The 60,948-nt window shown below is 38.6% G+C and overlaps 1 long non-coding RNA gene and 1 pseudogene across 1 annotated transcript; one reads left to right on the forward strand and one right to left on the reverse strand.

Moving 5' to 3' along the window:
- Positions 1-742: 742 nt before the first annotated feature.
- On the reverse strand, positions 743-58,275 carry LOC128520470 (Fc receptor-like protein 5; annotated as a pseudogene).
- Positions 14,383-15,870, forward strand: LOC128518906 (uncharacterized). The gene is made up of 3 exons (XR_008357788.1): positions 14,383-14,477; positions 15,221-15,293; positions 15,695-15,870. It is a non-coding gene; the product is annotated as an uncharacterized LOC128518906 (long non-coding RNA).
- Positions 58,276-60,948: the final 2,673 nt, after the last annotated feature.

Consider the following 60,948-nt stretch of genomic DNA (forward strand, 5'->3'; position numbering starts at 1 on the left):
TTAGTGCCTAACATTTTTCAGCAGATCCTGTTTTACTAAGTCCTTGACTTCATGAGTATAAGACCTCTTGTTTTTAGAGTGATTAAAAACAATGCAATTTATTTTCTCCCTCTCTCACACACACAGCAAACCAAATCATCATTAGTGTCAAGGCAGATGTTGATCGCCGTGGGCAGTGATAGCAGGCACAGAGGCAGAGGGGTTGTGTAATCAAAAAATAAATAAATAAATAAAAAAGTCTTTAATGAACAATAAACAAGTATAAATAAAACTCAAACAAAAGAAACAAACTCAATAACATTGTGCTAACAGGGGCTCTCTGGCAAGACAGACTGGAGGACGAACACACGCCCTGTGGCGAGACGCAGGCAAAAGGAAGACAAACATAACAGGACACACAACCTATGCGTGGAGCTGAAACTAAACACTAGAGAGAGACACGCGTAGAGACTAGGGCTAAAGACATGACAGTCAGCTAGGCATGGCTTTTAACTAAACATGGTGAGGATTGCTCTTAACCATGGCAGTCAGCTACACATACACCTAGCTAAACATGTCTTCAGCCCCAACATGCACTAAGCTACACATACCTAATAGCTCAACACACACTAGGGAATGGGGGCACAGAAACACAGACAGAGGATACCCAGTGGCTATAGGCGAGGCGGCCCTCTAAGACTAAGTGAGGCGGCACTCACAAGCTAGTCGGTACTCCAAAGCTAGGAGGGGCGGCACTTTAAAACTAGGCACACTGGGACACTAGGGGGATTGGAAACACAGAACAGCTAGAGACACAAAGGGGCTATGGCTAGAAGCATGCTAGTTAGCTCAGCATAGATTTTAGCTAAACGCACTCCTAGCCAAACACACACCTAACTACTTACCTGGCTCTAGCTAAACACACAAGAACACAGGAAGGACAAAAACCACGGTACTTACATACATTTAGGACAGGACTAAATCAGCTCCACTAACACAGACTCACAAAACATACACAGAAACATTGCCAATAAGAGAGCCCAAGTCAACACAACTAAAATCAAAATACAAACTAAACAAAGAATAAAACAGAACAAAATGCCCACACACATGACAGTAGTAAAACCAAAAATGCTCGACCCAGTTTCCCAGTCTAAACAGCTATTCATAGATTGATTGATGGCTACCTCGGTTCAGGTGTGCACTCACATCACCTGACCGAGGTGCCTGCTGGGAAACTGAGTCAGCCAACAAAAACTACAAATAAAAAACAGTGACCTCTGGTGGTGGACCCTTACAATTAGCACCTCCCTCTCCCAAACAGCGCAGCCATTTACTTTCTTTCCTTTTACTTAAATCTGAACTGAGTCGTTTACATAAGTCACTGATCAATAGCTCATTATATCAATTTATTCATACAGATGTACCTGTTTTACATGGAAATTTACAGGTTTGTTACAGAATGATTGACTCTGACAGAGCCACCAGAACAGTGGCAGCTGGAACACCTAAAACACATGCAGGATTATGTTTTATAATCTAAATAGAAATGCTTTTCTAAACATGGGCTATTGTTATTTACTTACAATATTTGTTAATTTAATTTAAATGGGGTTTGGGCTCCAGGATGTTGAGCATCGTGATCCTAAACTTTACTTTCTGTGACGGCGTGCGCCTGTGATGGGTGTGCGCCCGTATCTACTATCGCTACATAAATATCCACAAATACTTTTTATACATTATATATTTGTTCATTCATGTCTTCTGATGATGGCAACACATCTTTACGTTTTAAATAAGATATGTTGGCATATTCACGAATCCGGACATTTGCATAGTTAACACTATCAGATAGCGTACTATCAGGAAATTAAATTGATTTCAATATCATTTAAACCAAGGCATTGCTATGTCTTTCATTGTTTTGTCCCTTTTAAGACATTACAAAAACTACATAAGAAACTTACTATAAATTTCAAAGCACAAATTTGGGCATCTCATAATTTGCCCAAATTTACAATAATATGAAGCACATATACACACATTCATCATGAAAGATCTACTGTTAAACAAAAAAAATCATGTTTGCTCCAGCATTGGAAACATTATTGTTTTAGGCTAACTAATTACAGTATACACAGATTATCGTTAAACTTGGTCCGGCTTTTAGATAAAGTCCTTCCATGCGCCATCTGGTGGATATTCACTGAAGCACAAAACATTTATTTAAATTCCCGAATGTTGCTCGCAGGAAGTCGCGGAACGCCGCGTGCTAAATTGCAGCATCTCGAGGAAAACTCGCGCAGTCTTAATGGCGACATCTGTAGGGGTATTACACATTACAATCACTCAGAAAAATAAATGGATGCGAGGTTTGAAACTCCCAAATTTATTTTCTCATTTAACTTTTTTATTATCAAATTTCATCATAAAATAAAACGTGTCAAAAAAAAAGTCCATCCAGTCTTGGATGATGGTTAATAATCAATGAAAGCAAGCAGCTGGACATCGGGACGTAGAGCGCAGGTCAGAGCAGGTCAAAAAGATTCATAATCTGTTGCCTTGGAAGGCGAAAACTTTTTTTTTTTTTTAAATAGCCACCTTAGGCATAATATGAAAAGGGCTGAAGTTTTGCCTAAATGAAAAATTTACATGAACCACGTGGCTCCGCGGACGGCGCCGTCTTCAGTTTAACACAACAACACGCTGTATCGCTGCCAAATTGTCTTCCACCAGTTTAATATTAAAAGTGATTGCCAATTTTAATGCATTAGTCACATTATGAAATAGGCTAATTAAGTCACTGTATTAGTTCTGATATAAAATAAAGTAAAATTTTTAAACAGGCCTACAGTATATTCCATCATTAATACTTTGACTTTGATAACGTGCCATAATGTGCTTTGATACACCGCTGATTTATAAAGACTGCTGCTCAGTGGCGGCGACTAGCGTCTTGAGCTGAAACTACGCTATGAATTGGTCTGGACCAACCTTACGAACGTGTGACTTAACTAAGAGATATTTAGCGGAAGAATGTTTCGGGGAAATGCGCCATAACGTTAAGAGAGAGGTTAAGGTACAACTTAAGAACTACTTAGCGATAAGAAGCTTTCGAGAAACCGGGCCCAGATGTGAAAGTGTTCTGGCTCTGCTAATTGTAGTTAAAGTTGTTTTAGTGACCCCTGCTGGTTATTTTTTCTTAAGTGACATGTGACAGGAAGTGAGTGTGTGTTTCAGGAAGAAATGTTGCATGTTGTAACTTAGGAAAATCTTTTGCCATACTCAATGTTATCCCTTGAGAAGACATTGCCTGTACTGTAAGTGAATCTGTTTGTTATATTGACTATGTTCAGTTGAGTATATATCTTAATAGTAAGATGTTTGTTGTGTCATCATATTTGTATATCTGTATACTCACCATTGTAAATATCTTCACTATAACATTGCTGTCTTGACCTATAAGATAGTTATAGTATTGCATTTATATATAAGTTTATACATAAATGCAATTATTTTAATGTCTTTACTAGATGATGCCCACAAAGCAGTTTTTCATTGATTTGAATGCCAGTTCCCTTAGTCCTACTCCTAAAAGTAGGACTAAAATTGCATTACTAGCCATGTAGGAGTGATTTCCTACTCTGAGATGTTTAGTTATTATGGGCCCTGAGCTGCTATCACAAGGGTAAAACCTTAACAAAAGAAAAGATGGCTTTTTGTCTTCAGGAAAACAGTTATTTAGGTTATTTAGGAAAAAAAATTAACTTTTTGGAGACTTTTTCATATTTTATTTATTAAAATGTGGTACAACCAAAGTAACTTCAGGCTCATTAAATTTTTTAAACAACAAAATGCATCTACCTAGATATTTACTTTTATAAAACCTTACAAAATAAGCCTTACTCTATCAAAGACATAACTCTGCATCAAACCATCCTTTATATGTATCCCTGAGCAAATTATATGATTAAATAAATAATAATAATAATAATAATATATATATATATATATATATATATATATATATATATATATATATATATATTAATCAAACAAAGTAAATGACAACACTAGCTAAAGCTATGACACAAAGTAAATCTAACAGAATAAATGCATACAAGTAATACAATACAAAAATATCAGGAATGAAAAATAACAGAAACCATCTTACAGGCCCCTCAGGACTAAAACTGCACTTACTGACTGAACACATGCACAAATGTCTTGTATGTTACACTTGGGACTGTTGTTTTTAAAAAGATAGTTTATTAAAAAAAAAAAAAAAAAAAAAGAAGACTCTGAAAGACTCAGGAAGATGCTTCGGCCTCTATCACTGATTCTGGTCTTTTGTTCTCAGTAGGTTCAGCTGTGAAATAATACACTTTAGATCAACCTCTTATTAAACGTTAGGGTTTAATTTTATGGTTAATAAAAAACACTGAGTTCTTACTTCGAGCTCTGTAACATTTCACTGCCAGAATGATGGTCACCAGCACATACGGAGAGGCCGCTACCACACTGCTGAGGAGCTTCAGTACCGACTGTGGAGCTTTTTCATGTGAGAGAACTGGAAAAAAGGGGGAATAAAAGTATCTATTACACACACACACACACACACACACATAAACAGTGTGTGTGTGTGTGTGTATATATATATATATATATATATATATAAACACTACATTGCCAAATTTACATGCATGTGAACTTGAGTAACATACAGTTCTTAATCCATAGGGTTTAATACGATGCTGGCCCACCCTTTGCAGCTAAAACAACTTCAACTCAAACTATTCCCACAAAGTTTGCAGAATGAAATTGTCCAAAATGTCTTGCTAAAGCATTAAAACTTCCTTTCACTGGAAATAAGGGGCCGAGTCTAACTCCTAAAGAACAACCCCACACCAGTTCCAACATGACTGTGCACCAGTGCACAAAGCAAGGTCCATAAAGACATGGATAAGCGAGTTTGGTGTGGAAGAACTTGACTGGCCTGCACAGAGTCCTGACCTCCACCCGATAGAACATCTTTGGGATGAATTAGAGCTGAGACCGTGAGCCAGACCTTCTCGTCTAACATCAGTGTCTGACCTTACAAATGTGCTCCTGGAAGAATGATCAAAGATTCCCATAAACACACTCCTAAACCTTGTGAAAAGCCTTCTCAGAAGAGTAGAAGCATTGTAGTGGTACAGTACAGTGGAAAATGGGATGGGAGGACTATCTGAGAAATGAAAATGATTCTCAAGGCTCACAAGTCAGGGTTGTCAGGACCGGCTCTGTCTAACATACTGTGTTTATCAGACAAATGTAGAAAACCACATTATACTGTATGTGTAGTAAATATTTAAAGAAGTTTAAATATCACCCCTGTGTATTTGTTATTTTTACACTATATTTTATAAATTCTGTCTCAAATTCTTAACCAGACGCTACATATTACTGTCTTTTTAAGAATCGTACTAAATCATGTAACTCTTAAAATAGAAATGACATGCTAATAATGGAGACTAACACAGGACATAAGCACAGACTTTAACTTTATTAAACATACTAAAAATAAAACACAGGTAAACATGCACTAGGACAATCTGTATTAATAAAAATAAGTAGACGTGGTTTCCTCACCTCTGACTGAAACCCAGCTTTTCGGTGACTCTCCTCTCTCTGGGTGTGTACAGTGGTAGAAACCTTCATCTGACATTGAGACACTACTGATGGTCATCTCTCCTGTAGTCTTATTCTGGAGAACTGATCCATCTTTATAGAAATCAATACCAGAGTCTGAGATGTTTGTGTTGCGATATAAACAGCGTAAAGTCAGAGGATTTCCCTCAGTTACAGGATGGACAGGACTCTCCAGGATCACATCACCATCTATAGGAAAGAGAACATTGAAAGCATAAAGTGGCTCAAATACAAATATAATTGTAGCATAAAGACCTCTACTGATCTGTAGCTTGTGATGTTACAGTACGACCACACTGCCATATTTATGACCAAAAGAAGTTTTTGAAGTATAGACAGATGAGCAGTAAAAATTTGACCCGTTACATCAAATGTGTTATTAATTCACATTTTGGGTGATTTTAGTTATGAATATATTTTTGTTTGTATTTTTTAGGCAAAAAAAATTATATAAAAAAAATAATACCAAATTGATTTATTTAATTTTTCATATATTTATTTACTTATTTATCATGTCCATGTGTTGAGAAATAGCAGTGTAAGTTTGGGTTTCTGTATATTAAAGGCATTAGATTTTGCCCAAGTGAAAGGTATGTCGTGGATTGAATACATCTGTCTGTGACTAGTTAAAAGTTTAGTTTAGTGTAGTTAGTTTAGTTTGCAGACGGGATGATATGGATAACATAAACTTAAGCACTTTTTAAAGTCGCTCTGGAAAAAAGCATCTGTCACATGCCTAAATGTAAATGTAATGAAATGTTATGGAAATGATTGACAGCTACAAGAAAGAAGTTATGTGACTTATACAGAACAATAGGTCTGAAACCATGTTCTCCATGTTGCACTGTAGGGAATCAACCCTACGTAGATTTTCTAGCTTTTTTTTTTTCCTTGAGACCACAGGATTTATGTTTGACTTCTTTTTGTTTACACAGTATAATGAATATTAAAATTTATATTAATGTCAGTTGTAGAACATATTTACATTTTGTACCTAATAGTGCTGCCCTCCCTGAGACCCAAATAACATTGTAAATTTGAACATGGAACAAATTAAGAATTTATTTTTTTTTAAATGTAGTATATAAATTAAAGCTTTGACCAAATCTAGCATATGTTTTGTTAAGCAAGGCAGTGATGCAGAGAGATTTATCAGTTTGTTTCTTTACAATGTAGTAAAACCTTGGAATGCTGAGTAACTTAGTTTACGAGTGTTTTGCAAGACGAGCAAAAAAAATAAAATAAATTTTACCTTGATAGTTTTACACTACGAGTAGTACGCATGTGCTTTTTCTGTCAAGCATCACATGATCACAACTGAGCCAGTGATTTTTCACTATAGAATTGTGTCTACGTGTCTTTGTGTGTGTGTGTGTGTGTGTGTGTGTGTGTGTGTGTGTGTGTGTGTGAGTGTGTGTGTGTGTGTGCGCGCGTGTGTTCGTAAAGCATTATTTTGTGTCAAAGTGTAGTAACTGTACGTTAGTCACTGTACGGCAATAAAGACCTCTGTAAAGAAAAATGTTAAATAGGCTGTAGCAGTGTGGAAGGTGATTCTGTTAAACAACAATGCAATGTCACAGTTTAGACAACAGCAGTTTCGTTAGTGTGCGTGTGAGAGTAAGTCGTCCTACACAATAACCCTTCTGCCCCTCCTCCTCTCACCTCACTCACACCAGCCCGATTCTTTATAAAGGTAAAGTGCAGGTTAATTTGTTTTATTTTTACTTTATATTTTGTATTAATTATTTTTATATAAATGTTTTTGGGGTTGTAGAACAAATTATCTGAGTTTCTATTATTTCTTATGAGGAAATTAACTTTGATATATGAATGTTTTGATACACAAACACACTTCCGGAACAAATTACTGTATGCTTACAATCCAAGGTTTAACTGTACTCTATTTTTTAATGTTGTCAAGGTATCTATGTGAATATATTACTAATAAGACAATTAAAGACTCACTATGTACTGTGATGTTGAGAGAATTACTACGTCCTCCAGATTCAGACTGACACCAGTAAACTCCAGTGTGTGATGTAGAGAGGGAGCTGATGTTACATGTAGATCCTGAAACTGATGAACAATTAAACAGTGTCCCATTTGTGCGTCCTCTCACTGTCCATCCTGTGGAGTCTCTCTGGTCCTCACAGCTCAGTGAGAGAGAGTCAGCAGTAAAGTGTTGAGTTCTGCTGGGACTGATGATCAGAGAGACTGGAGGAGATTCACCTGAAACACAAAATTGATTGTGAACAGAACATATTAAACATGCATGATGTAATCAATTAACAATAGACAGACAAACAGACAGATGGATCGATAGATGGATATTGATGGATATCAGTAATTTTATTCCTTTAAATCCTAATAATAACAATTATAATAAAATCACACACAATAGGTGTTAACGTATTTCCTCACCAGAGACACACGGAGGCTGTGGTTTGCTGTAGTATGTGTGAAAGACACTCTGCTCTGCACATATAAACTCCTGTGTGATTCAGAGTAACAGGACTAAGAGTGTATGAGCCCCAGACATACTGTATGGAAAGAATAAACCATGAAGCGTGCTTATCCAAGCAGTGCTCAAAAACTATACAAAAACTAAAGAAATCAAATACTGAAAGCTTGCCAAAGCTTATAACATTTATTTTACCTAAAAATCTAAATAAATCATCTGAAGAGGAGGAAGACCCAGATATACCACCCACTGAACAAGCTGCAGCTCAGATGCGTGCCCTGTCCCTGATACCCAGCACCCGCCCCATAATCTAATGGGAAGCAAAATCGTGCTTTCTAATGACTCAGCGGTTTGGACTGAGAAAATAACTGACTAACAAAGATGAAGTATTGTCAAAAGAGCACCAGTTCAAATAAAGGATTAAAATTTTCCTCAAAACAGTGACAAAATTTCTTGACAAAATTTTCTCTAAAAAATTTTGAGAAATCTTTTAGTTTATTCAGTCAGTAGTAATCTTGTGTTTTGTTTTTTGTTGTAAGCTCTTTGAAAGGGGAAGCACCTCCTCACTTTGCAGTAGTGGATTTAGAATCTCATGATGTAAGAATCTGGAGCAGACACTGGGAGACACTGACAGTCAGGACAGGATTCTTGGAGTGAGAGCAGCTGGTCATGTTTTTCTACATCACATACAGTATCTACACCTGCAGAGATGTTAGATTACATCTACAAGGAGAATCTCTTGGAGCTTTATGACAATTTAAGCATTGCCTTGCATTAACTGTTAACATTGTCTATCACTGTTGCCTCAGGAGAGAGAAGCTTTTCCACTTTGAAGCAAATGAAACTTATCTGCGGTCCACAGTGTCCCAGGAACCAAAAGTTAAAAAAAAAGAAAAAGGTGTAACAAAATATAAATTATATAAAGTATAAATTATCAGATTGTCCCCAATGATCAAGCAGAGGGTGGTGATGGCAAGGAAAATCTATCCGAGGAGGCAATAAGAAGAAACCTTCAGAGGAACCAGACTTAATAGGTAACACGTCCTTATTTGGGTGATAACAGATCAGATAGACCAAATTGCTTTTATTAAACTTATTTATAACTTACAAGCAACATACATCTGTGTTTAAGGCAGTCTGAGAAAGAATACATTCAGGCCCAGTGGAAAAAAAATGCCACTGTTTGACTGCAATCAGATACTTAAACCAAAGCAACGCTAACTTGGGTCAATTTTCATTTGGGAAATAACACAACTGAGCACACAAAACATGTAATACATGAACAGACCATAAAACAGTCAAAACACACAGTCTAGTTTGAAAAATGGCACATTCTGACGTCAATCAGCTGTCTAAACCTTAGCACAAAAAGGTGAGACTGACTTTTTCTTTGTATGTTACATCCTCTGGCTGTGATGTACACTAACGTTTCATACACACTCGTGTAGAACGGAGCTGCCAGGAACATAACCACTACAAGCATGCTGTATGTCTGTAGAGGATGTGTAAACATGCAAATAGTGATGTTACTATGACACAGAAGCTCCAAAGCTTGTATCGAGCAGAAGGGGGCGTGTCCAAATAAAGCCTCGATTCGAGGTGTGTGTGAGTTACCCAAGAGTCACGTGACCGATGACAAACGAAGCCTTGTGTTTTCCGGAATCACGTGACCAACTCGTTTAGCGCTTAAGTAAAAGCTCATGCACTCCAGTTAATTTTCAAGTATTCAGAGATGTTGATTACTGTATGTGCATAAACATTTCCTTGAACAGTGCAACTACATCTACATATTACTTGTGCTGCGTGTGATGTTACGATCTAGTTGCTACACAAGATTTGTCCACCAGGTGTCAGTACAACGAGCTCTTGAATGAAGCTTCATGAAATAAATCTTTTGGTGAAACTATTGGCTGGGAGAAGCCTCGACACCTAAATGAAGCTTCATCTGGCCCTCACTACATGCAGAAAGACCTGTCAGAGTTAAATAAATCTAATAACTATCCATTCTTAAACTCCCTGTTGTATCCTAAGATTAAAATGTTTGGACTTTTTATACTGATTCATACTCCAGATCAGACCGCAGTCATGTGTATATTAATGCTGAAATGATTCCAGACACAGTGATTCATTTTCATTCAGCAACGCTCGTGGAAGAGGGGGCGGAGCTAAGAAGTGGCTCATTATATATATATATATATATATATATATAATGTCCATATCAAAATAACCTAGTTTTATCGCTGAATACCTGGACAATGCTTCTGTCAGATGTGTGTGTGTGTGTGTGTGTGTGTGTGTGTGTGTGTGTGTGCTCTCTCGGTTTCTCCTCACTTCTGCTGTAACTCCTCATGCTCTTTAGTCACCAGCTCCTCATGTGTTTTATCAGGTTTATGGTGTTTCCACGATGCCTTATCAACATTTCATGTGTCACATCTTTACTACTTTCTTTCTGGTATTGTTAAACTGACTGGTTTTTCTCTGCATGTCTTAGTACTGTCATTCAGGCGCAGAGGAACAAGAAGGAAGGAAAAGTAATAACTGATTTGACCTTTGTGTTTTATCAAAATTAGCATTTGTATGTGAATCAGATCATGATTTATGGGTAAACACTGGATTAGTAAACTGGTTGCTAGAGATTTCCTCTGTGTGTCACTACAAGACTTGTTGGCAAGGTGGCCTAGCTGAAACTGACCGTGTTGTTATTAGAGTTAAGAGTGTGTGTTGGTGTGGATGAGGCCCCCATTGGGAAGACTTTGTTCTGATTATACTGTTTTCAGATCATGCAGCACTCTCTAATCTTCTTAGGCTTTCAGACTCGGCACCATCATTACCAGACATTCGACTTTTCTTTGACGTTGATGCTTATCTGAATTCATTCACCCTCACGCTGGTCATGAATTAACACACCAATGCTTAGAAATTATACTTTTTCTTTAATGCAAGTGTGTAAAAATCTGGTGTGATAATTTAAAAAGAAGCTCTACTGAGCATCTCTTACTTACCAGTAACATTTACCCAGAGTGCATCACTGCTGTTCGTGTAGTAGACTGGGTTTCCTCTTCCAGCTCTGCACCTGTACTGACCTCCATCAGAGACACGAACTGATCTGATAAAGTAGTGAAATGTTCCAGTCTCAGTCTCAGTGCTCTGTGTGTCTTTAATCCAGTAAAACTTCCATCCAGCAGACGGCAGCTTCAGTGTACAGGTCAGAGTCACTGAGTTTAACGTCAGTGCAGCTCCTTTAAGGTCTGATGTGAGTTCAGGTTTAGGTTTTTCTGCTGGAAATGAAATACACAGTTTATGATACAGAGCATGTTGGTCTTGGGAGACATATTAGGAAGTTTGAGAAATTATCTTAATTTTTATCACTGTGTTTTGCTTAAATATCAATTAAAGTGGGTTTTGTTACCACATCACAACAAGTAAACAAATGAATAAATGTACATAATTTATATGAGTTATATGAACACAGTAAACTACTGTAAGTAGAAATGTAGAAGTTGTGTGTCCATGTTAAATAATAAATAGTGAATCATGATGAACCGGACTTACGGCCTAATAATTATAAAGATCTTGACTAAAACAACATGCATGAGGAATCACAAAGGAGTTTTCATTTTCTGCAGTGGAAAAGTACTCGAACTAGTTACTTTTATCAGAAAGTAACACTATAATGTAACTGATTACTTTTTAAACACAGTAATTTTGTAATGTAATAAGTTACTTTAAAAAGTAATGTCCCTCAACACTGTTTTCTGTTTTCAACTAAACTTACAGATATTTACTGTGAAGCCACAACAGTAAAACCTTAAAACCATTTTCTCAAACATGCAGAATCATGACAGTGGCTTCAGCTTCCATGCCCATATTTCACAGACATTTCAATCATTTTCTAACAATTTAAAACAAAATCAAAAAGAAAATGATGCTCCAGCAGTCAGACTGGTATCAGAAAGGTGTGATGCTTCCTGTCTTTAACATTAATTAAAGGAATTAAAGGCCTTAAAAAGGGATCTTCAGTTCTCTGGGCACTTTTTAAGGGGTAAATGTTAAAGCTAGGCTAACGGCTAACTGCTAACTGCTAATATGTAACAAAGCCTTCTCTAGCTCTTAAGACAGAGAGAAAAAACTGAAAGAAAATCAAGTTTGTCAGAATGCAGGATCTGAGCTTGAAAGTTAACACACACACACTTGGAGATTTATAAGTCATGCAAACTCAGTTAAAAAGGAGTGTAACTTGTGACCTTTAAATGTAAACAGACAGAAGGAAGCTGAAAATCCACTCACTCAGAAACAATGACACCAACGGCTAAGAGTCTCATCACCGTACTGTGCTTGACATATTCTGTACATTTTAAGCAATTTTCCTCTTGGATTATTAAAGTTCTTTCTTGAATGTCTGTTTTATACATTCACTCATAAATCCTGGCTTGCCATTTACGACCCTTGTAATATTAAATAAAATATCTTTAGTCAATAATAACAATAATAAATTATACAACAAAAATATATACGGGCCGGAGGTAGCTCAGTGGTTAAGGCATTGGACTACGGTTCGAAAGATCCCAGGTTCAAACCCCACAACCACCAAGGTACCACTGTTGGGCTCTTGAGCAAGGCCCTTAACCCTTAACTGCTCAGATGTATAATGAGATAAAAAAGTAAGTCGCTCTGGATAAGAGCGTCTGCCAAATGCCCAAATGTATATAAATTACCACCCTGCCAGATCAGAATGTAATCCAATGATCTAGAAAAAAAAAATAGGGCTGTATACGCAGACACACACACACACACACACACACCTGAAACCAACAAGGTAAAATAAAGACAAGGAAAAGTGATGCACCCTCCTATAACAAGAGAAGGAAAAAGAAAGTACAGTTAAACTCTGGATTGCGAGCATATTTAGTTACGGAAGCGTGCTCGTATATTAAAGCAGTGAATTTCCCTCATTAGAAATTATGGAAACTCAGATGATTCGTTCCACAACCCAAAAATATTCATATAAAAATAATTTATACAAAATATAAAGTAGCAATAATACAAATTAACCTGCATTTTACCTTTGAAAAGAATCAATACCAGATAGAGGAGAGGAGAAAGGGGGGAAAGGGGGCTGCTGTGTAGGACAACTTTCACACACACACCCGCATGCACACACAAATACTGTACACACACTCAACCCAGTGCGCACACACACACACACACACACACAGGCACTAGTGGAGGGAGGGGGTGAGGTGGCTGCTCTGTAGGATGACTTTTATGGAGTTAATTATGTGCCAAAATTTAACAAACAAACACAATCTGCTTTGCAAAGAAAAAAAAACGACTTTCTCACAAATGCAGCGTTTTGGAAACAAACACAATCTGCTTTGCAAAGAAAAAATCGACTTTTAAATGTAGATACGATCACTAATTATAAAAGATTTTGATGCATCATGTCGCATACGTCCGTTATGGATATAAAAAGCCAAACATGATGACAGTTCTTTCAGCCTTCAATAGTTAATTAAAATGCAACTGTGGTTTGATATAACAGTATTATTCCTCTACAGGGCTCTATCCTAAAGATAGTGGATTGTTAATATGTCTGGCTGTCTGGATATATAATGGACACCTCAAAACTGTTCCCCGCTCATATTCCTCTGAAACATAAGGGTAAACCATATAAACACGTTGTTTGAGGTCTCGGGAGAATAGAGCAAATTGACCGATAGCGCCATATGCTGTTTTGGAAGAGGGAGTTGCTCCATTGCATTTGTGAGAAAATAGGTTGGCGCATTTGTGAGAAAATACGTTGGGTGCATTTGTTAGATACGGTGGCCCAGAAGGGCAAATCATCTTTCCCGTATATGTGTGTGTTTTTTCCCTTGTAAGTGTGTTTTTTTTTCCCTTGAAAATGTCCGCTTTTTCCCTTATAAATGTCGTTTTTTCCCTTATAAATGTCGTTTTTTCCCTTATAAATGTGTTTTTTTTTCCATTGAAAATGTGTGCTTTTTCCCTTATAAATGTGTGCTTTTTTTCCCTTATAAATGTGTTTTTTTTCCCTTATAAATGTGCTTTTTTCCCGTGTAACTGTGCACTTTTTCCCGTGTAGCCGTCTGCTCTTTCCCGTTTGTGCGCAACTACTTTTTCCCGTGTGAGAACTGTCTTTCTCGCGTATTTTGCAAGCTAAAAGCTAAAGCTAATGCGCAAAGGACTATGGGAGTGGGGTCAAAACGCAACTGAACACGGAACCTTTCAAGATATCAGCTCCAGGACTCAACATCATGGAGTATACAGTGAATTATAGCGTGATAAAGTTATAATTTTCACTAAATTTTCAACTGCACACACTTACCAGGTAATGTTTAATATATAAAATTAATCAGATTTTACTGTTTTAGCCACTAATGATAACTTTGTAGCAGTGTTAATACTATTGGAGTGTTTGGGGGAAATGCCGAGCCAAGTGTAAATGGCAGTGATTAAAAGGAATATCATCTCATTTAGACCATTAAACACTGATGTAAACCATCAGCTCCATGGCATCTCTGTAATATACATCCACATATGGATTTATAAGCAAGCTAATATCACTATGCTAACCTCTAGCACTTAGCATGGGGAAACTAGCTTGTTCATTAATATATATATTAGCTTAATCGTGTATTTGGACACATATACGTGATGTAAACAGTTAGCTCCATTGTTTCTGTAAAATGCCTGTCCAAATATGGATCTATAAGCAAGTTAATATAATTATGCTAAGCGCTAGCTTACTAAAAGAGCTAAGATAGCAGCAACTATTGCTAATTATCCCTGAGCTGCTCCTGTTATGTGCTAAATGTTACAGATGGTTAACGAATTGTTGTATGTAGTTTATTGGAGCGCCTGAGTGCCATATAATGTATACTGCTGTATAATGTAGTGGTTTTATCATAGCTAGAGATCTTCTGAATAGTTAGTTATGTGCTTACACAATGTATGTAACAGTCAAGAAAAGAGGCTTTTGTTCAGGTTCTATCTATTCTATTATAAAGTCATTAAATATATGTTTATACTCCTTATAATATAATGTATGATTGTGTGTTTTTCTTCTCACAGTGAACTGTGTGTAAATCATCAACTGCCTGTGTATCAGCTGATTTTTACACCAGCTTTACATCCTGAGCAGAAGGTGAGTGCTCAGAAGTATTTACCTCTCTTTTCAAGAACACCACTGAGCACATCTTAATCAGGGGACAGGGACACATTTCTCTTCATGAACATGTGTGTGTGTTAATGAATGGTGGAGATGGGGCCAAATTTTGCAGCAATCCTTAATAGCAAAACCAAATAATTGGTTTTAATACACAGCATTACTAAAAGCTTGCATTCTATGAACTTTTGTGTGCGTGCCTGCCTGCGTGTGTCAAACTGATGTCATATGATGTCAAACATCATGAAGTGATATTAACTTGCTTATAAACTCATATGTGGATGTATATTACAGAGATGCCATGGAGCTGCATAGTAACACCATGAAGTCTTTTTACTAGACACTTATAATAACATGTCTTTATTTCTCCCCTGTTGTAGATTGTCGTGGAGAGGACGGACCCTTGATGCTCTGCCTTTTTGCACCACTAATACATGCATGTATTTTATTAATTTGTAAATAAAGTCTTTAATATAATTTATAGTTGAGTATTTATTTCTAGTTTGCTTATTATTTAGCAAAACATTTAAAGTGCATGTAAAGCATTGCTGCAAATGACACTGAATAGAATCAGATGTTACTCCACTCTGTGTGAGGGTACAGGCTTATATACAGTATGTGATTTTAGCATCAATAATGTTTTTCTACTAACTAAAGCATGCTGCCTTGGAGATATTAGTGACATCTCTGTTTCAGTTCGAACAACATATTCCATAATATTTATGAATACATTAATCCCATATGTTCAGCAGTTAAAACAGAGGTTCTTAAACATTTTACAGCGAATGACTCCTTCAACTGTAAAACAAACACCTCTGCATACACTTATTTATAGTGCATTTCCAAAAATTTATTTGTTATTCAAAAAGTAAAACTTTTTGTTTTTATTTAAATGATTACTGCTTATAAAAATCTAGTATGTCAAAATATTAGAATATTTCACTGCAATCATGGGGAAGACTGCTGACCTAACAAGTTGTCCAGAAGATTATCTACACCTTCCAGAAGGTGTGTAAGCCCCCGAAGGTCAAACTTTACCACCAACAAAAAGCACACATTTACACCGGAAAAATAATACACTTACATGGGACAAATAATATACGTACACGGGAAAAAGCACACATTTACACAGGAAAAATAGTAGACTTACATGGGACAAATAATATACGTACACGGAAAAAAGGACAAATTTACACAGGAAAAATAGTAGACTTACATGGGACAAATAATATACGTACACGGGAAAAAGCACACATTTACACGGGAAAAATAATAGACTTACATGGGACAAATAATATACGTACACGGGAAAAAGCACACATTTACACGGGAAAAATAATACACCACAAGGGGGAAAAAAACATGCCCCAGAAAGGCAAAGCATCTCTCCCGTGTGCGAGAACTAACTTTTTCGTTTAAGTTGCAAGCTAAACTCTAAAGCTAATGTGCAAGGCACTATGGGATTTTGAGGCCAACACGGTCAAAATGAACACTCGGAAGCCAGGGTTATGCGCTAACACCCCACCGCCGCAAATAAATCTACGAATTTATGTTCTAATATAATATTTGATAGAGATTATGTACGGGGACAATCCGGGGGCCTCACTCCCATAGTCCTTTGCGCATTAGCATTTAGCTTGCAAAATACGGGATAAAGACAGTTCTCACACGGGAAAAAGCAGTGTACAAACGGGAAAAAGCACACATTTACAAGGGGGAAAAAACAGTTTTAAGGAGAAAAAAACACATTTATAAGGGAAAAAGCACACATTTTCAAGGGGAAAAACACATATATAAGTTAAAAAGCACACATTTACAAGGGGAAAAAAACACATTTATAAGGGAAAAAACATACACATATACGGGAAAGATGATTTGCCCTTCTGGGCCACCGTAGTAAGAAAATACGTTGGGCGAATTTGTGAGAAAGTCGATTTTTTTCTTTGCAAAGCAGATTGTGTTTGTTTGTTCAATTCTGCCACATAATTAACTCCATAGACTTTTCACACGCACACCAGTTTAACGAATAGAAACTCATCCATACACAAGCGCGCAGGTGAGTCTTTATTTGGTGTGTCCCACACACACATACAAACACAAAATAAAAGATGCCTTACACACACACATGGTCACATTGTTATAGTAAACAGTATGTGTGCATGGATGTTAACTATACGAGTGACGCACGTGAACTGAGACCGAGCAGGGGAGACACGCGCGTACTTGATGATACTTGGTACTCATAAATCAAGACTTGTTAGTTTTTCAAGTGAAAATTTATATATAAAAAAATGCTTGTCTTGTGGAACACTCGCCGAAGGGCAGAAAAAAAAGCAAAAGAGAAAAACAGTAAAGAAGTCTCAAAAACCTATAACCTAATAAGTCTCAAGCTGATTAATTAACAAACTAACTGAAATAAAAGGAAAAACAAAGAAATCCACACTCTAGATCAGCAAAAAAAAAAAAAACAACCATCATGTGAAGTAATTCTAACATGGTGAAAAAATTATTCTTAAATGCAACCTGTAAAAGTCAAACGATCCGAAACAGCGACTTCACCTTCAAATGAGTACCCACAAGGTAATGTGTACCAGCACATTATAACAACACACACACACATATATATATAATTATTATTTTTTTATTGTTTCGCCTAAACATTAATAAAACAGTGTAGTTAGTGTTACCACCTTACAGCACTTAAGTGCCTTGACCTTCTGGACCTCCTTACGTCTCCTATACAATCTGTATGTAACACTTTGTTATCATAATTAAATTCCTAATTAAACTAAAGAGTAAAGGTCTCTGTGTTTACTGTTAATTTCCCTTTATACAGGATGTTTGTCAAATCTCTTAATTTGTCTTCATATTGTCACGACGCGCGCCAAAATCCCAGCCCGGGAAAGCCACCCAGCCGCCGGATGTCAGAGATGACTCCTGTCTGAGGCCACGCCCACAGAGAGAGCTGGGAGGGGCCGGTCCGGCCATCCTCTGAGAGGAGAGTCAGGGCGCCACCAGACCCACACGAGCACAACAAACCTTTCCTTTCCCATTTACCCTTTAACCCTTTCCTTCTCCATTTACCCTTTAACCCTTTCCCTCCCTATTTACCCTTTAACCCTTTCCTTCCCCATTTACCCTTTAACCCTTTCCCTCCCTATTTACCCTTTAACCCTTTCCTTCCCTATTTACCCTTTAACCCTTTCCTTCCCCATTTTTTCTAAATAAATGTTTTGTGGACATCATCCATGGCACATGCATTAAAATAATCATATTTATATATAAATTGTATGTATTTATATTATTAAAGTGTACACAACTTTTTTTGAACTCATTATGATCAGATTATGCTATTCCTACACAGATCTATTATAGGGATCAGCTGTGATTGAAGCAGTCTGATTAGGATGACGTCATGCAGCAGAGTCACATATCTGTAAGTTCTGTCTGTGTGCATGAAGCTTCAACACAACTGGTGCTGATTTCACTATTTCACCGTTTAAAACTACAAGAACCTGTAAAAACTACAACATCCACTATGACGTGTAGCCTATTTTGTGGCTTTCAGTGTGACGTCACACACTTTCTTTGGCGCAGTCTTAATCCTCGCTGAGAAAACAAGAGTTCATGTCCTACTCTGTACTAGGAATATTTTCAGTCCTAAATGAACTTTGAAAAAAATCACACCTAATAAGTTGTATTTATTCTTTACTTATCAAATGAATTGATTAACATTGAACAGTAGGGGCTTTGGTATGCACCAGTGGGAGGTTTCTCTCCTGATCCTGCAGTCCTGAGTCTTAATAAAATGGCAGAGTTGGGTCAGGAAGGGCAACTAGAATAAAACCTGTGCCAAGGTCTGTGCGGTTCTGACGGTCCGCTGTGGCGACCCCTCGATGGGCGAGGCCGAAATACTAACATCATCAACTTTAAAATTGGAAAGTAAAAATTAAAGTACACAAAGAAAAATGAGCTTTGAAATAATTATAAAAAGACTGTCCTACATCTGCTACATTTAAAATAAATTCTGAAACTTGTAATAACTTTACACACACAAGTAATAACAGACACTCACCTGATACAGAGAGTGTAACAGGAGCACTGATCTGTAAGAGCTGAGAGTCACGTATCACCCTGCAGGTGTATGTACCACTGGCAGTGTGTGTAACTGATCTGATGCTGAAGTCCTGTGTTGTGCGTTGTTGCAGTGGTTTATCATTCTTATACCAGCTGTATGTCCACTTAGTGCTGACTCCTCCCTTTATGTCACACCTGAAAGTCACTCTCTCTCCTGTGAACACGTGTGTATCAGGGGTTATAGTCACCACTGGAGTCTCTGTAACAAAGACAAAAAGAGGAAGAAATGTTTTTAAAATACTGTTTCTGTAAATGAATTCATTTTCAAATCTATTATTTAACCCTCGTGTTATCACGGTCCAGTCCACTTATCATCTCCTTCTCCAGCTCCAGCCTGACTCCCGTCCAGATTTTCTTTTTCTCCCTTTTCCAGCTGCTTTTCCCCCCAAACACCTGTTTCCATTCAGTTATTTCAGCGGTAAAAGGACACTGAATATGTCCTCGCTGGAGCATTTTCTCACCTCGTGTTCCTGTTAGAACGTCCGGTTGCTGATCTACATTTGAGATTCTGATCAAAGAGACTTTGCTCATCGGCTCACATTTTTATTTATTTATTTTTTGCAATAAGAAACTCTTCAGCACTCTCAGATCTGTGTTCCTGGTGGTTTTGAAATTATTTAACCTTTCTTTCTAAGCTGTAATTCTCATGTGGCATTGTCTTCTGCTCTCTGAGTGGTCAGCCCTGTCAAAACCACTCACATTCTCCATCTCGACTAGTAATTACCAGACTCCTCGCTCCCACTTTTTATCCTCGACACCAAACACCTTTATATTCGTATCGCTTTAGCGCCGTCAGTCCACAGCATCTCTATTGGTTTGGGGTCTGATTTCTGACTTGGCCACTCCATCCAAAAGGCAGATTTTGTTTTCTGAAGCCATTCTGTTGTGGACTTGCTCTGGTGTTTTGGGTCATTGTTGCTTCACCCAACTTCTAGAATTTTAGCTGACCTACAGACATTCTCACATTATCCTGAAGATTTTTTTCATCTTCCCCTCAATGACTGCAAGCTGGCCACGCCCTGATGTTTCCTCCACCATACTTTACAGTTGTGATGATGTTTTCATGATGATTTGCAGTAGTCTTTGTACACCAGATGTAGTGCTGTGTTCTTTCCAAATAGTTCAATCTTAGTTTCATCAGTGCACAAAACATTTTGCCAATACCGCTGTGGAGTGTCAATGTGCTCTTTTACAAACTTCAGGCCTGCAGCAATGTTATTTTTAGTAAAAGTGACTTCCTTCGACTCATGAACACAGATGTTCGCCAGTTCTAATGAAGCCCTCAAATCTTTGGCTATCACTCAGGGTTGTTTCTTTACTTCACCAAGTCTTTATTGTGCTTTAGTGGTGGTTTTGACCGGGCATCCACTGCTTGGTAGACTAGCCACAGTCCCAAAGTGTCTCTGTTTGTAGATTATTTGCCTACGTAAAGAGCTAACATAAGCGGATTCTAAATGGTTAAAACCCGTGCCAAGTTCTGTGCGGATCTGATGGTCCGCAGTGACGACCCCTTGATGGGCGAGGCTGAAATACTAACAAGAACTTTAAAATTGGAAAGTGAAAACTAAAAGTACTCAAAAAAAATTAGCTTTGAAATAATTATAAAAAGACTGTCCTACATCTGCTACATTTAAAATAAAATCTGAAACTTGTAATAACTTTACACACACAAGTAATAACACACACTCACCTGATACAGAGAGTGTAACAGGAGCACTGATCTGTACGACCTGAGAGTCACGTATCACCCTGCAGGTGTATGTACCACTGGCAGTGTGTGTACCACTGGCAGTGTGTGTAACTGATCTGATGCTGAAGTCCTGTGTTGTGCGTTGTTGCAGTGGTTTATCATTCTTATACCAGCTGTATGTCCACTTAGTGCTGACTCCTCCCTTTATGTCACACCTGAAAGTCACTCTCTCTCCTGTGAACACGTGTGTATCAGGGGTTATAGTCACCACTGGAGTCTCTGTAACAAAGACAAAAAGAGGAAGAAATGTTTTTAAAATACTGTTTCTGTAAATGAATTCATTTTCAACTCTATTATCGTCTCCTCCTCCAGCTCCAGCCTGACCTTCGTACAGATTTTCTTTTTTTTCCAATGATTTTTCCAGCTGCTGTTTCCATTCAGTTATTTCAGCGGTAAAAGGACACGACTCTGTCCTTGTTGGAGCATTTTCTCTCCTCGTGTTCCTGTTAGAACGTCCAGTTGCTGATCTACATTTGAGATTCTGAACAGAGAGACTTTGCTCATCGTTTGCAGCGTTTCTTTCACGCTTTCTTTGTCTTCCAAAAGGCGGATTTTGTTTTCTGAAGCCATTCTGTTGTGGACTTGCTCTGGTGTTTTGGGTCATTGTTGCTTCACTCAACTTCTAGAATGTTTTTTAAACACTTGGTGATTAAGGAGGCTCTTAACAGCACTTAACAGCGCGTTTTGCGTTTTCATGTGGACAAGGATCTTTTTAAAACGTTGGTCGTGTGAACAAAATTGTTTTTAAAAACAAAGAAGAAAAACTCAGTTTTTAAAAATTTGACATCCGTACACGTGTGTGTGTGTGTGTGTGTCATGCGCATGAGTTACAGTCGTCCTATACAATAACCCCGCCCCCTCTCCTGTCTCACACACACAGGATTATTTTTTTTTTGAAGGTGTAAAGTGCAGGTTAATTGGTTTTATCGTTACTTTAAATCTTCTATTAGTCATTTTTATATTAATATTTTTGGGTTGTTGAACAAATCACTGGAGTTTCCATTATTTCTTTCATGGTGAAATTCGCTCTGAAACTAAACACCGTCCGGGATTCACCTCGTCTAGATTTAAAGGCGCAGAGACTTTATTTCACTCTGAGACTCATTACTTTAGGTGCGGTTACGGGTTTTGGCCACATGATGGCAGTGTTGGGAAAAGGAGACAGATTTACTCAAGTGGAGTGGTTTACTTTATATTGTATATTTGTGCCAAAGGTGTGTAAGACTCACTTTGTCCCCGACTTACAAACAAATCAGTACAGAAACACTTTCTAAACACTGAACACACGACAAACATCCAGTGAACCAGTGAATGGGAGCAAATAACACACCACTTCATGACACAAACTCCAACATCTACATCACAGTGTTTAAATTCCTCACGTCCTACACCATCAGTAAATCTCCACCCACAAGGTCATGTGTACCAGCACCTACATTATAACAACACACACACACACACACACACACTGACCTGATACAGAGAGTGTAACAGGATCACTGATCTGTGAGAGCTGAGAGTCTCTTCTCCTCCCTCTGCAGGTGTATTTACCCCCGTCAGAGTGTCTAACTGATCTGATGCTGAAGTCCTGTGTTGTGTCTCGTAGCTGTGTGTTATCATTCTTATACCAGCTGTATGTCCACTTAGTGTCTCCTCCTGTCTGTATGTTACACCTGAAAGTCACTCTCTCTCCTCTGTACACCTGTGTATCAGGATTTATAATCACCACAGGTTTAATCTCTGTAAGGAAACAAAACACACAAACACTACTGTTTATATTTAGAATTTAATGTCTAAAGCTATGAGATAATTATTTTATTTTTATTTTTAGGATAAATTTTTAAAACATTGAAATGCATTAACATTTAACAGAGAATTCATGTTTCCATTCTGAGTGTAGATACAGTAAATCTGTTCACATGTAAATGATTAAACTCTGTCACACTACAATCACTACTGATGAAGTAAATGTAGATCACAATTTTAAATACAGACTCAACACTAAATAATCATCTTACTGTACTGACAATTCACATCTTGTTAGGTTTAAGAGAAAGAGTCTAAATTGTTACGTTTTATACAAAAAGCTTCCAGCAGTCACCAGCTGTTTGATGTATAAACATCTGGATACGAGCTGTAGGAAGTGTTACTACATAAGGAGTCAGGAAGCACAATGAGGGGTGTTTAATGCTCAGAGAGGGAATGAGAATGTTTATATCATATTATAAAATATAATACACAGGTGTGTGTGTGTGTGTGTGTGTGTGTGTGTGTGTGTGTGTGTGTGTTTAGCATGAGGGTTATAGAATTACAAAGCACCGCCCTCATCTCCTCTACTCACACCACATCTCTGTTATGTTAATTCCAGCACACACACACACCTCTAGTCAGGTTCTCCAAACGTCCCAGCAGGAGCGTCTCTGTACATCAGGACTGTTGTGATCACACTGACTGGCACATGTTCAGGGAGACTGTAACTAACGGTGATTCACTAACTTGGAGGAGAACATGACATCAGTGACTATCAACATCAGCAAGTACATCAGTGACATCACTGTCTCCAAGACCAACAGCGCACGATGTAACCAGAAGCCGTGGATGACTGCAGAGGTCCATGTGCTGCTGAAACCCCAAGACAAAGCAACAGAAAAGCTCATCTCCTTCCTCACATCACTGCCTGGTTTGGGAACTGCACTGTCTCAGACCACAAGACCCTGCAGCAGACAGTGAGGACAGCTAGGCTCATCTGTGTCTCTCTTCCCTCCATCACAGACATTTACAACACACACTGCATCAGCAAGGCCACCAGCATTGTGGTGTGTGTGTTTACATTCACGCTTTATCATTCTGCATCTGGAAATCGGTGATCAAACACTCAGGACCACAGAACCAGTTTCTTCCCACAAGACATCAGGCTTTTCAACACCCAGGAAATGGAGGGGGGGTGCACACACACACACACACACACACACACACACACACACACACACACACACACACACACACACAATACCGCCACTTCAACATCCCTTTGTCCCTTATTTCCATTTTACAGAGTTGGCAACCCTAACACACACACACACACTCTCTCTCTCTCTCTCTCACACACACACACACACACACCTGTTGTCAGCTGATAACTCCTCCTACACACTCCCTCTCTAATCTCTAGAGTCTCTTCCACTCAGTGTTTCAGTATAAAATCTCGCCCCTGGTCCTCTTCACTCATTCACACTCAGACTCTCCACTCGAGCATGGTGATGTTTCTGAAGCAGTAACTTTATGAAGACCATTAAACAGCCTCTTAGCAGCTTATTAAAAGAGTTTTACAGGTTTTTGTGACATTTTCCACTAAATCTAAACTAGTGTTGTTCCACTTGATCTCCAGCTCAGCTCACACCGGCCCTGCTCAGCCGTGCTCACACTGTCTCTCTTTAACTTTAATACAATCATCTACAGGAAACACTTCTCTGTGTCTAACTGTGTAAATGTTACTGTATTGTGATGCTGATCACATGGTGTTTATATGTTCAGTGTTGTACAGAATCACATGAGAGAAAGTCTCTTACTCACCAGTAACGTCTAACTGGAGTTCATTACTGTCGTGTGTCAAGTAGACTGGGTCTCCTCTTCCAGCTCTGCACTGATATCCACCTCTATTAGATTCACTAACTGATGTGATGATGTAGGAGTTTGTTTCAGTCTCAGTGCTCTGTGTGGGTGTGATCCAGTAAAACTTCCATCCAGTGGACTGTGTATTCAGTCTACAGGTCAGAGTCACTGAGGTTTCTGTCAGGACGTCTCCTTCAGGACTTGATGTGATCACAGGTTTAGGTTTTTCTGTTATAGATTAAATACAGTATCAGAATGTGAAGTAGTCTTTACTACACAAATCACCTCTACAGTAAAACACTATTACTCTCTCAGTGACGACACTAAACACATCAGGACTAATGTCACATTGTTTATCAATTTTCAGTTATTCAAATGATGAGAATAAAAATCTGTAGAGATATTAGATGTAAAACATTAGTAATATCAAAGTGAGGGTGAGAGAATAACTGTGATGCAACTTTCAAATCTCTCTATCAATTTATCATAATTGGTGTATTTATTTATTTGTTTGTGTTTGTTTGTTTTTAATCATGTAAACTCCTGACAGTAAAATCAGTTTGACTATTAGATGAAGAGGAATTGGTTCTCATTAATGTCTGTTATTTCCTGACAGTGTAAATAAAAGCTGAGGAGAAATGTGTCACACAGATCAGAATAGATAATGAATTGTGCTGATTCTCTACACATCAGATGATTTGGTGACTTTAAGACAGAAAAGTGAATAAACAGAAATAAGGAGCTGTACAATCAGAATAATGAGACTCGGTTTATCTCACAATAAAACCTGGAAGAAAATCAGAAACTAGTGATAAATGTTACATGTATAAGTAATAACACACACACACACACACACACACACACACACACACTCACCTAATACAGAGAGTGATGGAGGATTACTCTTTACTGAGAGCTGAGAGTCACTTCTCTTCCCTCTGCAGGTGTATTTACCCCCGTCATCAGATACGACTGTAATCCTCTGTGTTGTGTGTGATGGAGAGACTGGGCTATTGTTCATAAACCACTCATATGTCCACTCAGTGTCTCCTCCTCCCTTTATATCACACCTGAGAGTCACACTCTCTCCTCTGTAAACCGGTAGTTTAGTCTCTACATTCACTACAGGTTTAGGACTCGCTGTAAGAAAAAAAAAAAAAAAATTCAAAAACTATTATTTAAATGAGTAACATATTTAAACCTGAATCTATAATTTCTGTGAACACATTGAGAGTGTAGATACAGTAAATCTGCTGACATGTACACACGTGGACAAAATTGTTGGTACCCTTCAGTCAATGAAAGAAAAACTCACAATGGTCACAGAAATAACTTTAATCCGACAAAAGTAATAATAAATATGTTAACCAATGAAAGTCAGACATTGCTTTTTAACCATGCTTCAACGGAATTATTAAAAAGAATAAACTCATGGAACAGGCCTGGACAAAAATGATGGTACTCCTAGAAAAGACTGAAAATAATGTGACCAAAGGGACATGTGGATTCAAGGTGCGTCCACTAATTAGCATCACAGGTGTCTACAATCTTGTAATCAGTCAGTGGGCCTATAATATATATATATATATATATATATGTTTTTGCTCCCATTTTTAATGAGCTAAACTCAAAGATCTGAAACATTTTCTACATAAACAAAATAACCATATCCCTCAAATATTGTTCACAAATCTGTCAAAATCCATTACGATGAAGAACTGGAGTCATATCGAGACCCCAATGAGGACGACGAGCATGCAGATAAGCTTCCCTGAGACTGTTTCTAACAGTTTGTGCAGAAATTGTTTGGTTATGCACTCCGATTGTTTCAGCAGCTGTCCGAGTGGCTGGTCTCAGACTAACATGGAGGCGAACATGCTGAATGTGGAGGTCCTAGGCTGGTGTGGTTACACGTCGTTTGCGGTTGTGAGGCTGGTAGGATGTACTGTCGAATCCTCTGAAACACCTTTGGAGACGGCTTATGGTAGAGAAATGAACATTCAATTCACGAGCAACAGATCTGGTGGACATTCCTTCTGTCAGCATGCCAATTGCACGCTCCCTCAAAACTTGTGGCATCTGTGGCATTGTGCTGTGTGATTCAACTGAACCTTTCAAAGTGGCCTTTTACAGGTGGACAGTCTAAGGCACATCTGTGCAATAATCATGCTGTCTAATCAGCATCTTGATATGGCACACCTGTGAGGTGGGATGGATTATTTCGGCAAAAGTGTTGCGTTTATATTTTTTGTTCATATATATATACTGAATATATATATATATATATATATATATATATATATATATATATATATATATATACTGTATAGGGCTCCAGGTTGTCACTGTGTTGTTTGGTGACATGGTGTGTACCACCACACTCAGCATGGACCAGAGGAAGCCAAGGAAAGAGTCGTCTCAGGAGATTCGAAAGACAATTATAGACAAGCATGTTAAAGGAAAAGGCTATAAGACCATCTCCAAGCAGTGAGATGTTCCTGTGACTACAGCTGTACATATTATTCAGAAATTTAAAATCCATGGGACTGTACACAACCTCCCTGGACGCGGCCGCAGGAGGAAAATTGAAGACAAATCAAAGAGACGGATAATCTGAATGGCAACAAAAGCTAAAAAACTCTGTCACATACAATCACTACTGATGAAGTAAAATTCACTTCTACACTATTAACTCATGACTGAATTACAGTGTGTCTGTCCTGTTCATCTTTATAAACACTGAGTGTCAGCAAGGGAACAGAAACTAAAGCTAGAAGAGACACAATCATGATAGAAATAATCCTGGGATCTCTGCCTCGGGTCTGTGTGTGTGGAGTTTGTATCTTCTCCCTGTGCTTGGTGGGTTTCCTCAGAGTACTCCAGGTTTCCTTCCACAGTGTGTGTGTGTGTGTGTGTGTGTGTGTGTGTGTGTGCTCTGCAATGGATTGGCCCCCTGTCCAGTACCCCACCTCATACTGTAGTACACACACACTAACTGTAGAATTGTGTGAGAATGTAAATATCCCACGTCTACATGAGCAGTGTGTCTGAATGAAGCCATGAGGAACATTTATATAATAGTGATGTGTGTCCTGCAGTAACAGGAGGTAGAAAATCTGTGTATTCCTGAGATAATTAACTCTCCTGCTCAGTGAGATGAGGAAGCAGAGCTCATTTAGTTTAAAACTCAAACGCAGGTATTTATGTGGGAAAGTTACATTTACATTACATTTACTGTTACATTTAAAAACATCTTAATTCATCTTAATTTATTAGAAAATGCCATTACACAATAGAGGATTGAAAATTTTATAATTTTATAATGTTTATTTTGCAGTTTTAAAGATGACTTTAACAGAATGCTTTAGAGATGAGAATCACCGTCACCACCCGATACGATATTATCACCATATCTAAGTGCCAATTCCATCACAACTGCAATTCTATAAGTAGCACGATTTTATAAACCAGATTCGATATTATATTTCTCCTGGTTTTGATACAATAAATCTTTTTTTTAAGTTTAATGATTGTATGCAGCCGATTCCTAATAACATCAGTTTTCTTACTTAAAAACTAAGTGCAGAATTTAAACAGTACAAACTAACAGGGTAAAAAAATGTGTAAGGAGTACAGAGTGCGCCACCTGTAGGATAAAAAAAAAAAAACTACTAAACTTACAATTATTTTTTTCTTGTTTCTGGTCCGAATGAACATTATAGTCACACAAAGTTTCACATATTTTTAGGTGTTTTCTCATCAAATACTCACTAATAAGAGCATTTTAAAAATTTATAACACATCTTTTAAATTTGAAATGAACCAAAATTTATACAACTATGTATTATTATATATATAATAATATGTACCATCACACACTCTGTTAATGCTCCAGCTGGTGTGTAACTTTGTAAGTTTGTAACTGTGCAAATTTAATCATACACAAAACAGTGCATCAGAGGCATTTGGCCACGCCCACTCACACAGACAGCAGATGAAAAGAATACATATTAATAATAATAATAATAATAATCGCTGCACTACTACTACTACTAATAATAATAATAATGAACAGAGAAAAGTACAGTTAAAGAAAAATCATTATTAATACAAAAAAAGGAGAGAAGAAAAGGAAAAGTAAAAATCCGGAATATAAAGTGATTGTGCTGAAGTGATGACTCTCTCGCTCCCTCGATTCTCATAATCATGTTTACACTCACATGTATTTCCTTCTCTGGATAGAACCATATCACCGCCCACACTGCTTAATGATGGTGTACAGTTAAAACCAGATATTTATATACAACTCAGAAAAAAAAAACACAAACTTTTTTTTTTCTTTACTGTCAAACATTAAATCAGAGTAAACTTTTTCTGTTTTAGATCAATAAATATAAACACATTGTTTGCATTTGTTAAATGTCAGAATCGAGCGAGGGAGAATTTTATGGATATTAATTTAAAGCCTCAGAACACCATCCCATCTGTGAAGTGTGAAGGTGGTAGTATAATGTGGTGGGGTTGCTTTGCTGCAGAAGGGACTGATGGACTTCACAAAATAGATCATCATGAGAAAAGACAATTATGTGGATATATCTGAAGACATCAGTCAGGAAGTTAAAGCTTGGGCGCGAATACGTCTTCCAAATGGACAATGACCCCAAGCATACCTCCAGATTAGTTAAAAAGTGGCTTAAGGACAAGAAAGTCAAGTTATTGGAAGGACAAGTGAGAGCAAGAAGACCTCCAAACCTGACCCAGTTACACCAGTTCTGTCAAGAGCAGTGGGCCAAAATTCCAGTAAACTATTGTAGAGAGCTTGTGGAAGGATACCTGAAACGACTGGCCCAAGTGAAACAGTATCGGGGCAATTCTACCAAATACTAAGGGGAGTGTATGTATACTTCTGACTTTGATGTAAGTGATAAATCGCTCGATTCGGACCTTAAACAAATGCAAAGAAATATGTTAATATTTATTGATCTAAAACAAAAAAAGGTTACTCTGATTAAAAGTGTTTTTTTTCTGAAGTGTATGTAAATATCTGGTTTCAACTGTATTTGTGTGCAGCTTTTGTGTGTGATTGATGTCTCCATGCAGCTGTAAATGTGTGTTAATTACAATGAGATTACACTTACATTATTTCTCTTCACATGGAGAAAGCAAACGGGTGGAGTTTCGTCTCGGTGCGCTCCGGCCGCAGTATACCTGTGTATGTGAGAGAGTGAGGGCAGGACATATGTCCCATTCCTCCAATGTCTATAGGTCGGCGTTTATCCGTTAATGGGACGATATGAGCTCATTATCATATTGTTAAAACCTCCATAATAGTCAGTGACATGGTTTTAATTTAGCTTCATGTTCATATTGAGGGCGCAGTTTCATTATCAGTTATTTGGGGCTCGGTGGAACATTGTTAAAATCATTAACGGCTGGTTTATATACATTGTTTCAGGATGGACATTGTGATGAGCGTATGAGCAACAGTCACATCGCAGGATCGGGGTATGTGCAATGCAGGCAGTGTTTCCCACACAGAGTATACTGACGGCCACCCCACTATGTTTTGCATGGTCCCTTTTTAAAAATCTGTCAATCTGCCATCAGAGATCGATTAACTAGTAGCAGACAGTTCACTCTCGGCCATGCAGAATAAACAGGTACAGGAGTGGTAGCACAGGAGCGGTGTACTGAAATGCAGTAAAAAGTAACAGCTGCTGTAGACTGCAGAGAAACAGTGCACGGCATGCTCTATGAAAAATAAATAAATAAATAAAAACACAGGAGGATTAATCCCGTAATCAACCCGTAACCGAGCAAAAGTCAACCCAAAACCTCGAGCGAACGTGGAGAAAAACTAAATTAGAAGTTTTTAGAATTGCGTATAAAGACAGTATGTCCAGCTATAGACAGGCTCTAAAAGCTGCTCGGGTCGAGGATCTGAGCAAACTGATAGTAAGAAACCAAAACACTCCCAGGTTCTTATTTAATACAGTGGCTAGACTAATAAAACCTAAAATATCTGCAGAGAGTACTCCGTCACAGTATAGAAGTGAAGACTTTATGAATTTCTTCAATGAAAAACAGACACTTTCACTTTGCACGTTTCATCTCCCCTTTGTTCAAAATGCTGCCGATACGAGCGACTTTGTTTTAGCCATAATATACTCAGATCAAAGAGGGACAACCTTAGCAGACAGAATGTAAAATCAGTATCCCAGAAAAATCTAATAATTATTCAACACTGGACACAAACAGCAAAAAAGCATGATGATTACTATTATTTTAAAAACCTGAAGCACTTCGTGTGGATTCAGGAGACGAATCATTATTTCGGGAAAAGATTTTTACACGTATATAAGAATATTTACGTGAAAATATTGAATTTTTTTTTGTTTTTTCATTTAAGCCCTTTCTGTCCTGTTGGACACGGACATGCATCAGCACATCACTCCGCCAAACAACACAGCAATTAGCATTTACTGACATCTGAATAGAGTCGTTTACATAAATCTTGCATGTGAATGGAGCGTTAAGCGGTCGGCGGGGCTCCAACACGTGTGGACACGAGAATCTGACGTACCTCTGTTTTTTTTATTTTCAACTTAGTAACAAACATTGAATTGGTAATAAACTTTTTGGAAAGAAAACTGTCTACCGTTTGTGTACATATTTTTTCTGGGTTGCTACAATATAATTTCATTTACAAAAACACTCGCAGAGAGTAAAAAGTGATTGGCACCACCAACGATGATGCTGTCGACCCCTAAGGGTTTTAACATTATTTAACACAAGTATTTTACAACTAATCTGATCCAAAAATAAAGAACTGAGGAACAGATAATCCTTCATTTGGAAAAAAACACAAACACAATGTTATCACTCCTCACAGTGTGTGTAAATACACTTAAACTGAAACATCTACATGTTATAAAGACATGATAAAGATTGTTTTAATTTTTAATATTCAGTGACAGGCGGGCAAAATAACAGTTTTTAATGTTCTAATATTTATGGACCTAACTGTAAATCTGTCATGCACACTCGGAACGCGACCGGCACTAGGACCCGGAAGTGAAGCGGTCGCGAACCAGGAAGTATAAAAGGAGTAAACAAACCATAGCATCTTGCTCAGTCATTAAGTTCAGCCCATGTCGGTTCTGGCTTTCCATTCATCAATTCGTGAGTACTCCCTTTATTGGGTTTTGCTTTCTGATTTTGAGTGTGTGTTTATAGGACGCGGGTTAAATTTGTGTTTTTCCCTTGCTCCCCTTTTGTGAAAGTCCTTAAACTAAATCGCGTGGTTATCCTGCCTATTTGCTTTCATCCGCGTTTGGGTTCACCATCCACGCTACATTGGGCTAATCGCTAAAGCTAAGTCATCTGGTCGCCCAGGTTAGTTCACCCTGACAAAATCTCTGCCACAGTTGTGTTTAGTTCATTGTTTTAGTGTTTTTTTTTTTCCTAAATTTGACTTTAAATGAATTAGAATATTTAAATGTCATGTTTTTACAGCACATTACTGTTCATTTTACAGATCTTTATCATTAATATGTTTATCCTTCACAGAACTCTGTATCTTCATCAGCACTGAGTGTCAGCAGGGGAACAACACACTAAAGGGAAAACACACTGATCCTCTGATTTCTCTTTATGATTAGATAAGAGTGTGTACAGTGTGTGTAAATGTTGCTGTGTTGTGATGCTGCTCACATGTTCAGTGTTGTACAGAATCACTTAACAGAAAGTCTCTTACTCACCAATAACACTTAGTGAGAGATCATCACTGTACAGAGTGTAGTAGACTGGGGTTCCTCTTCCAGCTCTGCACCTGTACTGACCTCCATCAGAGACACTGACTGGCGTGATGGTGTGGTGGGAAGAGTAGGAAGGAGAGGAGTGTTGTGCTTCAGTCTCAGTCTCTTTGCTCTGTGTGGGTGTGGTCCAGTAAAACTTCCATCCATCAGGCTGCACATTCAGTCTACAGGTCAGAGTCACTGAGTTTCCTGTCAAAACGTCTCCTTCAGGACTTGATGTGATCACAGGTTTAGGTTTTTCTGTTAGAGATTAAATACAGTATCAGAATGTGAAGTAGTCTTTACTACACAAATCACCTCTACAGTAAAACACTATTACTCTCTCAGTAACGACACTAAACACATCAGGACTAATGTCACATTGTTTATGAATTTTCAGTTATTCAAATGATGTGAATAAAAATCTATATATTAGATGTAAAGCGTCAATAATATGCAGAAAATAACTGCTATGTGATGATGCATCTCTCTCATACCTCTCTATCAATTTATCTTCATGGGTGCAGTAGTGAAACTTTATTTATTTATGTATTTTTAAAAATGTAAAATCATGATGTTAAATGACAAATTACAATGCATTGAACTACGCAAGAACACATTTATTATGTGCCAGCTGCCAAGCTTCCGCCAAATACACTTCCAACATGCGTAACCGCCAAAACATTGACACGCCCCCTCTCCACAATAAGCGCTTTTATTTACTCCCTGTAGAATAAAGCATGCATACTTTTATACAAGCAGTTATTAGGAATATACGGAACTTAACAAAACATAACCTAAAACATATTGCCTGGGAAAACTATTCTAGAAAACATTAGCAATATATTTTCAACGATTAGATTCTTATAAATGAGCCTAAATGTGTGTATATTCTATTCAAGTGTCCATTGTCCCACACTAAGTGCTTTAAGCAACTGGAGAGTTGAAGAACCCTTTTCTGTAAGGCAATCTGCAAGCTTTTCATTTGTTTTGTACCAAAGCACCGCTCACTCTTTTGTGCTTGGACAAGTTCTTTGATGCTGCTTATTTCCAGACATATTCTTTTTTAGCAACTGTTTCCCTTTCCAACTGTGTTTGACTGATGGCACTTAGTTAGGAACCTAGTATTCCAGTGTAAGTATCTATCCGATGATGAAAGCCTAAAAGCAATTTTGTAAGTCTGCCAATTGTCGAAACGTAATGTCTATTTCCATATAACAAAAGTTCTCATGTTCCTCAAGTCCTACCTGAAACATTGCCTGAAGGAGAGGTATTACAGTTATAGAGAAGCTTTGTGTGCCACCCTTAATAAAGTCATCTACATGACAAGCAAGTAGACCAGTCACAGTGGGGTCTTTATCTAACCAATAGAATATAGCAGGATCTACTTTGGGTTTCAGTTCTGACATCTCTAACTCCTCAAAACCTCTAGCCAATAGTCGTGCTTTTGGTACTGGTCCATTAGGTGTCTCTTTGAGGGTACAAACCCATCTGGTGGAAATCTACTTTTGTCCCTTATTCTTTACTAATTCCAGCTCTTTGTCTCTTTTTGATTTGCCATGTCAAATGTTGTATCTTTGGTTACAGTTATATCCTCACAAACATCTCTGGTACTTGCATTTGTCACAGTTGGTTCTACCTGAAGGTCTTCTACATTTGACATGTCAACTGACTCCATAATGATGCAACATCAGTGGGCTGAATGAGCATCAAATTATACCAGGTTTTACATTTCCCTGTAGCTTTACCTGCACGTCCAAAAAAACTTTAGCTCTCTGTAGTACACCTTTTTCTCTATCCTTGATCTATATTTTAAATTTGTCAGTTTTTTAAGCTGAAATCACTTTCTGTTTTGCTGAAAATGTCTCTATAATGTCAAGTTGGTGGTGTTCTGCTTCACTCTGCACCTCTGCTAGAGGTTACTCCTGTGTTCTCCAATTGTCTCACCTCCTGCTGCGTCTCATTTAGTGCTTCTATTGTCCCTTGTGTATCGTAATCAAACTCCTGTCCTTGGTCACAGACTGTCATTTTCTGCACCTGCATGTGTCACAATTTAATGTTCACCTTCTGTATTTACTTTTCTCAATCTGAGATGATGTACCCTGAAGCATGTTCCTCCATGTCTGACAAACACCACCACACCATCCTGGCCAATAACAATTCCTGGTCATTTCCACTCTGGACAATCCACTTGCTTGTAGTACACCTTGTCACACATTTCATACTTTTTATCTGCGGGATGTAGTTGCTTTTGCAGTGCTCTTCGTATTCTTTATGTAAAAGCCTTTCTTGATGCATGTAATGCAGGAATGTGTCTTGTCACCCACTCAACTTTTGTAGTTCCCTTTAAGGCTGGAGGTTTATAAATTAACACAGAGTGTAGGTTAGATTCTGCCAAAACACTAACTGATGAGGACTGTAGCCATAGACTATTTGCATGGTGTTCTTTGCCATAAGAGCAGAGTCCATCACAGTGTTTCAACCACAACCAGTACTTGTCTTCACCTTCATTATGATTTCACTAAGTGTTTGTTTGTGTTGCTTCAGGAGACCATTTTTCCATGGGCTGTATGCTGCCGTACTCTTTATTTCTATGTTGAAGTTCTCTGCCATATCTCTCACCTCATTATTGTTGAAGGTGAAGGTGAAGTCTCCACCATTGTTACTGAACTGTGGTGGGCCATGTACACTTATCCAGTTATGGCCAAAATGTTTCACTATTTCACAGGACCTTTTGGTGGTCAGAATACTCCCCGCACTAAACCGTGTGAACTGATCAATATTATGGAGATACCGTACCACACACCTTGTTCGAGTTCATGCAGGTCTACAGTCACAGTTTCACTGTATTGAGCTGCTAGTGGTAGACCAACAACCGGTCTTGCTTTAGTTTTACTGTATCTTTGATATATTTCACATTCGCTCACAATTTTTTGTAAGATGATGTTGCATTCTGGATCTTTGTTGTCTGAGCTACTAAGACGCCTTTGTAGTCTCTCAAAAGAAGCATGACCGAATTGTTTATGAAGCTTCATCAGAATTGTGTTTATGAGTTTATGGTTTCTGTAACTGTCAGTATCTCATCCTCATCCTCCTTCTTTTCAGTAATTTACCGAATATCTAATTTAGTTCAATAATAATTCAGTAATTGCTATGGTCTGCTCATTACACTGAATATCTTTAATATTGCCACAATTGCCCCCAATGGTCACCAGTAATGTCCAGAACGTGTAAACTCAAGTTAAACAGGTTGGCTGCACATTATTGCTGTCATTTTCCATGTCAAGCACTGTTCCTGCTCTCTTCAGAGAGGCTTTGCTTAAAAGTAGTGGAATGTCTGCAGGGACAACCTCAGGCTCCATGTTACACTTTACTATGTTACAATTTTTGCAGGTATTTTTCAGCCTTTTTGTAGAATTGACCACTTTTCCATCTCCAAATCTAAATAGTCTATGGCTGTGTGTTTCAGTTTTGTTTACTTCCTTTATTACAGTTATAATTTACTTAGTGATGTAATGATCTATCCGTTACCTGTCCTTCCCTTTGCCCAATGGAACATACTTTGACATACAGCACATTTAGATCTGCACCCATACCTGTCCACTGGGTTTGTGCCAGGCAGTGGTTGTTTATTTTAGGGCCATGGTGTGCCTCTGTCACCTCTGTTCTGTCCAATATGCACTTTCCTGATTAATTCTCACTGCTTTAGCACACACATTTCCTGCAAAAATCCTTTTTTAACACCAACTTCATTGACACAAAAGTCAAATCTGCACATGCCGTCAGCGCTAACTGTTGGTCTTTTATCTCTACACGTGGTATCTAGTAATTTGAAAGCTAATACTGCATTCTTCCTTTAGAAACAAACTATCAAGTTCCATTAGTAAAGTCGCCATGCCGCTGTCCTTATTCAAATTGTCTACCTATCGAAGTTTCCCCTCACTCTTCCTGACAGCGCTAAAGCCACCGCAAGAGCCTGTTTTTTTTAAGCTCGGTAACTCTAATCCAAACTCCAACTTCATTCTTGCAGCTCTCATATGGTTTTCCTTCGTCAAAGGTTGGTGGTATTTTGTAATTGCATCAGTATACAGTAGATAATGAATTGTGGTGATTCCTTACACATCAATTGATTTGGTGAATTTAAAATAGAAAAGTGAGTAAACAAAAATAAGGAGCTTGGTTTGTCATACAATAATCATTTAAGGAAAATCAGAAACTAGTGATGAATGTTGCATGTATACAGTAAGTAATAACACACACACACACACACACACACTCACCTAATACAGAGAGTGATGGAGGATCACTCTTCAGTGAGTGCTGAGAGTCACTTCTCTTCCCTCTGCAGGTGTATTTACCCCCGTCATCGGATACGACTGAAATCTTGTGTGTTGTGTGTGATATAGAGACTGGCGTATCGTCCATAAACCACTTATATGTCCACTCAGGGTCTCCTCCTCCATTTATATCACAACTGAGAGTCACATTCTCTCCTCTGTAAACCGGTAGTTTAGTCTCTACATTCACCGCAGGTTTAGGACTCGCTGTAAGAAAAAAATAAAAAGTTTGTATATTAATTTCAGAAACTATTATTTAAATGAGTAACATTTTAAAACTGAATCATTCATTTCTGTAAAGACTCAGAGTGTAGATACAGTAAATCTGTTCATGTGTAAATGATTAAACTCTGTCACATACAATCACTACTGATGAAGTAAAATTCACTTCTACACTATTAACTCATGACTGAATTACAGTGTGTCTGTCCTGTTCATCTTTATAAACACTGAGTGTCAGGAGGGAACAGAAACTAAAGCTAGAAGAGTACTCCAGGTTTCCTTCCACAGTGTGTATGTGTGTGTGTGTGTGTGTGTGTGTGTGTAGAATTGTGTGAGAATGTAAATATCCCACGTCTACATGAGCAGTGTGTCTGAATGAAGCCATGAGGAACATTTATATAATAGTGATGTGTGAACTTAACTTTAAAAGCTCAAAGGTAGAAAATCTGTGTATTCCTGAGATAATTAACTCTCCTGCTCAGTGAGATGAGGAAGCAGAGCTCATTTAGTTTAAAACTCAAACGCAGGTATTTATGTGGGAAAGTTACATTTACTGTTACATTTAAAAACATCTTAATTTCTTCATATATTATTAGAAAATGACATTACACAATAGAGGATTAAAAAGCTGCTTTTTATAATTTAATAATGTTTATTTTGCAGTTTTAAAGATGACTTTAACAGAATGCTTTATGAGAATCACCGTCACCAACCGAGACGATATTATCATCATGTCTAAGTGCCAATTCCAGAGTGCACCACCTGTAGGATTAAAAAAAAAACATGTCCTGTTGCATTTTTTTTCTTGTTTCTGGTCCAAATGAACAATAGTCACACACAGTCCCATCATGTGATTTCACATTAAATAACTTCAGTAATCATGTTTAATCTGACAGAAAACACAACATTACTAATTGTCCACCATTTGCAGCTGCATGTGTTCCCTGATTGGACAGCTCACTATATGGAAAACATTTTCACAACAAACAAAAGTCGCCCTTAACATTCTGATTATTATTATGATCTACTGTATATCTGGGGAATTATTCTGCTTAATTTTACAGAATGTACATTTCTTTGATTTTTATAAGTATAGTGTATGGCTAACACTGATCACTGATCATGTCCTGAATCTATGTATACATATGTGCACACACCTATTATTATTCCATAACTCCTTATGCACACACTTGTAACACTCATGTTAAATAATTAATAGAGATTACGCTATAAGGGATCTTTTTTACAGGATCTGTAGCACTGGTAATAAAAGAACAAGGATGACATGTTAAAAAAAAAAAACAGTTAAACAAACCAAAGTGTTTATTGTACAAAAATAAACAAACTGGGGCAACAAAAAAAACAATATTTACAGTGAATGTAATGAATGTCCAAAGTCCTGTATGTTGCAAACGTGTGCGTGTGGGCTGCAGAAGTAATGAATCGGCCTCACCGGTGTCACACCTGTGCCACCACAGTCCGGGGGAGTGAGATCCGGTTCCCCGGACTATTGAGCCGAGGCTTTGTCTCCCCCTAGTGTGTCTACGTTGGTATGTCTTCCCCTTAGCACAAATTATGTTCACCTGTGTCTCTCCCCTGTGTGTCTTTATTTAAGCCAGCCGAACCTGTAGTGTCTTGTCCGTTCACTGTTGTTGCTATGTTTGTTTTGCATGTTTTGTTCCAACCTCACTGTGCCTTCCTGTCTCCTCCTCAGGACTAAGCCAAGTCTGCAGGGTCGGGGTAAGGCCTATTGTAACCAGGCGGTAGGGTCAAGGTCACGGTCAAGACGCCAGCCAAGCGCAGCGTAGAGCCATCGTGACATTTATGTTAGTTTTGCTGTAAACTCTTGTGTGTTCGTACCCGCCTGCAGACCCAGCCTGAGGAGGCTGTGCTGAAGCCCCGTTTTGTGTTTTCTTGTTTTTTGTGTTATCACTGTTTATGAAGAGTTCAATATACGTGGGAAAGATTAACAAAGAAATAAAAAGGGACTCAAGTGTGTTTCAACCCATACCTGCATCTTGTGTCCGTTTCTTTACCCAAAAAAACATGACAGATGAACGGACCCGTCAGGACGCAGCAGGAATTCCCCTGCCAGACGAGAATGCTCGCCTGCATAGCTACGGGAGCCTGGCACGAGCAGTCCATGACCTCGCATGCAGCGTCAGCCAACTCGCGACGGCGAGAGTGCCTCCGGCTGCTCCCCAGCCACCTGTGACACCGTCGCTTCCGCGCCCCGCTCCTCCCGAAAGGTATGGAGGAGATCCCGAGGGCTGTAAACGGTTTTTGCTCGCCTGTAAGCTGTACTTAGCGGACTTCCCAAACATGACGGATCTGCAAAAGGTGAGCTTTGTCACCCAGCATCTCACAGGGCGCGCGCTAGACTGGGCTACAGCCGTATGGAGCACCGGAGGCGCCACCATCACTCACTATCATCGCTACATCGAGGCCCTTTGCGCAGTCTTTGATTACCCCGACCAGGGAAGAACTGGTGAGCAGCAGCTGTTGAGGCTCAGACAGGGGAACACGCCGGTGGCGGAGTATGCGGTGAAGTTCCAGGTGTTAGCGGCTGAAAGTGGCTGGTGTGAAAAGAGCTTGCTTGCAAGATTCTGAGATGGACTCGCCCCAGACATCCAACTAGAGCTGGCGTGCCGGGACGCAGACTTGTCTCTCGAGGAATGCATTGCGCTAGCTATCAAGCTTGACCAGCATCTGCGCAGCCAGCAGCATCGTCCGCTGCTCCGATTATCAAAACGTCCCGAGCCGCGCCGCAAAGTGAGTCCTCATCAGCTGCAGCCAGTCGAGTGCGAGGGGTCCTCGACCGAGGCCATGGACGTGGACACATCACGTCTCACCCCGACCGAGAAAGCCCGACGACTGACTGCGGGGCTATGTTTGTACTGTGGGGGGGGGGGGAAGCATTGAGTCAGCTCCTGTCCGTTACTGAAAGTAACTCACCTCACCCCACCTCGCTTCCTCAGACGGACCATTCCGTCGTGCTGGGTCTGCCTTTGCTCAGTTTTCACAATCCCAATTTTGATTGGGCAAATGCGCGCCTCCAATCTTGGTCCCTGCGATGCGCCACACATTGTAAGACGTTAACTTTAACGGTCCAAACCACCACTATGGAATAGTTAATTAAAATGCAACTGTGGTTTGATATAACTGTATTCCCCTCAGGGCTCTATCCTAAAGATAGTGGATTGTTAATTTGTCTGGCTGTCTGAATATATAATGGACACCTCAAAACTGTTCCCCACTCATATTCCTCTGGGACATAAGGGTAAACCATATAAACACGTTGTTTGAGGTCTCGGGAGAATAGAGTAAATTGACCGATAGCGCCATCTGCTGTTTTGGAAGAGGAAGTTGCTCCATTGCATTTGTGAGAAAATAGGTTGGCCGCATTTGTGAGAAAGTACGGTGGGTGCATTTGTGAGAAAGTCGATTTTTTTTCTTTGCAAAGCAGATTGTGTTTGTTTGTTAAATTTTGGCACATAATTAACTCCATAGGAGGGTTCTGGATTTTGATCGAGTGTGAAGTATTTTTTTTTTCCCCATTGCGGTCAAATGACCGCTGCTCGGCGCTTCTAGTGTTAAGTTCTATAAATACAAACATCACATTTAATGCATTTTAAAACTAATACACATCTGACACCACTGACCTGACACATTAACTCACACTATGCTAACTATTCTAGCCACACAAATTACTGCAAACATTAACATCCGAAAAAAAAAAACCACGGTCACAATAACTCTCCAATCCTCTCAAAACATTGTGATTTACTTTGAGATTGAATGATTCTGGATCTTTTATCTGTAAAACACTGCACGTGAAGTCTGTCACCATTTCCACTCTCATGTGCACCGCGCCACACGCGCATGTGATGACGTCACCAAACATCTCTTAAAGAGCCCCTGTATCCATTCTCACCAGACAGACACACTATATAGGGGGCAGGAATTAATGCCCCTTTAACTACCACCCGCTTACTTAAATATAAGACTATAGTTCATTTCACATGAAGACATTACCAACATTATATTGTGACTTAGACCATGTGTCTGGGAATAACCCCTAGAGGGCGCCTTGTGTCCAGAGACTTTCTGTATTTCTTGCTGACGGTTGAACCTCATTTCCCATGATGCACTTGTCAATGGTTTTCACCTGCACCTAGTTCACTGCCCTGATTTGTATAAACTGTTAAACTCTCCTGTTTCATCAGTCAGTGTCTCACATCTGTTCGTGTCCTGGTGTCCTCCTGTTACTGTCTTTACTGGAACAAGTTTCTGTTGTAGTCGGTTTGGGGTTCAGTTTAATTGTTTTTGTACTTTGTTTCTTTAAGTCTTAACATCTGCAAATATGTCTTGACTAAGATAAACTCTAATTTTATTTCCTCTCAAATGGTGTTGTGGCATTTACTTCTTTACTGATAAAATTACAGAAGACTTATATTAAGTGTTTATCAGCGCAAATAGCTCACACTCAGATAATCAGAGAATTTTCATATCAAGTTATTTATTCATGAACAACATTGAAATGCTTTAAAATTTTCTTGATTATGGAATTATACTGAACTAAAATAAGAAAAGAAGGAATTTTAGGTAACTTGATTTCTATTATTGTTTACACTGAGATAATCACACAGCACTCACTGTTAGAGTAGTGTGTATTATTCAGTGCTCCACTGTCTGCTCCACACACACACACACACACCTGTCTCAGCAGCTGCGTTGCTAAAAATCTGGGCTCATTACTGTATCTCTGTAAGTCTGATACATTTAACTGCATCTTCCTCTAACAAGTTTCTTCTTCTTTAATGTGTCCTTTTCTGCCCCCTTTTTTCTTTTAGCTGTTTATGCTGATTAAATATTTATACATCTCTCTTGTCGAACTCTAAACCTGTAGTACATTTGTCATGTAATCTGCCTTAAATCAGTCAGCCAATCAGGGAGCTTGGAGGGCCGCTCCCGCTATGGGAACGCACGTGTTAGTGTATGTGACTGTGTGGCTCAGAGGTTTGTTTTCTCTTTACCGGTGAAGTGAAGACCCAGTGTTTAGTTGTTCACAGTTCTCTTTTAACTGATTAGTTTCACTCCCTGCAGTTTGAAATCAGACTTAACATGGCTGAATACTCTGTTCAGTACACTTCTCAGGGTAGTTCAAGATGATTGGAACACATCTTCTCTCTAGGTTCATTCCGATGGGCCTGAAATACCCTGAGGAGTATTTACAGTTTTCTACAGTTGAGGAGTAACACAATCTTTACTCATTAATTATCTCTACAGAGTGAAAACATGTTTTCTGTCTCTGTGATGATCCTGGTCTCAACTAAACAATAAGCTACATATTTTCATGTCTTTAGTTTCGTACTGTGTGTCTTTTAGAGAATGGACTGAGTCACTGCTCCAACACTTCTGCCCCTTAGTCAGGGCCAGTTATTGTGACTCAGCCGCCACTGCCTTAACTTTAATGCCCCAGTTCTGGACTGCTGCCGCACCCACAGGAATACAACAGCCTCGTCTGATTCCTTGTGTTCGGTTCTGGATATGCCGCTGCCGACCATGATTGACTACTATTTCTTAAATGCCGGCCTGTGTGTGGCTTGCCACAACTACCATTAACCTGTGACCGGCTTTCCACCTGTCACCCTACTGCTAATTAATGAAGATTGACCCTTAGCACTCAGCGTGGACATGCTACTGATAAACTAGCGATTGCTGCCCACATTCTTAACCTGCCACGGCCACAGACTACCAGCTTTGTGTCATCATGCCTGCTGGACACTGCTCCTGACCCACACATGCACACTTTCATTCTCTTTACTCTTGCTTAGTTCTCTTTACTTTAATCCCCCCTATTTTTCTCTTCTATACCTTTTATAATTTCATAAAACACAAGATCTCACCTTGTGTCTGTGGTGCTCCCCTAACCAAGTGTTTACATACACATAGCATAACTTTACCAGCAGCGTGATTTTATAGCAAAAATGCATGGTTTTCTATCACAACTGGGTTAACCAGCTTGGCTAATATTCAATAAAGTGTTTTAAAACAATGGGCCTCATGCAAACTTCTTTTAATTTTCGGCCAAAAGTTCCATGGTATGTCTGTAATCTGTGTTCAAAGTGCTTATATTTAGATTTGTTCAGAAACTATTACAGGATTTTTTAAACCTTTGTGTTTCATGACATTAACCAAAGTCAGTCCGGTGCTGTAGACCTTTGGATTCTATGCAGGCAGTGAAGACCACTTTGTGTGTCTTTGGGCCCCAAATTAACTCCACCCAACAACAGAAGCAATGTGAAACAAGAGAGAGAAGATCAGTGCAGAAATGAGAAATAAAAAAATAAATGATAAAAATAAATACATTTTAAGAGTGACAGTTTGGGTCTAAGGGAAGGGAAAGTGGAAGGGGAACTGATTTCCTGTGGATTAGAACTAATGACATGCAGCACAAAACTTGTTCACCTCGATGAGTTCTAAATGTATACCGGATTTTGTAAATATACGTTCAAGTGTGTATGAGCTATAAGGCAAGATCATCTACATTTACATTTAGGCATTTGGCAGACGCTCTTATCCAGAGCGACTTACATTTTTATCTCATTACACATTTGAGCAGTTGAGGGTTAAGGGCCTTGCTCAAGAGCCCAACAGCGGCAACTTGGTGGTTGTGGGGTTTGAACCTGGGATCTTCTGAACCGTAGTCCAATGCCTTAACCACTGAGCTACCCCTGGCCCATCATCTAGGGGGCGCTGTGACGGGCATGTTCCACTCCCAGGGCCGAGCCACTCTGATGTCCTAATGGCCGCAGATTCCAACCTATATGCCAATTTTGATGAGTTTTTGTGTATGGTAAGGCCCCCAAAAGTGCTCAGATGATTGAAAGTAATAATCCTTGGAACAAAGGTTACGGTAATTACGGTAGATTTAGGGTGCAATTACTTTTTCACACAGGCCCAGGTAGGTTTGGACAGCTTTTTTATTTCACCTGGGGGACGACACACAAGTTCAGCAACCTTTAAAAGACTTCTAGAGGTTTTGGTGACATTTTCTACTGAAGCTGAACTAGTGATGTTCGACTTGATTCAAGCTAACTTCACACCAGTCCTGCTCATCCATGCTCACACTGTCTCTCTTTAACTTTAATACAATGATTTAACTGAAAAAGTTTTAAACCTGCTCACATGTTGTTTATATGTTCAGTGTGGTACAGAATTACTTAAGGTCACTTACTCACCAGTAACATTTACCCAGAGTGCATCACTGTAGTTTGTGTAGTAGACTGGGTCTCCTCTTCCAGCTCTGCACCTGTACTGACCTCCATCAGGGACACTAACTGATGTGATGTTATAGTGGGAGTAGTAGTGGGAGGAGGAGGAGGAGGAGGAGGAGGAGGAGTTGTCATAGTTTGCTGCAGTTTCAGTCTCAGTGCTGTTTGTGGATGCGTTCCAGTAAAACTTCCACCCATTAGACTGCAGTTTCAGTGTACAGGTCAGTGTCACTGAGTTTCCTGTCAGGACATCTCCTGTAAGACTTGATGTGAGTTCAGGTTTAGGTTTTTCTGTTAGAAATGAAATACAATTATAAAATGTGAAGTAGTCTTTATTACACTAATAACTTTACAGTAAAACAATAATATTCGCAAAACAACTCATTACTGACTTTGTTTGAGAACTTACATTTAGACACGTGATGAAAAGGAAAAAAAATATATTATATATTAAATATAAAGCTTCACTGTGATTAAGGTGAGAGTCAGAGAATAAAAGCCGTGTGATGAAACAGATCTTTAATCTCTCTTTGCTCCACATCAGTTTATTTTCACGAGTGTACAGAGTGACAAGTATATTGGAAAAAACTACGCATCTGGAAGACATTTTGGGAAACTCCAGAAATGTTAATGTTCTTATTTTTAACACTTTGTATTTTGTATAAACATCAATAAACATGTGGAGTGTTGATACCACACATCAGATGAACAAATTAATGTCCGTCATTAAAGTTCTATAAACACAATAAACATGTAGAAATCTCTGACCCTCAGTAGGAGATGTATAAAACATTCTGTATTCACAGTCTACATTAATCACCTGATTATTAATTAAAACAACATTTAATGCTAATATAGTACAGCAATGCCGCATTTAACCATGAATGTGGGATGATATTATTTTAATGATTGTGGTGATTCTTGTATTGACCAGTAATTAATAGAATTATCCGCTTTAAGAAAGAAAATTTTTAAAGTAAACAGACAAAGAAACTGTAAAGTCGTTATAATGAGACTCGGGTACAGTGTAGCTCAATGGTGGAAAAACGCAACAAATGTGATGAACTTACTGATATACTCTATATATTAAAACGAATAATAAAAACAACCAACATATATAATACAAAATAGTAATAAACTGACACACTGACCTGATACAGAGAGTGTAACAGGATCACTCATCTGTGAGAGCTGAGAGTCACTTCTCCTCCCTCTGCAGGTGTAGTTACCCTCGTCATTGAGTTTAACTGAGTCGATGTTGAATTCCTGTGTTGTGTGGTTAAGGTTTTCTGTGTAATTCTTATACCAGCTGTATGTCCACTTAGTGTCTTCTCCTGTCTGTATCTCAAGACATCTGAAAGTGACACTCTCTTCACTAAACACCTGTGTATAATTCTCTAAATTCACCACAGGTTTAGGACTCTCTGTGAGGAAAACAAAACAAAATTGTATATATATTCTGTTATTTATTTCAGCCCCAGAATTCACAGAGATCACACACTTATGCTGCCAGTTACTGACACCTTGACTAATGAAGATGACCTACTGTAGGTAGTCAAACACCAACATTTAATTTCTCACGCAGAAAGATTGGAAACATAATCACCACGCAGTGAATCGCGTGAAACTGCATAGGTATGAGGCTCCGTATAGGGCTTAAATCAAACTTTACTTATGCACACACATATGAAACACTTGCATACACATATATGTGAACTGTAGCGGTGTAGGGAACGAGTGAACAACGGATCTTTAGTTTAGCGGAAAAGGGAATGGATAATTTCCTATAAGTCATTACATATCGCTGGAGTGTGAAAAAATTTTACTCGAAAAAGAATTTATATTTTTATTATAATTATTATCGAGGACATCATATAAATAGGACACAATAATTTACATTTTAATTTAATTAAGAAACCATTCGTATTATATAGGCTAGTAATCTGTAAAAAAAAAAAAAAATAATAATACGTTATATATTTTTTTATGGTATCAGTTTTTGTTTCAATAAATAATCTATATTTAATGTCCGTAGCGTAAAATTTCCACAGCAGCAGCGACAGGTATCCGAGGTGCTTGTGTTACCATGGTAACGCAAGGAGGAAGTGACGTTGCATGGTGTTCTGAATGGTGGAATTTTGTACAGCGAAGTTCCCTTATCAGACATTTCCTGCGCAGGGAGTAGGGTGTAGGGTGTAGGGAGTAGTCATTTCAATGTATATGAACTTCATTCTCCCTGATTAGTAGTAGCGTTTCTTAAATAGACCGTTAATAAACAGTTTAGAAGACAACGAGTGATTTATTTATCACCACAAAAGTGGGTGATATGGAGGGTCGGAACAATGTTTGTCCCGTGGGATTCCGATGAGTTATTGTTCATATTAGCGAAGGCGAGGAAACACATTTCACAAAACAGTATTTGTTTCTGTTGTAGGATCCGACATATTAGCCATAGATTCCGTGCTTCAATTTTCTTTTTGCAAATCATTACCTGCGTTTTCTGCCGCTGAAATATTTAGACATTATGTGGATAGTTCTGAATATGCCATGAGATTGAGCAGTGATGATACAAACCAGTACTACCATTCAGGGAGAATGAAGCGACAAGTCCGTCTACACTGAAATGCCTTCCGGTTACACTGAAATGCCTTCCTTTTACACTGAAATGCCTTCCTTTTACACTGAAATGCCTTCCTTTTACACTGAAATGCCATCCGGTTACACTGAGAATCTCATAGGTGAATGTGCGCGGAAAAGTATGTATGTATGTATGTGCGTGGAAAGTATGTATGTATGTGCGCGCGCATTTCATATGTAGTTGTTTAAGCAGTTAGTAGTATATATGTATGTGTGAGTGTTTCATATATGTGTATGCAAGTGTTTCATGTGTGTGCATGAGTGAAGTTTGATTTAAGCCCTATACGGCACCTCATACATGGGGAATATGGCGTGTTACATTTCTTTAATTGTGTTTATCATGGCATAAGTTGATTGTGCACCTGTGTTATTTTTATCAGCATATGGTAAATGTCTCTCACACACACACGCTAAAAACTAAAATACACACTACTGTCTGATCAGAGACAGGCACGTGCAGTTCTATTTGGGTTATAACTTAAAGTATAAGATTATTAAAGCTGCCGTGTTGATTTGAGTTGTTACACAGAGACTCTGAGAACAGAGTGAAAGATACAGAGGAGTTTACTGGAAGTGTGTTGAGATTCAGCAATAAACCCTTTGACAACAATAAACTCTACACTGTAAACTATGTATTTAATAACAAACTACCCAACACTGTTACATTTACCTTATGCTGATATAATAATAATAATAATAATTAAAATAATAACAATAATAATAATAATAATCATAATCATAATAATAATATAATTTAACACGTGATGAAGTTCTATAGTTGTCTGAGACCTACTTAGTAGTTATTTTTATGTATTATTGTTAAAATTCTATTTATGTGTAACAACTTTTCACTTTATTTAAATAAAAATATGGAAAGGTGACTTTTATTTTAGTACAAGAGAGTTGAAAGTCCTGTGCAGACAACACTTTTTTTCTCAAGTGTAATCAAATTTTTTTGTTGGAAGAAAAAACATAAAATCAGAGAGAGAAATGTGTGAGAGAATCGTGATCTTAATTCCCATTGAGAAACATCGTGATTCACATTTTCTCAAGAATCGTGCAGCCCTACTCGACACTCAGCGTGGACATGCTACTGATAAACTAGCGACTGCTGCCCACCTTCTCAGCCTACCAGCTTTGTGTCATCATACCTGCTGGACACTGCTCCTGACCCACACATGCACACTTTCATTCTATTTACTCTCGTTTAGTTCTATTTAATCTATTTTCCTCTATTTTTCTCTCCTATACCTTTTATAATTTATATAATAATAAGATCTTGTTTCATGTCTGTGGTCCTCCCTAGTCAAGTGTCTACACACCTGTAACATGACTTCACCAGTAGCATGGTTTTAAAGGAAAAACAGTTAATCAGATTGGGTAATGTCCAATAAAGTGATTTAAACCAATAGGCCTCATGCAGCATCTCTTAAACTTCTCTTAATTTTCTGTTAAGTAAAAAGATAAAAGTTCCATGGTATATTTGTAATCTGTGTCCAAATAAGTGGTTATATTCAAATTAGTACAGAAACTATGCCAGAATTTTTTAAAGCTTGGTTTAATGATACAGTATATGACATTAACCAAAGTCAGTGCCGTAGATCAGACCGTCTCATTTCGGTTCAGCCTTTGGATTCTATGCAGTCAGTAAAAACCACGTACTCTTTGAGCCCCAAAAAGAGCTTCAGCCAACAAGAGAAGCAGCGTGACCAGAATTTACAGTTAACTTATAACATTGTTTTCCCTGATTTTATGTTTCTAATATTTCTTTTATTTTATTAAAGTTATGTCAATATACCAGTTGATTTTACTTGCTTTCTGTATTTTATATGACTTAGACTATGATCATTTTATTATCCTGATTTATCCTTACAATTTTGAAAGGTGGCAAACACTTTTTCATGACACTGTAATTCAATTAATCTGTAAACATAAACAATAAAAGTAGGTAATTTACAAGTAGGTAATCACATTTTATTAATTTAAAATGCCTTTGTTAAAATTTATCTAAATAATGGCACAATAATATTAACAAATATAAAAGTAATGTTTCGTTTTTGTGCATTAACAAACTGACATGGTTTGTTTATTTCAGTCGTTGTGTTGGGAGCGACTACACACAGGCTCAGCAGCTTTTAAAAGACTTTTACAGCTTTTGGTGACATTTTCTTCTGAAGATAAATTAGTGTGTTTCCATTTAAACTTTTCCAGCTCACTTTACACCAGTCCTGCTCGGCCGAGCTCACACTGTCTCTCTTTAACTTTAATACAGTGATTTAACCGAAAGACTTTTTTAAAACCTGCTCACGTGTTGTTTATATGTTCAGTGTTGTACAGAATCACTTTATAGAAAGTCTCTTACTCACCAGTAACATTTACCCAGAGTGCATCACTGTAGTTTGTGTAGTAGACTGGGTTTCCTCTTCCAGCTCTGCACCTGTACTGACCTCCATCAGAGACACTAACTGGTGTGATGTTATAGTGGGAGTAGTAGTAGGAGGAGGAGGAGGAGAAGAAGTTGTCATAGTTTGCTGCAGTTTTAGTCTCGTTGCTCTGTGTGGGTGTGATCCAGTAAAACTTCCATCCAGTAGACTGTCGTGTCAGTGTACAGTTCAGAGTCACTAAGTTTCCTGTCAGGACGTCTCCTGTAAGACTTGATGTGAGTTCAGGTTTAGGTTTTTCTGTTAGAAATGAAATACAATTATAAAATGTGAAGTAGTGTTTAACACACTAATAACTTCTACAGTAAAACAGTAATATTCTCGATACAAAACAACTTATGACGGACTTTGTTTGAGAATTTACATTTAGACACGTAATAAAAATAAAGAAGGATATTAAATGTAAAGCTTCACTGTGATTAAATCACTAATTTATCAATGAAGTATTAAAATGGTCAGAGTCAGTCTCCTTGCTGTTTTCCCGACACATTTATAATCATCAGTCTACTTTTGCCGGTGCGCTCTGGAAAAATGTATGCGTGCAGTTGAGCGCTAATTAGACTATGTAGGAATTTAAAGAAGAGAATCACGATGCTCAACATCCTGGAGCGCAAACCTCATTTAAATTTAACTGAATATTGTAAGTAAACAGCAATAGCCCACAATTAATAAATTATTTTTATTTGGACTATAAAAATAATCTTGCATCTATTTTTAGGCGTGCCAGCTGCCAGTTTTTATTTAGAAGTTTTTCAAACAAATCTTATAATGCCCACATGACATCAAACGTTCCTCAACTCTCTCATATTTTACATCTAATTGTGTGTGTGTGTGTGTGCGTGCGTGTTTTTATTGTAATCATGAATCAACAGTCTTTATATCTGACACTTATATTATAGTACCATCACATATCATACTTTCTCCCCTATTATAGATTGTCAAGGAGAGGACTGACTGAATTTTGACCCAATACACATTTTGTAAAATACAGGTGTAAAAAACACTAAGCTTTTATTCAGTCACATTTAGCTTTGATTACAGCACACACTCAAAAAAATGAACCTGGCTACCTGTTACATGTACTAAAATGTAATATGTGATTTGTACATAATAATTTCATGTTTCCAAGATGTGTCAGCTGATGTTGGTCATCAAGCCCCGCTTGTGTTTGTGCGTTATTATAAGAATGAAATGCAGTAGACTGTTATGATCTGTAACGGATTCGACCCATGTTGCACGGGCGGCACCATAAAGCACGGACACGAGGCGAGGTCTTACGGGAAAAGGGTAATTTATTTAGGTAAAATGGGAAAGGAAAGTGTTGAAAGGAAGTGTTGGAGGAAGAATGGAAAGAATGGGATAAAGGTTGTGCATGTGTAGTTCCGGGGGCTGTGCCACACTGGCATGCGGGAACACAGCTGACGATAAGTGTTGGTGCGCGGAGTGGCAGAACTGAGCACGCGGAGGCAGCGCTTCTTCCGCTGTCGATGGCCGGCGCGAGTCCTCGCTGACGTAAAAACCTAACACAAACGTCCTCGCAGCCTTTACCTCTTCGGCAGCGGGGCTGCGAGGGCGGGCACGGTGCGGGAGTGAAGATGCCGCGGGAGCTCGCGCAGCTCTTTCTCGCGCTGTCCTCAGCGCGGAGATCAAAGGGCGGAATTCTAGTGTCCTTGTTTAAAGTCCCTGGGGAGCATCACATCGCCCCACTGACATGCTTCTTTCATATTCTCCATCACATCACGTACTTCCCAGACATCGGATAAAACTCTGCGCCTTGCTTTTATAATGCGGAGCAAGCCCGAGATCATATTAACGTTAATTATCACCAGCCGGCACGAATAGGCGGCTCCGTCTCTTTGCTGCCTATTCAGGGAGCCTACGGAGTAGATTTGGGCGCACGCCTATCACAGACGCAAGCCGTGGCAGATCATCATAATTGTCTTTAACTTGTATTTCATAAGGTTTTCCGAGCGGTGGTACAGCGCAACGGGGGTCATTATTTACTATTAAACATTAAACGAATTTACAAAACTTTATGCGTGCGATTAAGCGCTGATTCTACGTAGGAAAGTAAAGAAGAGGATCCTGATGCTCAACATTCCGGAGACCAAACCCCATTTAAATTAAATTAACAAATATTGCAAGTAAATAACAATAGCCCACGTTTAAAAAAGCATTTTTATTTAGATTATAAAAAATAATCCTGCATCTGTTTTAGGTGTTCCAGCTGCCACTGTTCTAGAATTCAAATTAAATCAAATCTTATTAGGATCAAATTTTAGCACAATAAATGTTAACACAGTGAGCCTTTAGATTTTATCACTTGTAATTAGAAAAGAAGCGTGTATGGATTTGTGTCATCTTATTTCTTGTGTTCTTTAAATTTATAGTAGATTTATTAAACTGAAATAAATGACCATAAAATTAAAACAGTGTTAGGACGTTCTACTGCGTCAGCAGATGTCGGTCTTTCAGCCCCGCTTGTGTTTTTGCGTTATTAAAAGAGTGAAATGCAGTAGACTGTTATGATTTGTAAGGGGTTCGACCCATGTTACCCAAACGACTCAGTTCAGATGTAAATAAATGGATAGAAAGTAAATGGCTGTGCTGGGGGAGGGAGGTGCTAATGATTTGGTCGGCTCTGTGTGTGTGTGTGTGTGTGTGTGTGTGTGTGTGAGAGAGAGAGAGGGGTGTCGCGGTGGTTGATTATTCAGTGAAACAAAGGCTCAGCTGAAAAATGGTAGGCACATCAGTCACTTAACCCCCAATAAAAGGTATTTAGTTGTAATATAACAGATGCGCACTAAATACCAAACCTAAACCAGGCACAAGGATTAATAAAACAAGATAGCCCCCATACCCGTTTTTTAATAAAAATACCAAAGAAGATTATTGTGTATAGACTGATTAAAAACAATGCAATTTATGCTATCATAAGGAAAATAAGTTCTTCCATTCCAATGATTAAAAAAGGTAACAACGTCAACTTTAGAATCTAGAATCCAGGAGATTAAAATTACACAAATTGAAATCACTGAAAGTCAGCCTCAGATTCAAGAGGTTTTTAAAGTGGGGAGAAGTGCATTTCAGTTCCTCTGAATGTATAGGTGACAACAGCCGATTCACACCTGGGGAGGGTGGATAATTTGTATTTGAATGTTGTCTGGCATTATAAAGCACTATAGTGACACTAAAAGCACATCCCAGGATTAATAGGAATTATTATACTGCATAAATATTATTTAGCACAAAAAAATTCCTCGCGCTCGGGAAAACTATGCGTGCGGTTGAGCGCTGGTTAGACTTTAGGAAATTAAAGCGGAGGGTTTTTATTTAGACTATTAAAAAAATAACCTGCGTCTATTTTTAGGCGTGCCAGCTGCCACTTTTTAGTTAAAAGTTTTCAATACAAATCTTATAATGCCCACATGACATGACGGAATAAAGGCACGGCTTATTATGATCCCGGGCTTGCACCCCGCGCTATAAAATACTTAGGGTTTGTTGGGTTACAGTGGATTTTACTACGCGTTGTGAGTGCAATGGCCATCCGTCTGCTCGCGCTGACTCTGCTCTCCGCGGATGGCCGTACCGCCCCCCTCCCACCTCTCGCTCCTTTGAAGTGCCCGGGGCGCGTTCCATTTGCCCCACTTGCATGCCGCACTTCCGCGTTGTTGCACGCGTGGTGCATACACAAAGCGTAGTAAAATCCACTTTAACCCAACAAACCCCGAGTATTTTATAGCGCGGGGTGCAAGCCCGGGCAACGATAGCAACGATAGCTCACCAGTCATGTGTAATTCTGCGGTCCCGCTGCTTCGCATGTCTGAAGGGGAGGCCGCCTAACTAGTGAGCGAGGAGCGATATTGATTTGGGCGCACGCCGTGACAGGCTGAAAAAAACTGTTGTCAGATTGATGTGCAAAAACTATATAATAAAACTATATAAGACTACATGCCTTTATAAGACTCAACTTTTATTTAAGCGCACTCACAATAACGAAAAACTTAATGATTTTGTTAATGTTTGAAAGCAAATAAGGTGCGCTGTTCTGTATTGTTTTTGGTGAACTTAAGCGCGTCAGAAAATGAACTCAAACGTTTTTTTAAATGGTCAGAATCAGTCTGCTTGCTGTTTTCCCCGACGCATCCATAATCAAACTTCATGGAAAACTTCATGAGTGCTGATTTAGACTATGGAGTAAATTAAAGAGGAGAATCACGATGCCGAATCGCAGTCCTGAGCCCAAACCTCATTTAAATTAAATTAAATTAACAAATATCATAATTAAAAAAACAATAGCCCACGCTTAGAAACCGTTTATAAATTCTTTCCGACATGAGTTGGCCCGGTGTTATGCGCAGAGCGCCGGGAGATTTCCTGAAGTTTCGAAATCGCGGGGGCATTTTTTCTTAATAGATGCTATTGTTAATAACTGATGGAGGTTTTGAGCTGTATACACACACATTCCTGCCTATACAACTCTTAAAACTACACCTGTGACACAATAACAGTAATATTTCGAACATTCTGCAGGCTGATGTTTGGAGAAACGAAAGAATAATGAATAAACCAGTTGTTGGGTCAAAATAACCCAACCAGGTGTTCATTTGTAAACTACATCTCATATGAGCCAACATGAGCAACCCAACAATGTGTTTAAAGTACCTGAAATAATCCAGAACTTAAATAACAATAAACAGATACAGAGATACGCTGTATACCGGTCACTGTTGTATTTACGGCAACGAGCGAAAATGTCACTTTGCGCCACCTGGCGGCCATTTTACAAATGACTTTAAAATGCAACTGATTTATTTTGGCCGCTGACGTTTTTACACGGCGGTGAGCGCAACGGTAATAACCATTCCAATTGATCAACTACTGTACTTATAAACATATAAATGGCTAAAGTCTTACATTACACTATTAATTCCTACTGTTTGTGCAGGATTCACAGTTTCAGTTCATGTTGGTGACGTGTTTCAAACATATTTTCTCGGAGACTGAGACTGAAACACACCCTGTTTATTTTCTTTACTTTACAAATAAAAGTAGACCCTTTACAGATTCAAATGATGTACTCCACTTATGTGTATAATCAAACATGATGGAGCATTTTAAGCTCTTTTCACGATTACCTGAAAAAAATGCAAGTGTCTCCACCGGTGGGTCCGCCGACTCCTAAAGGTTTTAAACATCTGTAAACTTTTTATAACTGAAATTTGGGGCTGTTTAGGTTCATAAACAACTATTTTGGCACAAATTCTGTATGTATTTTAATTCTTTCTGACACTTGAATGTAAGTTTAAGTATCTGATTGCAGTCAAACAGTGGCATTTTTTCACTGAGCTTGAATGTATTTTTTCTCAGACTTTCTTAAAATCGAATGTACATTGTGTGTAAGGAATAAGCAAGTTTAATAAAAAATTATTTACTTATAACAATCTTTCTGGACCTTTGACCTTGAATAGAAATCAGATCCAGACCTTCGCATATTATGTTTGAGAACCCCTATTATAGGCTTATATAAGATCTTTTTTTCTTTTACTTTTACACTGAGCTTACATTTTATATTAGATTTAATATTTTATACTCGCTTACTGCTCGTTAGTTTGTTTGTAAGTGAAACTGTATTATGACAAACAACACAAGTAAATGGTAAGACAGTCTATGTATATGTATAAAAATGACTAAAGAATTAACGTTAATAAGTAGTTATTTACAAATGGTAAACAACAAACCTATGGGCCTAAGGAGAAGAAGGAGAAGAAGATACAACAGGAAATGCTTTTACTTTAAATATATTTTTAAATTCCTCATTGTTTGTTACATTTTCTGTTTGTTGCAGAATAAACCCAACTGAGCTAAAAGCCATCTGCAGAGGACACACACTTATGCTTAACTTCCCAGTGTATAAGGAGCCTTTCCCCGCATTCCCCAACTGTTTGAGGAATTGTCTAAAAATGGACATTCTTGAACATTTTTTGTCACTTGTGTCTGTGATGGCACAAGCTGTAATCACTTATGAATTAACTACACATTTGCTATGAAATGTTAAGATATACTGACAAATCACCAAGGACTCCACTACAGGACATGCCGAACTCAAGCAGAACTGTCTAAGAACTGTCTCAATTTATCTACCACCTGTTCTGTACTATGCTCTATGATTTGCTATGAATTGTCATAGAAAGGATATTTGCACCCAAGAGATTTTCTGGTGCACACAAAAACCTTTTCCTTTCTTGATTGCTTAAGTCCTTTTTTTTTTATACCTATCCCTTTATGTGCTCCAACTTGTGACAACAGAAGCTATGAACCTGCAGCAGACTTCTGTAATTATATATATATATATAGTGGGTCCTACTACACACTGATTTACTCCTACCGAGTCCAGTATAGACATAAATGCAGTTCTCAGAGGGTCTTCTGGGTTTTCAAAATGAATATTAAAATCTCCAGCAATTAACACTTTGTCTACAGAAACGACTAGGTTTGAGAGGAAATCTGCAAATTCACTAAGAAATTCCGAGTACGGCCCTGGAGGTCTGTAAATGACAATTAGCGGGATCGACTGAGCTGACTTAATATAGTTAAATACACTTATGTTACTATAAAGAATTTCAAATGAATAAAATTTGTGTCCGTGTTTTTGTACAATGGTCAAATTATCATTGTGAATAACTGCGACGCCTCCTCCTCTACCAGTTAACCGAGGCTGGTGTATGTAGCTGTATCCAGGAGGACTAGCTTCATTTAGAGCTACATACTCGTCCTGTTTAATCCAGGTTTCTGTTAAACAGAGTATATCAAACTCCTGATCTGTGATAATTTCATTAACTATAACTGCTTTAGATGCGAGAGATCTAATATTGAACAGTCCTAGCTTCAGATCAGAGGTGCCGGCTGCGCATTCAGTCTGATCCAAGTTTGTGGTCTTTATGTTAATTAAATTACTAAAACGGACTTTCTGAGTCTTTCTAAATTAGATTTTAGCTCGGGGAACAGACACAGTCTCAATAGAGTGAACCCTGAGTGACGACTCTATACAGCTAGCAGACGGTTGGTTTAGCCTGTCTGTCTGCTCCCTGGCCTGGGCTCTGGATTGTCACCGATTAACTAGGCCTTTTCTAAGACTATGAGCTATACTACAAGAAATGAGAGCAGCACCTTCCCGAGTGGGATGGACACCGTCCCGCCCTAACAGGCCAGCTTTGCCCTCAAAGGTCTTCCAATTATCAATAAAGCCCACGTTGTTTTCGGAGCACCACCTGGACATCCAGCGGTTCAGCGACCATAACCTGCTGTAAGTTATGTCACCACGCCTCATTGGGATGGGACCAGAGCATACTACTCCATCGGACATCGCCTTCGCTAATTTAAACACCTCTATAAAGTTATTCTTACTAACCTCTGACTGACGAAGGCGTATATCATTAGCTCCAGCATGTACCACTATCTTGGAGAACCTGTGCTGTCCTAGAGCCTTAAGATTACCTGCTATGTCCGGTGCTCTGGCTCCCGGGATACACCTAACCACTGCCGCTGGCGCCCCTAAAGGTCTAGCTAATTTCACGTGTCTCATTATAGAGTCTCCTATAACCAGAGCTCTTTCAGGTTTCTCAGTGGGTGCATCACTGAGGAGAGCAAACCTGTTGGACACCTGTATCCATTTTCACCAGACAGACACACACTATATAGGGGGCAGGAATTAATGCCCCTTTAACTACCACCCGCTTACTTAAATATAAGACTATAGTTCATTTCACATGAAGACATTACCAACATTATATTGTGACTTAGACCATGTGTCAGGGAATAACCCCTAGAGGGCGCCTTGTGTCCAGAGAGTTTCTGTGGTTCTTGATCACAGATGGACTTCATTTCCCATGATGCACTACTTAATGGTTTTCACCTGCACCTAGTTCACTGCCCTGATTTGTATAAACTGTTAAACTCCTTTGTTTTATCAGTCAGTGACCAAATATGCTTTTCATGCATTTCTCCAACTCTGACACGATTGTTATGCATTGACTTGGATTAAATTGTAATTTTATTTCCTTTAATGTTAATGTTTTGACATTTACTCCTCTACTGATAAACACACAGAAGTCTTATATGAATAGTGTTTCTCTGAGACTGCAGGAACAGTAAATATCTCTCACACTCAGAGGGTTAGAGGACTTTTAAATTACCAAACCATTCATTCATAAACTAAACTGAAATGCTTTGAAACTTCCTTGATTATAGAATGACACTAAACTGAAATCAGCTTGAAGATGAAGAAAATAAATTCTAGATGCTCTGTATCTGTACTTATTGTTTACACTGGGATGATGACACAGCACTCACTGTTAGAGTAGTGTGTATTATTCAGTGCTCCACTGTCTGCTCCACACACACATCTCAGCAGCTGTGTGGCTAAAATCTGGACCTGTTACTGTTGCTTAAAGTCTGGAGCTTTTACCAGCATTTTTCTCCAACGAGTTTCTTCTCCTTTAATGTGGCCTTTTCTGCTCCCTTTTTGCTTTCTCTGCCGATTAAATAATTACCCCTAATTGTCTAACTCTAAACCTGTACATTTGTTAGGTAACCCGCCTAGAATCAGTCAGCCGATCAGCAGACATACTGCTGTAGAACTTGCCTTTGTGGCCTCTGTTCCATGCCCACCTTGCCAGCCTTGCTTTAATATCAGTGCCTTCAACTTCAACCTGGGGCAGGATTGACCCGCGACACTCAGCGTGGCCATGCTACTGATAAACTAGTGACTGCTGCCCACCTTCTCAGCCTACCAGCTTTGTGCCATCATGCCTGCTGGACACTGCTCCTGACTCACACGCACACTTTCATTCTCTTTACTCTTGTTTAGTTCTCTTTAATCTTTTTCCTCTTACACCTTTTATTATTTAATTAATCAAAGTGGTGCTCCCTAGTCAAGTGGTTACATACCTGTAACATAACTTCACCAGTAGCCCGTTATACTGTAGCAATAATGCATGTTTTTCTATCACAACTGGGTTAACTAGCTTGGCTAATGTTCAATAAAGTGCTTTAAACCAATGGGCCTCATGCAGCACCCCTTAAACTTCAATTTAATTTTATCTTAATTTTCTGTCAAGAAAATAGATAAAAGTTACAGTAGTTGATCAATTGGAATGGTTATTACCGTCGCGCTCACCGCCGCGTAAAAACGTCAGCGGCCAAAATAAATCAGTTGCATTTCAAAGTCATTCGTAAAATGGCCGCCAGGTGGTGCAAAGTGACATTTTCGCTCGTTGCCGTAAATACAACAGTGACCGTTATACAGCGTATCTCTGTATCGGTTTATTGTTATTTAAGTTCTGGATTATTTCAGGTACTTTAAACACATTGTTGGGTTGCTCATGTTGGCTCATATGAGATGTAGTTTACAAATGAACACCTGGTTGGGTTATTTTGACCCAACAACTGGTTTATTCATTATTCTTTCGTTTCTCCAAATATCAGCCTGCAGAATGTTTGAAATATTACTGTTTATTGTGTTACAGGTGTAGTTTTAAGAGTTGTTTAGGCAGGAATGCGTGTGTATACAGCTTAAAACCTCCATCAGTTATTAAAGATAGCGGCTATTTAGAAAACATGCCCAGTGATTTCTGAGCTTCAGGAAATCTCCCGGCGCTCTGCGCATAACACCGGGTCAACTCAAGAATTTATAAACGGTTTCGAAATGTGCGCTATTGTTTTTTTACTTATAATATTTGTTAAATTTAATTTAAATGAGGTTTGGGCTCAGGACTTTGATTCGGCATCGTGATTCTCCTCTTTAATTTACTCCATAGTTTTAATCAGCGCTCAGCCGCATGCATGGAGTTTTCCAGAGCGCACCGGCAGAAGTAGACTAATGATTATGAACGCGTCGGGAAAACAGCAAGCAGACTGACTCTGACCATTTAAAAAAACGTTTGCGTTCATTTTCTGACGCGCTCAAGTTCACCAAAATCAATACAGAACAGCGCAGCTTACAACACTTACAAAATCACAACACTTACAAAATCACAACGTTTTTTCGTTATTGTGAGTGCGCTTAAATAAAAGTTGAGTCTTATAAAGGCATGTAGTCTTATATAGTTTTATTATATAGTTTTTGCACATTAATCGGACACAGTTTTTTCAGCCTGTCACGGTGTGCGCCCAAATCAATATCGCTCCTCGCTCACTAGTTAGGCGGCCTCCCCTTCAGACATGCGAAGCAGCGGGACCGCAAAATTACACATGACTGGTGAGCTATCGTTGCTATCGTTGCCCGGGCTTGCACCCCGCGCTATAAAATACTCGGGGTTTGTTGGGCTACAGTGGATTTTACTACGCGCTGTGTATGCAGCGCGCGTGCAACAACGCGGAAGTGCGGCAAATGGAACGCGCCCCAGGGACTTCAAAGGAGCGAGAGGTGGGAGGGGGGCGGTACGGCCATCCGCGGAGAGCAGAGTCAGCGCGAGCAGACGGATAGCCATTGCACTCACACCGCGTAGTAAAATCCACTGTAACCCAACAAACCCCAATCATCACCAGCCGTGCCTTATTCCGTCATGTCATGTGGGCATTATAAGCTTTGTATTGAAAACTTCTAACTAAAAAGTGGCAGCTGGCACGCCTAAAAATAGACGCAGGTTATTTTTTAATAGTCTAAATAAAAACCCTCCGATTTAATTTCCTATAGTCTAACCAGCGCTCAACCGCACGCATAGTTTTCCCGAGCGTGAGGAATTTTTTTGTGCTAAATAATGTTTATGCAGTATAAGAATTCCTATTAATCCTGGGTTGTTCTTTTAGTGTCACTATAGTGCTTTACAATGCCAGACAACATTCAAATACAAATTATTCACCCTCCCCAGGTGTGAATCGGCTGTTCTCACCTATACATTTAGAGGAACTGAAATGCACTTCTCCCCACTTTAAAAACCTCTTGAATCTGAGGCTCTTCTGGAGACTTTTAGTGATTTAAATTTGTGTAATTTTAATCTCCTGGATTCTAGATTCTAAAGTTGACATTGTTACCTTTTTTAATCATTGGAATGGAAGAACTTGTTATTTTCCTTATGATAGCATAAATTGCATTGTTTTTAATCAGTCTATACACAATAATATTATTTGGTATTTATTTATTTATTTATTTTTTAAACGGGTATGGGGGCTATCTTGGTTCATTAATCTCCGTGCCTGGTTTAGGTTTAGTATTCAGTGCGCATCTGTTATATTACAACTATCATAACACTCAAATACCTTTTATCGGGGGTTAAGTGACTGATGTGCCTAACATTTTTCAGCTGAGCCTTTGTTTCACTGAAAACGACCGCGACACCCCCCTCTCTCTCTCTCACACACACACACACACACAGAGCCGACCAAATCATTAGCACGTCCCTCCCCCAAACAGCACAGACAT

Source organism: Clarias gariepinus, chromosome 1 (assembly GCF_024256425.1).
Source record: "Clarias gariepinus isolate MV-2021 ecotype Netherlands chromosome 1, CGAR_prim_01v2, whole genome shotgun sequence".
NCBI classification, from domain to species: Eukaryota; Metazoa; Chordata; class Actinopteri; order Siluriformes; family Clariidae; genus Clarias; species Clarias gariepinus.